Genomic DNA, 70,583 nt, shown 5'->3' with positions numbered 1-70,583 from the left:
TTCTGCCTTTTGGATTATTTATATTTTTTTGATTTGATTCCTGTCACCTCACATTGATAGTAAATCAAACAAAGCTCCATAACACGATAATGAGGAATTCTGTTCTGTTCTTGAATTCTGGAAATTAAGAACATGTGATATGTACTGTTGAAGTTATTGCAGTATCTACCCCTTATCGATCTTAAGGTTTTCCTTAAGGCATCTAGTTATGGGTGCGAAGTTGACTTTTGAAATTGACTGCAGGTCAAAACTAAACTCAAGGGCCACCAGAATCGAATAACAGGACTTGCTTTTTCACAGAGTTTAAATGTGCTGGTGTCTTCTGGGGCTGATGCACAGGTCAGTGATTAATAGGATCATTTGAATAACGTTGCTATCTTTATGGGTTGGGTTATTTGATGTTATCCTGAGGAGAGTCTGTGAAAGCTTATGCTTGAAGCAGGAAAAATTGGATAGTTTGTCCTATGGAACTCACTCTCCCATTCTGCTAAGTATGTTAACATGTCTGATAAATAACCTTGAAAGATCTCAAGCCTGTTGCTCTTTCCTTGTCCATAAACTCTGTAAAGCTTTTGGTTTTTCTTCCTTGAACTTTCCAACTTGCTTTAAGTTATAAGTTTCCTCTTTGAAGTTTCGTTATTGAGTTTTCTTTTTCTCTCAAATCAATGTTGCATCTCTTAAAAAAAATCCTTTTTCACTGAACTTTACAAATACAGGGCCTTATATCTAGAATATCAGATGTTAAGAGAGTTTTTTTAAGGTCCTTACGCTGCCATTTACACAAAAACATGGTGTGTTGTATGATGCCTTCATGGCCTGACACTTGAAGAATGTCAAGTCGGATCACTTAATGCACCGGCAATGTGCTACTTTGTCCTTTTGCAGCTTTGCAATTCACTTTCTTTGTGATGTTTTTAGGAGGTCCTCATTGGATTATACCCCCCACTGCCCTAACTTACTTGGTCCTTTATTTTTCCCTACTTTTCCATCGTCACAACATTATTGATGTTCTTTCTGATAATTCAGAATGGTCCTGAAATGGACCTTGCAAAAACTTTTATGGAAAGTTTTCATGGCGATCACATTATTCATTGTTCGCTATTTCACAAACCAATGCAACTGTTAGATAAATTATAATTTACTGGCACTGGTTCCATAGAAGTATTGGATGTATATGGCAGATGCTCACTCTAAACTGGAATATGGATTCATAAAGTCATCTCATATTGATTTTAAGCCATTTTGCACTTTTCTTGTCAATAGAAGTTCTTATTGAAGCTTTTCCATGTGATGTATTATGTATCAATACTGCCTTTGATGGGTTGAGTTGCAGTTGTGTGTCTGGAGCATTGATGGATGGGAGAAAAAGAAAATGAGGTTCATTCAAGCACCACCTAGTCGTCAATCCCCTTTGGTAGGCGAAACTAGAGTCCAATTTCATAATGACCAAGCACATCTGTTGGTTGTCCATGAAAGCCAAATTGCCATCTATGACAGCAAACTTGAATGTTCGCGCTCAGTAAGTTTTCCATCATATATCTTTTATCACCAAAGTATTTTTTTTTAATGAACAAAACCCAATCTGAAGTTGGATCATTGGTCAAATGAGAAAAGAAGGCAAGACAGGAATAAGCACCACCACTTTAGAAACCTAGTTGCCTTTGATAGTCCATAAATAGCTATCTAAGGAAATTCTGTCAGTACCCTATTTATAAAATCAGGTGGTTTGTTTATTTTATTATTCGTATCAACTTCTACCATCAACTGTAGTCTCAAGGTTAGGGGACAATTTCAAATACATATTAAACTAAGTAAAAAAAAAAAAAGCCCTACCACCCTTCTCCCCTCAACCCTCTGAAAAACAAAAAAATGAACTTCATGTTTTAACCCTGGTCCCAGATATTGAACAAATTGCTGTACTTTTGTAAATTCATCACACAACCATATTCTTGATACTTGATACTTTATGGAAGTTAATTCAATTGTGTGCCAGCTATCCCACTAGTTAGTTAGAGCATGATCAGCATTTTCTTTTGATTTCTGTTAGCACTACGAATGTGTGTCAGACTTGTAAGGATACAAGGGTCTATTTAAAGTCCTTTAGTTGGTCATTTTCAAGTCAACTCATTGTATGCTATTTCTTGTTAATGAAGCTATTGCATTTTATTCTCTTGTGAGCATGTATTGTGTGAGCAATTGCATTTCAGCAACGAACAAAAAGGAATACTGGACATGGTAGATTAGATGTGAAGGAGGGATTACTTGTCAATATCTTTTATGGTCAGATTTAGAGAACCTGGATTTTGTGCGTTGTTTAATTAACTTTTTACAAGTGTCAATCTGATTTTGACTGCAAGTCCTGACTTTTAGTTTATGTCTGCGCAAGAATTGGACATTCATGTCAAAATTGCCAACTTTGGGGATAGACGTTCTTTATTATGTTCGCTATAGTCATGAACGAGACAAACATTGAGTCATTTACAGGTTTCTTAAAAGATTGGAAGTTGATAGTTTGCAGTAATGAATCTATTCTGTTATTCCGTAATCAGTACCCTTAAAAGGTGATGATCAAATACATGTAACATGGTTAGTCTTGCAGTTTATTATTGATGTCTCAATTATTTTTTCACTAATGTATGATCTTGTAGTGGTCTCCTAAAGACACCCTTGCGGCTCCCATTTCAAGTGCAATATATTCAAGTGATGGTTTCTTGGTTTATACGGGTTTTTGTGATGGTGCTGTTGGAGTTTTTGATGCGGACAGCTTAAGAATCAGATGCCGAATAGCACCTTCTGCTTATATACCTTCACACCCTGCAGGGTAAGCTGGATTTTTTGTTAATGGGAGCTTGGGCATTTCATTTCTTCTATTTTTTCATTACTATTTTTCTTTTTCTTTTTCATTAAGAGGGTGGGGGAGCACATGCGTTTAGGACCCATATTCTAATTGATGAATCTAATTTGCGGAAATAATAATTTAATCCTTCTTGTTCCAGTCCCTTGCCCATGTGATTGTTAATTTTTTCGAAACAACGCTAGTTTCTTAGAAAATGACCAAATTGCCTCTAGGTTTCTTTCAATTAGTGACCTAATTGGTGACAGCCTAGCTCCTTATTAACAGCTGCTTAATGGAGGGACTAAGTTGTAAATGGAAATAACAAAAATAGGGATGTGATGTTGGGCTTTTTAAACCAGAGGGACTAATTATTTTGACAAAAACCATTTGTTGCAGCAGCACTGCCTATCCTTTGGTTATAGCTGCTCATCCATCTGAGCCCAATCAGATTGCACTTGGTATGAGTGATGGTGCAGTACATGTGGTTGAGCCATCTGATGTGGAGATGAAGTGGGGTGGCCCATCCTCTCAAGATAACGGGACCCATCCGTCTAATACATCGAATCCTTCTCCAAGTGGTCACCTGTCAGAGCTCCCTTCCAGGTGATGGAGCATTGTTGGGCAGTTGTAACCACCAGGACGACGAATACTATGGAAAACTTGCTCGATTTTAGTAATTGTCATTTTTTTTTCCTTGCGTTAATAGTTTGTTTGCATTAATCAAGGTCTGATATTAATATTCATTATCCCTTTCTTCTATCTTCTACTGGGGCCATCTTGCTGTTTGAGGTTTGAAAGGAATTTGTATATTTTTGTCGTCCCTAAAATGATGCAAGACAAGAGGCTTTGCCCCCGCGGCTCTGGAGGTTTTACAATAGGTATGTACGTTCCCCCTTTAATGAATTGTGTTTGGAAGGATGCAAAATTAATCAGTTTTTAATTTGTTCTGTTACCTGCCGTTGTGGTGTTTAACACCGATCTGAACAGGGTGGTTAAGACAGAAATAATAAAGAGTATTTAACGAGGAATGGTGGTGATGAAAATGAATATAATGAAGACTACAGTGATGACAGTTTGATAATTCAATATAGTCTCGAGGGGATTTACTAAAATGGAGATGTTGATTCCATGATCAGCCAAGATGAAGGCATTGAGTTGTATACCTTTGAACAAGTGAGTTGTTGACAAGTTTATTATAGAAGGGAAGGGAGGAGTAGCACCTCATTTTCAATTGTCAGAGTCTTAGTCAGTTCTTCCCGTTAAAGGGCCCTGACGATAAGCTTTGCTTTTGGACAATAGCTTTTAAAAGATTGTGGCTTGCATGCTAGAAAGGTTTGTCGAGAAGTAGTAGAATGTACGAGACTGTCTTCGATGTTCAAAGTAAGTTAAGAGCTAGCTAATGTTGGTGCTCCTTCGATGAATGAAACTCTAGCGAAAGCAAATTTCGAAGATAACTTGGTTGATGATTCATGCTACTGAACAAGCAGATAGTTGGGAAGCACAGTTCTTTGCACTTTCTTTGCAAAGGACGAGCAATATTTATGTGCTTAAATCAATAGACTCACTTTATTTCAAGAGTTTATATTTTATTGTGCCAGCTATATTACCCTCTTCCTACACTTTAAAATTATCGATTAATATTCTTCTTCTTTCTTTTTTCTAGTTTTCATATACAAAACCTTTCATGATATTTATTTTTGCTCGTCTAATTTCTCTCATTTATAAAATAGTTTTTAATTGCAACTTTTTTTTATATCATTATTTCAAGTCTTCAAATCAAATTTTGATAGTAAAAGTAAAAAAAAAAAAAGATACAATTCTTTATATTTGTAAATGTTGTTTTTAAAAATAAATATAGAGTTTAATGATAATTAGCATGGTGAGATGTTCTAAACCTTTTCTAAGAATTATAGTAACTAACAGGAGTAAATCATATGAAATGATGTATTGGCCCTCTCCCCCCCTTCCTTTCTCATGGTAAAAAACCAATCAACCCCTGCTCTTTCTTATATATCTCCCACCGACAGTTCATCAAGACTGTCCTCAACCACAAAGCAGCCGCCAACAGCACTTCCAACTGTCCTCAACCATGATTTTTGAACCCGCATATATTCTAGCTTTATGGTTTTTGAAGCAAAAAAAAAAAATAACGCAGGCGAATCAAACTAGTTTGGTTTGAACTAATTTCTGGTTTGGGATGGGTAAAATTTTTAAAAAATTAGAAAACCTGGTTTGGTTAGAATTTTTTGTCCGGACCGAATCGGGTTTGGAACACCCCTAATTAATGCAAATAATTGGCCAGATTATACTTTTGCAAAAGAAATTCTGAGATTTAAGAACATTACAGTAATTGGCACAAAGAGAAATTTAAAAGAAAGATTGCTATAATCTCAACTAATACCATAAGAAATATGAAGAAATATCACTATGGATTTTATAATAAGTTAGGGGAGAAGGATACAATCATGGTTATAGCTGAGGGATTCACCAAGTAAGGATACTTTATAACTCTATCACAACCATTTATAGTTTAGGAGATGGATCAAAGTATTCATGGATTATTTTTACAAATTTTATAGTTTGCCGGTGACTATTATAAGACAAGGTTTTCATGGATATACCTTGAATGGATATCCTCCACCTGGCTGGCAATTGACCACACAGGAAACTACAACAGCAGTGGCGATAGTAGAAGAGGTGATTCGGAGGAGGAGGGCTAACATGGATTAGGTGTTGCAGAAACAATTGGAAATGGCCAGACATAAACTGAAGCAGATGGCAGGCAATGGAATAACAAAAGGGAGAAGGATTCATTTGTAGCTAGTTAGATGATTAGTAGTTGAAGGAGAAGGATTCATTTGTAGCTAGTTAGATGATTAGTAGTTGAAGGAGAAAGATTCATTTGTAACAGAGATGTGTAAGAAATCCATTTAAATCACTTGGTTTTGCTAGGAGGATCTTAGCACTGTTTAGCTGTAATTTTATTTCCTTCCAATTTAAGCGAATTGGCTCTCATCTTTTCGAGGAAAATAGCCAAAGCACGAGCCATGCCTCTCAGCTCATCTAATGACCTTCAAAATGAAACCATAGATTCAAAAGCAGAGTGATCTGATCCGTAGCAAGTTTCTCTATGCCTTTCAAAAAGATAAATTGAAAGTATAGCGTTATATAGAAGAAAATATGTACACATCTATCTGAATTCCAAGCTAGCTTCTATCATCTGTGATAATTTCTAATCTTCTTCTTTTGTGCCTAAAGCCTCCATTCCAGGACACCAGTGCCCAGGAAAAGCTGCCACTAATGATACCAGAACCACAACGTTGCCACGACTGATCAGTATATAAAAGCTCTTCTTTTACACCACACCATCTAATTGAAGAGACAAGATCCTCACATTGCCATTTCTGACAACGTACAGAGCAAAGTAGCGATTGATAACAATACACATGTTATCTATGAAGGTTGCCTATCCCTATCCATGTTCAAGACCACCACTTTGATAGCTGTTTTTGATGGAGGTCTATTGATCTTCTCAAGTAACCTACTGAAAACTAATTTGACAGGTATGCAAGCAACCGTAGTTGGCGCAGATGTCTCAGGTTTGATAAGCCCATCCATTTGACCATTGCTCGTATCGTGCATTGGCTTAGAAACAGAATTCTGCTTGATACCAATTGATGACAGGGTTCTCGTTTTTTGATTAGATGGTAAGCTTACTTTCTTTGGCAGTTTTCTCGGGAGCTTCTTGTCTGCTGAAGACCGGGAAATGTGGGGAAGACTCTTCCTCACCAGGTTTGCCTTGTAACTGAAACTGCCTGCACTTGATTTCCTAAACGGAACTGTTCTTTCTTGATCCATAAATGGAATATCCTCAGCACCAGCATCAACTCCCAACACTGATGATAAATGGGGGCGAGGTACCCTAGAATTGGTCCTTCTTGCAGTCCGCCATGCTGGTGGAAGTGAAGTGCTTTCATCATGGTCAACTGCTTCATTGCTATAATAATCATTCAGAGGGAAATAAGTTTCAGATGAACCATCTTCCACAGCTTCAATTAAGATCGGATGTCCTATTATTGCCTTCCCATCAAACTTGCTGATAAGGGAAACAATAGGAACACGATCTTTTTGGTAGCTTGATTTGACCTTTAAATCCACATCTATTAACATAGATCTTGCCCTTCCCCCAAAATGGTGATGGCCAGCAAATATTGGATTAGAGTGCTCCCCTCTGTCTTCCCAGTGTCTCCTAAAAGTATGTTGATCCTCCAAACCCATGCCTTCCCATTCTATCATATTACGACCAGTATTATTTTGATCTCTGGACGCCAACCTTGATGAATAAGAATAACCTCTGTTGCCAGGACAATTCGGTTTGGACCCAATATATTTTCTGCCCAAATTGGCATCATGAGAACCATATGCCCTTTGGCTAGAGATACTTCCTTTCATCCTGTAAAAGGTTCCATGAGAAGCTCCATTAGAACCTTTTCCATATTCCATGTTGACAGGCTTCTGTGTAAGATATCGAATGTTCCTTTTCCCCTTCAATTGCCATTTGGACACTGCTTCGTTCGCAAGAAAGAGGTCATCATGATAAAGGTTATCCATGTCATCAGAAGACATTGATCCATCAGACTCGTCACTGCATGTACTAGCATGTTGTGCTGGTGCATCAGGCTGTCCCAGAACATCCTGTTCAGCTTCTATAGGCACAGCAACATCTAGAAAGCCAAGTAAATAAATACACTCCAGTGAGATAAAAATAAAAGACAGTGCCTTCTGAAGTAGAAGAGACATTATGAGCCATGACTTCAACAACTGACCTTTAAAACAAAAACAATCAATTTGTAAGTCCAAAAAGGATTGCAATATTTATGAGAACGGAGTAATAAATACTTGACCTGAAAAAACAACCATTTCTTTGTCCATATCTGGTTCAGTCTGAGAAGAATCAGACACGGATTCAGATGAATTAGATCCAGAAAAATCAGATTCAATATCTTCCATAGATCCAGAGGACGACTCCTCTTCATTTGATGAACCAGCATGGGAACGCACCCTGTCTTCAAAGCAAGAAGAAGACATCTTATTCTGGCTTGGAGGAAGTTCTTTATCATCTGTAGAATCACTAGAATCAGCAGGCAAGTTAGAACATCCCCTCCTCTTTGCCTGGAAAATATCTCCCATCTTCTCCAATCCTGAAAGATGGAAACAAAAACAGTCAGATTGCAATAAATGAGTAATTTCTAATTTAGCAATAGTCTGCAATGCTAAAATAAGTAAGCAGGCCACATCACATCCCTTGACTAGATATTCCCCAGTCAACCCTTCTGTGACCACCTTCATTTATCTAAATAGTGTTTTACCGTTTGCATGAGCAGTTATTTCCACAAGAGGGGCACTGTTAGGAGGATCCTCATATTTGTGGTCTGCTATAGGTCTCCTCCAAGAACCATCTAAATCAACAGAAGGCGAAAGTTTTCGCTTTAAAGAAGTCCTCAGCCTGAAGTCCTGCGAACCTCTCGTCCGCAGCATTTCCTCACTGTGATCTTCTAAAACTGTTTGATCTCCATCCTTAGCTTTCAATGGAAGTGGACTGCCTGGAATCTCTGTATCAACTTCTCTAGAAGGTAGGTTCCATTTAACATCCTCAGGTTTTCCAATATTACTTCCTAAGCCTTCTGAAAATGCACCCAGCTCGGACTTCACAGACCCAGATGATTTACTTCTTGGGCTGCCCTGGGCAACACCCAATTTTCCTTGCTTTATCAAGAGTCGCTTTTCAAGCTCAAGGGCATGAAGAATTGCATCTTCTCGACGTGCATATTTCTCTCTTTTCTTGATTGGCATGCCCAAGGCAGATTCAGCCCTTTTGATGCAATCAGAAAATTCAGCACACCGAAATGCTTTCACACGCTTTGACTTTTCTAAATTGTACCAGTCCCTGTGAAGAAGCAGAATAACATAAAATCAGAATGAAGGTGACAGATATATTGAAAGATGGGGAAATAAAACAACTTGAAATAAGGGCAAGGAACTCTTGGTTAACACTTCCAGTAGGGAAAAGGAGAAACAGAGTAGCAAAACATTTGGTCGAATATCAATAACTTAAAGAACCAATTGTTCGTGTTTTTCATCACGTCAAGTTTGAGAATATTTAAACCTCAATAAGCTATTATTGCATGGAAAAGAAAGAGAAAACACAGAAAATTAACAAAACAAAGACCAAACAAGCGTCATGCATAAAGAAATGCGATGCTTGTTAGGTTTTCAAGAAACAAAATCATAGATGATTGCAGACTCTATGGACTATGCACAGAGCGTTATTTTATGGGAGTCGATCTTGACAGTTTACCCAACATGTTTGTTTTATTTCAAGACGGACATTAAAAAGCATTTAGAAGATTTGTATATCCCACAATAACTTTTCATTTTGTTCAGCATGTGACAATTCCAAGAGGTTAGAAATGGACTTGGGCAAACCTTATATTGATTAACAATGCATAAGGAAGGTGGTCGGAAAAAGCCTCCGGCATTTGGGGACTTGATCAAACTAGAAGCCACTGTTAAAATGAAGCAATAACCGTAGAATGAAACTCTACTAGGGAGGTTATGGAAGAATGATTCCATCAAACTATTCCCAAGTAATCCAATATGATTTAAGATTTTGCAAAAAGGAGCAAAAGGGATGTTAGGATTAGCTTGCACAGAATGAGTTTGTTCATATTTGTGTATAGAAAAGATTACCTGATGGTATTTCCTACCTGCCTACAATCCAATCTAAACGGAGTAATACACAATTTAGCAGCTCATTTATAGATTTTATTTTATTTATTTACTTGTGAGCAAATCATTTCTCTTGTCATTACAACAATCCCAAACAAAATTAACAAGAAAGACTTACACGCTAGCATCATCCCTTCCAAGGAGTTTGACCGGAGTCCCTGTTCGCGGCGATGTTAGATTATACTCTGCGAGCTCATCCGCCTCCATTATGTGACCAGGCCACCACGACCCGTTTCTTCTCCGCACCCACACAATCGGACCTATGCCACCATCGGCCGCCGTCCCAGGACTCTCCTCCATCCACGAGCGCGCGCGCTCTCTCTCTCTCTCTCTATATATATATATATATATGTAAATGCAGTTTTTATTTTACAGGAAACAAAAAAGAAAAAGAAAATCAATCAGCCTCCAGAGAAGAAGAGAGAGAAGCGGATGAACCGGAAAGAGGTGTAAGTGGATGATCTGGGTAAAGAGAATCGGATTTCCATTCAGAATTGCTGACTTTTCATTTTCTTCCCTTTTAGGGTTTGGTTTTTTTTCCTTCCCTTCACCGATCTGTTTTCGAAATTCCCTTGTTTTCTTATCTAATATGATATAAAGGCAGATAGATGGATGGATTGGTTTTTGTTTGGTTTTTTTAAAAACGAAAACAAACGAGCAGCAGCGGCATCGGCGGCAGAGAATGAAATTGAAGGACGAGTGGTGTGTTCTGCTGGCTCACTGATTTTTGACGCGGAAACTCGCCTCGACTCTAACTAAGTCCAGTTTCTTATGGGCCTCCGATGGTTTTGGGTCTATATCCTCTTTCCCCTAACAAAGCCCATGGCTCGACTTAAAAGGGAACTCTCGTTCCTTGAAGAAATTCCACGTGTTATAATATATATTTTAATTAACAAAGCTCATGCTGATGGTTTTATATATTTTAATGTATATATCTCTTTTGTAACTAAATAACATGCAAAATTAAATTTAATTTTAAATTCAGCTAATAACATATTACAATTTTTATATTTGAAATAAAATATTAAACTACATAATTGAATTCAATTATTTAGTTTAAAATATATGCCGAAATGAATTAAATAAAAATTCTTAACTGTTTTTTTCTTAATTCAATTATACTATTCGATGAGCTATTTTACATGAAGAGTTGTCGGGACACAAATCTAATTCCATCTCCATGCTTTCGGGAGGGCACCTTTGAGTCTAGGCTCGCTAATTAGGACTGGAATTTCATTACTTGTTCAATATAATTTTGGTTCAGTAATAATAAAACTTGAAAATTTATAATAATGAACTGATGCGATTTTTTTTTTTTTTTTGAGTTAGGTGGCATTAGAATTGTTAGTTTCAATTCAATATCAAAAAAGGATGAATCTCATAATGATTGAATTTTATTCCAAGGCCTCGGCATTATATTTATTTAATTATATGATAATTAAAATATATATTCATAAAAAAAACAATGATTAAAATTAGAGAGAAAAAATATATGTTTTAGTCAAAATTGTATTTTCTCATTCATGTAATTTTTTTTAACAATAACATGTCTAAGAACCTAAGACCAAATGTTATTTGGGATACTAGTCATCCATACTGTAAACAAATTTTAAAAATAACTAGTAAACATGACAACTATTAGAGCTTTAGACGCGAGAACACGCCAACGAATGCACACTGTTTAGAATTTGGTAGCGTGACAGTGGTAGCCTTGCATAGGCAGCGACAAATTTAGCAAGTAGTGTGCAACAGTTCATACAAGTCATTGAGTTCTTGACTTAGCATGAACGTGGGGATTGGATCATGGACCTTCTAAGCTGGCAGCAAACACAGCAGAAACTGTCAGTTGGGACTGACATTTAGACATGTTAATTGTGGGTTAGTTGTGGCAGTAATGGACATCAAGATCATGAGGGACAGGTGGCTGAACGTAGGGCATAGCAAGGGTTACTCTACAAGCTACTAAGATCATGGGAACATGGGAGAGAAAATGTTCAATACTTGCTGGAAAATAGGCTACTAAATTCATGAAGAACATGGGAAAGAAAGTGCCCCACTATGTCCTGAAAAATAGGGATGATAGTTATGCCTTGTAATTCACATATCTTTGTCTATAAATAGGCTGGAAAGTCTTGGTTGTGTAGTATGCAATCTTTGTGCATAGAACACACACTTATATCGTGTAATCCTTTGTTTATGAGATTAATAAATGTTGAGAGATTTTCCTTTATTTACGGTGTGCTTTAAGTTTATTTACTTGTGTTTGTTATTTGCTTACGACAACGCAATTATGAGAACTTCTTTGGGTGAGTGAAACACATAGTTGTAGGCAAACACGAGTGAAAAGGGTGAGGTAAGGTTTAGTCTAGTCAGGACTAGATTGCCGCATATGGCTGAATTTTGGGGCGAAAAATTTAACCCTATAACAAGTGGTATCAGAGCACGATTTGTTCTAAGATCATGCAGCTTGAAGTCATGGAAGTTATTGGGGAACGGTTGGTTTGTCTTAAGACTTTGATAGGGCAAAAGGAAGAAGGTGAAGAACGCTCTATCATTGATCGATTAAAGGAAGTTATGGAAAGTGCTGAAAAGGATGAAAGTTTGTACATTTCTCTTGCGGCAGAATTGAGTGAACAATTGGAAGCTACTAAAGAGACTATTGTCATTCTAAAACGGGAAGTAACAAACACTCTTATTGGGTAAGTACATCTAAGCCTAAAGTGCTTGAACCGAAGTCTTTCTATGGGGCAAGAAGTTCCAAGGAACTTAAGAATTTTTTGTAGGACATGGAGCAATACTTTAGTGTTGCTAGGATCGACGTGGTTGAACAAGTAGATCTCACTGTGATGTATCTCACGGGTGATGCTAAAATTTGGTGGAGGATAAGAACAAAAAAGGACTTAAGTGCTGGATGTCCGAAAATTGAGACGTGGGATCGTCTTAAGCAAGAACTGAAAGAGCAGTTCCTTTCAAACAACACATCTTGAATTGCGTGGGAGGAATTGAAAAGGCTCAAACATGAAAGGTTAGTTCGTGACTATGTTAAATCTTTTAGTTCTTTGATTCTCGACATTGAGAATATGTTCGAGGAGGATAGGTTATTCAACTTCATGTTTGGACTTCAACCTTGGGCTTGGGCACAAGCGAAACTAAGACGATAGAAAATAAAATATTTGCCATCCATTATTATTGCTGCGAAAAGTTTGATTGATTTTAAATCAACTACTACTATAAAGAGTTATGTGTCAACCTCCTTCAAGTCTAAAGTAAAAGACAAGGAGGGAAAAGAAGAAGAAGAAGTTTGGTGGGGGTGCATCAAATGTTGTCGTGAATAAGGGCAAGACTAAGTTAATGGGTGCACAAGGTAAAGATACTAACTGAACTTTGCTTGCTTCATTTGTGATGGTCCTTATTTTGTGAGGGAGTGTCCGAAAAAGGAAAATTTGAATGTTATTCGAGTTGGAGATAGCGAATGAGGGGGTAGTTATGCTCGTCAATCCTATACGTGTGTTAAACTGCTTAGTAGCTAACTCAAGGGATTGCGACTGCTGAAACCAACCTTGTTGATCAAGACTTGGCAAGGATTGATGCGTTGCAAAAAGAGAAATCAGGGTTTGCAGACAATCTGATGTATGTGAGAATTGGGATAAATGCAAAGACATTAATGCTATACTGAATTCAAGTGCAACTCACACGTTTATAGTTAATCGATTGGTGAAAGAACTTGGCTTACGACTGAGTAGTAGCCATACATCGATGAAAGACAGTAAACTTAAAGGCACAAAAAATTGCAAGTATGTATTATGATGTGCCAATAATATTGGATCAGTGAAGAGGTAAACAAGACATGTTGGTTGTAAATCTTGATGACTACAATATTATTCCTGGTCTTGATTTCTTGAGAAAAACCAAGATTGTTTTGATGTCATATCTCAATAGAGTCATGATTGCAAGTGAAGGATGCTTATGTTTTGTCCTATGTTGCAATGTCACAATGACAAATGTCATTAGAAGTGGAAAAAGCTTGATCTTGGTCATTGTTATTGAGAAAACATTACAAAAAGATGGAGAAGTGTATCTTACGACAGTAGTGGATGAGAAAATAGATTGTTATGAGAAGGTGCCAAAAGAAATTGCTAATATACTGCAACAATTTGAGGATGTGATGTCGCCTCGGCCACCGAAGAAACTCCCACCTAAAAGGGCTACAGACCATCGAATTGAGTTGGTGCCTGAAAAAAAAACCATTATCTCAAGCCCTTTACCGAATGTCACCAATGAAATTAGCAAAATTAAAGAAAGTAATTGGGGGAACTGATTGACACGGGTTTTATCCGTCCTTCCAAGGCTCTATATGGTGCTCTAGTCTTATTTTAAAATAAAGTAGATGGAGCCTTCGCATGTGTGTGGACTATCGAGCACTTAACAAGGTAATCATTAAAAATAAATATCCAGTTCCTTTAATTCAAGATTTGATGGACATATTGTGTGGAGCCTCTATCTTTACAAAGCTAGGCTTGCGATCAAGATATTGGCAAGTGCAAATTGCTGAAGGTGACGAGCGTAAGACTACTTTTCTAGGTATGTCATTCGGCTTAACAAATGCTACATAAACATTTTGTAATCTCATAGTGACATTTTATATAATTTCTTAAACAACTTTGTTGTAGTTCACTTAGATGACATTGTCGTCTATAGTAGAGGAATTAAAGATCATGTAATTCATCTTTCTAAAGTTTTAAGTAGATTGAGGGAATATGAATTATATGTAAAAAGAGAAAAATATAAGTTTGCAAAAATTAAGATTATGTTCTTAGGGCATTTAATTGGGGAGGGACATGTGAAGATGGATCCATGAAAAATTCAAGCCATCGTTGAATGGTCAGCACTAAAAGACAGTCCTCGAGTTGAGATCTTTTTTGGGGCTGGCAAACTATTACTGATGATTTATTGAGGGCTATAGCAAGAAAACTCTCCTCTCTCAGATCTTCTAAAGAATAATCAGAGATGGAAATGGTTAGTTGATTGCCAACAGGCCTTTGAGAAGCTGAAAACAGTGGTAATATCAGCTCTAATCTTGGGGCTACCTGATTTTGAGAAGTCATTCGAAGTGCATATTGATACTTTAGATAGGGCTATAAAAGGAGTGCTGGTACAAAAGGGATATCCAATTGCTTTCGAGAGTCGAAAGTTGAAAGATGTTGAATAGAAATACTCGACTCATGAGAAGGAAATGATGGCAGTAGTGTACTCACTACTTTGGTGTATGGAGAGTATATATGTTGGGACCAAGATTCTTTATCAAGACCAACAACGTTGCCAACACCTTCTTTAAGACATAAAAGAAATTGTCGCAGCGGCAAGCTCGGTGGCAAGAATTCTTGGTCGAGTATGACTTTGTATGAGAGCACAAACTAGGGAGGCATAATCAGGTTATGGATGCACTCAGCAGACGCGAGGTAATTGTTACTATTCTTGCTATTGTTCAGGTGGAGTTGGACATTCTGGATTAACTTTATCAAGTTGCTAGGGAAGATACAGTGTATAAGAAGCTGGTTGATCTTGTACAAGAAGGGACAATACGAAGATATTGGTTAGAATAAAACCTACTCTATGCAAAAAAAAGGTCGGATCTTTATGCCAAAAGGAGAGTTACAAAAGTATTTTATAATGGAGACTCATGACCCGTAGTGGGCTAGACATCTAGGTAGAGAAAGGATGTTTGCTCTTGTATCCCAGACTTATTATTAGCCGAAGATGGATGATGACATAGAACTTTACATCAAGACTTGTCTAGTGTGCCAACAAGACAAGACTTTTCGGCAGCGAGAGGCAGGCTTGTTACAGCCGCTACCGATTCCAGACAAGCCTTAGGTGTCAATTTCGATAGACTTTATTGTTAGGTTTCTGAAGGTGGATGGCATGAACATTGTCATGGTTATCGTAGACAAATTCATCAAGTATGCAGTGTTTGTGGTTACCCTGATAGTGTGTATAGCTGAAGTTGCCGCTAAGTTATTCTATCAAAACATGGTGAAGTATTTTGGAGTACTTTTTAACATTGTAAGTGATCGCGATATGCGATTCACGAGCAGATTCCAAACAATGTTGTTCAATATGATTGGGACAAGACTGGAGTTTTCCACTCCTAATCATCCGCAAACCGATGGGTAGACAGAAAGGATAAATGCTTTGCTGAAGGAATATTTGAGATTCTAAGTGATAACAATGCAACGAAATTGGTTGGAATTGTTGGATAGTACGCAGTTTTGCTACAATCTTCAAAAATCATTGGCAACAAAAGCAAGCCTGTTTGAGTTGGTTTTGGTGACTCGGCCTCAAACTCCTGTCGAGATTGCGATGCAAAAATCTTGTGGGGAAAATCCAGCTGCGTATAGGTTTACGATGGAGCGACAAGAATTGTTTGAGTAAGCCCAAGATAGCTTACATAAGGCAAGAAAAAGGATGTTAAAATATGTTAACTAGAAACAAAGATTGCTAGAATTCAGTGAGGGCGACAAGGTGTTACTCAAATTAACTCCACAAATCTGGAAGAAAATTATAGGGAAGACAAAGCATCGATGATTGGTGCCGAGATATGATGGACTTTTCAAAATCATGGAAAAAGTGGGGGTTGTTGCCTATCCATTGAAGCTGTCAGGACAGTTAAAGCTTCATCCAACTTTTCATGTAAGTTATTTAAGACCTTTCCTTGAAGAACAAAAGGATTCAAAATGAAGTAAGTTGCAAAGAGATCCTCTAACGATTCACAAATAGTTTGACAATAGTATTATTAAGATCATGGATCATCGTTGACTTGGCCAGCATAGAAAGAATCGACAAACTGATTTTTAAAAAAATAGGAGAAAAACATAGAGGTTTCGTGGGGAAAGGACACAGATTTAAGGCAATTCAAAGATCAGGTGCAAGAATACCTCACCTCTATTCCGACGATGATGTCAGACTCTTTTGGTGGGGGTGGTTTGTTAAAGCTTTAGGCGTGAGGACACGCCAATAAATGCACACTGCCTAGAATTCAGCAGCGATTGACAACAACAACCTTGCATAGACAACGATAAATTTGGCAAGCAATGTGCAACGATTCATGCGAGTCATTGAGTTCTTGAATTGGTATGGACATGAGGCTTGGATCATGGACCTTAGAAGCTGGTAGCAAACACAGCACAAACTGATAGTTGGGACTGGCAGTTAGATATGCAGATTATGGGTTAGTTGTGGCAGTTATGGACATCAAGATCATGAGAGACAAGTTATTGAATGTAGGGCATAACTGGGGTTGCTCTACAAGCTACTAAGATCATGAGAACATAGGGGAGAAACTGTCTAATACTTGCTGGAAAATAGGCCACTAAGTTCATGGAGAACATGGGAGAAAAAATGCCCCACTATATCCTGAAAAATAGGGATGATAGTTATATCTTGTAATTCACATATCTTTGTCTATAAATAGGCTGGAAAGCCTTGGCTGTATAGTTTGCAATCTTTGTGCATAAAACACGCACTTATATCATGTAATCCTTTGTTTGTGAGATTAATTAAGGTTGTGAGATTTTCCTGTATTTGCGGTGTGTTTTGAGTTTATTATTTACTTAAGACAAGGCAATTGTGGGAACATATTTAGGTAAGCAAAACTGTAATATCTCACATCGACGGGTGAGGACTTGGGGGAGGGCCTTATATGAGCATGCTCACCTTGACTAGTAAGACGCGTTTTGAAACCATGTGTGGCTGCCAAGAACAAATCCATGAGACCCATGGGTCAAAGCGGACAATATCTTGCTAGTAGGGTGGGGTGTTTTAAGTTGGTATAGAGCCCGGCTCACTGGCTGTCCGATGGTGCTAACGAGGTTGTCGGGCTCCTTAAAGGGGGTGGATTGTAATATCCAACATCGACAGGTGAGGACTTGGGGGAGGGCCTTATATAAGCATGTTCACCTTGACTAGTAATACGTGTTTTGGAACCATGTATGGCTGCCAAGAACAAATCTGTGAGGCCCATGGGTCAAAACGGACAATATCTTGCTAGTGGAGTGGGGTGTTTCATAGCTTGTCATTGAAAAAAATGAATTTGAAATAGTCTTAACACTTATTTTCCAACTATGATAGACAAACAAGATAAGCATTCCAAACATTACTGCGCCGCCCACCACCCTTACCTGCTGGCATGCCATATTTTTTACATCAACACATCTGACTTGAACCCTGTAGTATACCAGACTTCATAAATTCACTTTGAAAACAAAAAAAAAAACACACGGAGAAAATATAATAAATCATAGTTAAAAATATTTTTATTATTTTCAATGAGTTTTGAATTTTTATTTTATTTTTTTGTGTTTCTTTTTTTAAAGTGAACCACATAAAATAATTAATAAAATATCACTAGTTACTCATGTATCATAAAATTTTTCTTTATTTAGAGGGAAATAATTATCCGTTTAAAATTTAACCCCTAGATAAATAAATGAAATAAACAAATAATTTTTAACTCGCAATACATTATACCAAAAAAAAATATCCTTATACTATTTTTTTCACTCTCTCTTTCCTTGTCTTAAAATTCAACTTACATTACTAATATGATACGATCTAAGTAAGGTTGAATTCAGATTTTTATATAAAATTTTCTACTTTTCAGTAAGGTCGGATTCGGATTTTTACATAAAATTTTCTACTTTTTAGTTTTACTCTATCGAACATAACTTTCAACTCAATTGTTGGATCAGACTGAATTTTTTACATGAATTTCTAGACATGATGTTATACATTGGATTAGAATTTTCGGTCAATTAGAGTTTGTTAAGAGATTATTTCAAAGGGTCGAAGTTATTAGATGAATCTTGTTAAATCTATATGTCTGACTTTCGTTTACTTTTTGGACTATATTTAGAGCTATAAAAGGAATTATGATGATATTACAATTGTATTGGTAAGTAGACATCCATAACTTTTTGGTGATATATGGTAGGCCTGCTAATTCATTCAAACGATAGAGAACGACATGTTTGAAATCAGGACTGAAATATGTCAAGAATATACAAAAATTGAAGAAACATCGTTTCCTAATGTATTATGGATTCTAGTCAATGCAAGGATTTTTTAATGCCCTTAAAAACATGTGTGGAAGCTATTGACTAATTTATTTTACAAGGATTCCATGTCAAATAAAGAGATATTTATGACAACAATTATTATCCATAGTTTCCAGGGATTCCATATTCATTACGGAATGTATGTGGTGGTAATGAGACTTGAGATTTTTTTATTGTTCCTTTTCTTATTTTATATTATTTCCTGACACATCAATGAGATTAAAAGGAGGCAATTTAAGGGAGAAAATTTCAGCAATTAAAAACAAAGTTTCCTAGCTAATTTGAAGTATGAAGTTTTGGCAAAGCCTCCAAGGAAAGAAAATGGGAAGTTTCGGCCATGTATGAGGATTTTAAGCAAGAGGACTTTGTTTTATGATGTTTTGATTTATTTATTTTAGTGTTGAATTTTATTAGCTTTGGACTTTATTCTAAATTGAGTTTGTTTTGGCCCATTAAATATTGTTTTAGAGTTTGTTTTAATATTAGACTTGTGTTAGTTAATTACTAGTTAGGACTCATTTGCTTGCAACCCAAAAAGGGATTCATTAGAGTTAGGGGTGTTCAAAAAAATCGATTAACCGAGAAAATCGATGGAAAATTAACTAAGAAAACCGAACTGAGATGGAAAACCGATTAAACTGATTTTAAAAACCATAAAATCTTGCCGGTTTGGTTCGGTTTCAATTTTACCACTGAAACCGGTGAACCGAACCGATCCACCCATAAAATAAAGTTAATAAATGACCTAGTATAAATAATATAGTAAACCTAACCCTAATTGACATTACATATGAAGCCGCCACCCACGCCAAGCAGAGACGATTTATCGTCTTCTTCCTTTCCCCTTCAATTTTCATCCTCTCTACGTCTTGCCCCATGCATTTATCTCTTCTCTAGCTGAACAATAAGTCAATAACCCATATCTCTGCATCCATCTAGTATACTTGCAGGCGGAAAAAAAACCCGACAAAACCCCTTGGCTTCTCTCTTCACTTGCAATAGAAAGATAGGTCTCCTCCATTATAGAAAAGATGGCAAGGTAAAGTTTATCCATGTGTTAATTCTGGCCTTCGTGTGCTTGTAAGTTGTAACATTTGTTTCAAACTTTGATGCTTCTCTGACCTCTGCTTCTCCTTTTTCTATCCTCTTGTAGCTAGGGTTTTTGCATCTTTCTTCAGGTTCACCCCCCTTTCCCCTGCCCTCTATCCTTTCTGTTGATTTGTGTTGATATTGAGTTCTGATTGCTTTGTTTAGCATTGTTAACTTTAATATGTATCGGTTTATCTTGATTGCTTTGATCTGTATTATCGGTTTTTTTTATCTGTAGTATTAGCTATCAATCTGTTTTATCTTGATTGCTTTGTTTAACTATCAATCTATTGTATCAATTCTGACAGTAATAAGTTCAAGTGAAAACATGGTTGTCGGGTGTTATGTTAGCTTTATAATAAGTTCATGTATGATCTGTTAATTGTTATATCTGTTCAATAATAAGTTCAAGTGAAAACATTGTTGTCGGGTGAATCTGTTGTATCAAAATGGATTTGAACAATGTTCATAGCTTTATTCTGGCAGTAATAAGTTCATTTTGTTTTATCTTGATTGATTTTCATGTATGATATGTTATAAACCATTGGTCCATTACAGTGTACACCTTGTTTAAGATTTTTTTGCCAGTCAGATGCAATGAACTGATAGTACTTTAATTTCCTTGTATATGGTTAATATGGTTAACATGGAAAATCAGTATATGGTTAATATGGTTCAACATGGAAAGTCAGATGCTAGAGCTCATTATGATGTGTATTTCTACGAGTAGTATGCAGGTTTTTTAGAATAGAGAGGTGACAGATGCCTTTTTGCAATTATATGAACCTAACATGATGCTCAACTTCTACTTGATTCTCAATTGTAGTCAAATGTTGATTCATGTTGTTATTTTTTTAATTTCAGATGGATAATCGGGAAGATCCTACACCAAATGAATCAAATCCTTCAAGTTCGGAACCCAATTATTTGCCTATTCCAATTGCAGTTCCAATTGCTACTTCTAGTACAAATAGCAACATTGAAAGTGAAGGTAATCCAGCTTCTAGATCTAATAAAAGAAAAACATCTCATATTTGGGATCACTTTAAAAAACTAGATGGTAATCTTAAAGCTCCTAGGGTTGCATGTATGTATTGTGGAAAAGACTATGCATGTCATATTATACTTAATGGGACTAGTAACACGTGGAGTCATCTAGGTGTATGCAAAAAATTTTCTTTTGTGATTGACCAAAAACAAAAAACTTTAGTCTTAGAACCTAAGTTTATAATAAAGGGGGTAATAATTGAGAGAAAAATCTGGTGACTATTAAGGCAGTGGGTTATAGTTATGAAGAGTGTAGGAAAGCCATAGGAAAAATGATTATACTTGATGAGCTACCTTTTAACTTTGTTGAAAACCAAGGATTTAAATCATTTTGTCAAGTAATGCAACCTAGATTTGATGTTCCTTCTTGTTTGATGATTTGGAGAGATTGTTTGAAAATTTTTGTAGATGAGAAGGAAAAATTAAAGAAAACTCTTAAAGATCGACGTATATGTTTAACAACTGATACTTGGACATCAATCATAAATATTAATTATATGTGTTTGACTGCCCATTGGATTGATGAAGGTTGGAACTTGAATAAAAGAATTCTAAACTTTTGTCAAGTTTCTAATCATAAAGGTGAAACAATTAGTTAAGCAATTGAGAGTTGTTTGTTGGAATGGAGAATTGATAACATTTTAACAGTTACAGTAGACAATGCAAGTTCAAATAATTTGACAATAAAATATCTGAAGAGAGTAACAAGTAATTGGGCAACTAATATATTGTCAAATGACTTCATGCATGTTAGATGTTGTGCACATATTGTTAATCTTATTGTATGTGCGGGATTGAAAGATATTGATGATTCAGTTGTTAAGATTAGGAATGCAGTGAGGTTTGTTAGATTTTCTCCTTCTAGACAACTTGTTTTTAACCAATGTGCAGAGAGGTTGAAAATTGGGAGTAAAAAATCTGTTTTCTTGGATGTTGCAACTAGATGGAACCCTACATATATGATGTTAGATGTGGCTGATAAATTTGATGTGGTTTTTATGAGGTTAGAAGAAACCGATCCTAGGTATTTGAGTTACTTTGAGGTTGATTCAAAAGGGAAACAAAAAAACTTAGGTCCTCCTGCTTTAGAAGATTGGGAAAAGGCTAGATCTTTTGTCAAGCTCTTGAAACTATTTTACACGGTTACATTGAAATTTTCTGGCTCGTTGTATGTGACATCTAATTCTTTCTTCCATGAATTGATTTTCATGCACACAAGCATATCTCAACTTTGTAGAAGTGAAGATGTTTATGTAAGTAAAATGGTCAAGAATATGATGGCAAAGTATAAAAAATATTGGGGGGATCAAGATACACAAAACTTTTTGTTGTATATGGCTATTGTGTTAGATCCACGTTTCAAATTGAAGTATGTGAGATTTTGTTTTGGAAGATTGTATGATGTTGAAGAGGCTAAAAATTTTACAATTAAGGTTAAAGATACTTTGCTAAGGTTGTTTGAGCATTATATGAATGTTGATGAGAATGTTGAGGTTGTTCATAGTGTTGGAAATAGTATAAATGAAAATGTTAATGTTGATTTAATGGTGGTAAATGATGATATGTTAAATGACTTAGCTTCTCAATTCAAAAAACATTTAGAGGAAGAAGGCGGTGTCAAAAAAAAAATGAGGTTGAGGGTGATGATTGTGAGGATTCTAATGATTTTAAATTAGATATTTTGGGTTGGTAGAGGTGTAATGCTACAAAATACAAGATTTTTTCTAAGGTGGCACAACGCGTGTTAACTATTATGGTATCTACAGTTGTTTCTGAATCAACTTTCAGTACTGGTGGTCGTATTTTAGATCCATTTCGAAGCTCTTTATCTCCATCAACAGTGTAAGCACTGGTTTGTTGTCAGAATTGATTGAGTTTAGCATCAATTCCAATCAACATCAGAAACTTCATGGATTATATTGAAAATTCTGAGATGATTGAGTCAGGTAATTTCTTTTACAAATTTAAATGTAGTTATTTTATAATATCATTTATTTACATATGTTTAATCTAACATTTTAATTTATGTTTTTGTAGAATTTGGTGAAAGTTTAAAAATCTCAACTGATTGTTTGTAAGTTGTATTAATGATGTTGGTGCAATCCTGGAATATAATTGTTTTGGGTAATTAATTCACTTTACCTTTTAATTCCTTTTAAAATTTTGCATTACTAATTTTTTTAATAGCCGAACTCTAATATGTTGCTAATTTGCTAGTGTTTCTTTATAGCATTATCCTTGTTGGATCTTTTGGCTTTTACTGTTGCTAGAAGTTTTGAATGCTGTTGTAGTGCTGGTGTTCGATTTTTTTCTTCAAATTATACATGATGTTTATGATAATTTATTATTGGTTGCTATTTGCTAATGTTTATATTTGCTAATGTAAACTTTTTTAGTGTGAACCCCTCTTTTAATTTGAGGTGTCCAAATTTGATCATGCATCTTGCATGTTGCATTGATTTGAATTTTCATAACTTATTTCTTTGCACATTAAAGATAGTAAGATAGCAAGATGTGAAGCATTTCAAATTTATTGTTACTATAAGCATTTCAAAAAATATCAATCTTTTAATTTCATTAAAAAGCTTATAACAAACTAAATTAAATTAGAAAATTTTAAAGAGTTTTGATTAAAAAGCCTATAAATTTAGCCCAACAAGACAATTTAAAAGCTCAAGTTAATCTAAGCCCATTAAAAAAAATTCAGAAAGCCCATTAATTTAATGATTAGGTTTCTCGGTTTTTAAGCTAAAAAACTGAATTCAACCGAACCGAACCGAACCGGTTCGGTTTGAACCGGAATTCGGTTCAGTTCGGTTTGAATTTTAAAAAATATAAGTTACTTGGTTCGGTTGGTTTTTATGATTCAAACCGAACCATGAACATGCCTAATTAGAGTTATTTAGAGGGCACTATACACTATATATTGTTTTTATGGAAGCAAGTTTCGGCTGCTATGATGATTTGAACAAATAAGATTTTTCCTTTGTTTTGCGTGCTGTAAAGATTAACTGTTTTACTTTACAGGGACAAAGATCTTATACTGATTTATCAAAAATAAATTGGCTTCGAAGCGTCATCTATATACTTCAAGTTCTTAGATACACAGTTATCTCTAGGTTCAAGTTTTTTTTCTTCAATATCTTTAATTCTTAGATACAAAGTTGTCTCTACGTGGGAGTTTCAAACTTAATATTCGGCTTTCTTGGGATGATTTTCAATTTCGTTGTGGATTACATAACAATATGGTCACGAGTTTCGCATCATAGTATTTCTATTATTTTCTTTCTTTCCATAATAATTTACACCCTTAACAATTATTTTTATAAAAGTTTTTATTTTTATTTTTTAACTTTGCAGCAAATAGTCTTATCTTAATTTGTTTTTGCCCTTATTTTTGTTGCCAGATTTTGATAGAATATTTCCTTACTTGTGTAATGGATTAAAAAAAAATTCTATTCATATAAAAATGCAAATAGACTTTTAATGTCTTTGGTAAAATTTAATTTGTCAAGAAAATTATGATCAGTTGGAAAATTATATTATATTTTTATTTAAAGCATTTACATTCAATGAGAACGTATGGTACAAAAATTGATAGAATCTTATGATTTTTTTAGATTATAGTAAAATATATAAGACATTTGTTAGATATAAATAAATTAATTCCTCTAATTTGGTAAAATAAATAGTTTTAAAAACTAATTTATCAGTCCCTTTCACCAATTTCATATTTTTTTTCAATTTATTTTATTTTAATATTCTTTATTTTAATAATTATGAAAAATAAGTAAATAATATGAAAAGATCAATAAGAAAAGAATATATTTTTAAATAAAACAATATTAAATTAAGTATGGTTAAACTGGTCAAGGGTCTAATTAATTAAGGTTTTAAACTAGAGAGACTATTTATTCTTTTTGCAAAACGAGAGCTATTAATTTATAATTTACTTGTCTAAAAAATCAGACAGAATTCAAATTTCAAATTGACGCTCCAACGGTCATATGCTCTAGGGTTTTTTTTGGATTTTCAACGTTCTTCTGTGGCCAGAGTCCCCCAAGACAACTATATAGCCATTGGTCTTCTCTCTTGATAGCAGCCAGCCGCACACAGCAAAAGAAAAAACATCTTGTTTTTCATTTTCATTATCAATTCAAAGATGGATTTCCACAGTCTTTCAAGGAAAGATCTCCAAGCTCTCTGCAAGAAGAACAAGATCCCTGCTAACATGACCAATATCTCCATGGCCGATGCCCTCAAAGTTCTTGACAAGGTACGTAATATAACCTTTTCCTTGAAATTCTTTAACAGCCCATTTCATATTCTTTCTTGTATTCAACGAATTTGATTTAATTTTCCGGATCCAATTCTTTCAATGAGCGAGCATACTTTCTTGAAATATTCAAGAACAGCCATATCCATATGAGATTTTTCTAGATTTTACTGCTATTGTTTTGTTTCATATAGCTGGAAGGCACTCTTTGAGTAAGCCATTGGGGAAAAAAAAACGTAAACGTACATGCTTGTGCAGTATCCAAACAATAACAAAGATTGTTGAATACTTGTTTTCAATATCTTGTTTGGCTGCCAGCGATCAGAGTGAAGAAATCTAATGAAATAAGAGAGACCCATAACTTTAATAAAAAGATATCAATTACATTTCTCAGAAATCAAAGAATGACCCAATTGAATTCATAAAATCCCCAAGCTTTCTCTCTCATGAACTTTATATGTCATTCTTCTTCACTCTAAAACCAATTTAGTCTTACTATTAGCTATAAATTGAAAGGAATAGTTTTGGATTCTCAAAGATTTTACTTACTTTTTTCAGGTGGAAGGACTTGACGAGTTCACCAATGCGCCGCCCAAATCCGATTCACAGCAATCCCCGGAGAAAGCTGGATCAAATGAAATTCTTCGAACTTCTTGTAGAACCTCGACTCGGAACAAGCCTCTTCGCATCGAGCCTGAAAGCTCACAAAAACCCTTGACTCGCACTCCTTGCACAACAAGAAGAAGGATTATTGGGGGGGATGGTGATCAAGAGAACAAAAATGCAAATCATCCAGAGACTCCAGCAATGCCAACAAGCCGCAACAGGACTTCAGCAACTTCTGCTCGGCGGAAAATGGTGGAAATTGCTGAGGACCAACAGAAAAACAATGTACCAAAGACACCAGCAGCAAATAGTTGCCGGAGAATGGCTCCAGCTGTTTCGGCTAGGAGGAAAGTAGAGGCCCAGAAGGAAGAAGTATCAGTTCAGAGGGTATACAGCACGAGGCAATCATTAAGATTGTTGGAGAAGAGCATGGGAGGGATGAGCTTAAAGGAGAAAGGGAGTGTCGGGCCATTGAAGATGGATGAATTGTGCAAGGAGATTGATGATGTTGAAATGAAGGAAGAGTCTGGTAAGTATTTTTGTAATTATCCATGATCAATATTTTCTGTGTTTGATTGCCAGAAAATGTTGGGGGGGAAAACAGCATTTATATAATTGAAAGTTTTTCATTTTGCATCAGAGTTCAGTTCTTGTTGTAAAGTTTATTGGGAAACAAATTTAATGCAATATGAGAACAATATACAAGGAATTAGAACAACAACTTGGACTAGGAACTATTTTGCTGGATTTTGGTTTTCTTGAGCTCTAATATCAGTCATCATGTACAGGATCTGATTTGCTGACAGTACCCGAAAAGAGTTCAGAGAAAACCATTGATACAGAAGCGATTTCGTGCCAAAACCTAGATCATTCACTGGAGGATAAAGGGGAAATCAAGCATGAACTTCAAGAGGAGAGCAACACTGATGTCTGTGAAGTTGAAGATTGCAATGCAAAACAGGAAATAGGTTCTGAGAATTGTGATAATTCTAAAGTTATTTTATTAGACAATGAAAGTGAAATGACCAACGAACTTGAAGAGGATAACAAGAATAATGACTGTGATATGGATCACTGCTATCCAAAATTGGAAGGCTTATATGAACGAGATGAAGACATGAATGAGAGTTCCGAGAAATCAAATCCTATTCTAGTTGAAAGATCAGATAAGGCAGTACCGATCAACCAGGAACCAATCTACGAGAAGGGTAATTTGATTTTATGCTTCTTCAATATAAAAACAACTATTCATTCTTATTCACAATTTGTTTTTCATGGCCATTTATTGTTCTGTGCTTCTTTGAAGTTTCTTGAATGGTCAGAGCCTTGCAGGACTAAATGCTCTGATTTCTGCAGGCACTGTGAAGTCTGGATTTATGGTGTCAGATTCACCAACTCTCGAAGTATCTGAATTTGTGGATAAAAACTCTGAAATGATTTCAAAAGAAGATAAGCAGCATCATGACAATGATGATCTCCAGTCAAACTTTGCAATTGAGGGAGAGTCTGATAGCAATCAATCAGATGAAGCTAATGAAAATGGTAAAGTAGAAATAGTTCCTGAAGATGCTAGCAATCAGAAGTCAGAAAGCAGACATGAAACTGAAAGTTGCCATTCAGTAACCGGGTCTTCTTCAACTAGTAAGTTTCCTGATCATTTTGTCACTGGTAATCTTGTGGCATCCTTCAAGGATATCTCGTTTAAGTGCGAGAATGAAGCACTTGTTGAAATCCATGTGATGGAAGCTGAAGAAATTGACATGAAAACCCATGAATGGCACGCATCTTCTTGTGTTTCAAATGAGACTCCAGGATATGTAAATCAAATGGCTTCTTCCTGTACTATGGCATCTGACAATGATTCAGGTAAAATCCTATTGCACAAGGTGCACGATCATAGCAGTGCAGGGAATTTGGTTGATATTACTGTAATGTCACAAGAAGAATTCGCCATGGCTCCAGCTCCAGCATTGGACAAGACTCCATCTTCCCCCTGTCAACCCCTGGTTGCTGGTGCAATCACAGGCCAAACAGGCTCATCTGCACCCTTTGCAGATGACACTCTTCAGGGTCAGTTTCCTCGTCCGACGGAGTTAATTTCAAAGAAATCTTCAACTAAGAAACAGCCAACAAGTTGGAAAATGATCGATGCCATCAACAAGGAGAACATTGACGACGGTGGCAAAAAAGTGGAGCCTCATAAAGAAAAAGAAAATAACAAGGTCATTGGTGAGAAGATATTGGATGAATTCAGTCTAAGGCAGCTGAGAAAGATGATGAAAGAAAAACTACAGATAGCCAACAACAAGAACAGTGAAGAAGATAATGACACAAAGGTATTATATTTTTTCAAGTACAGGGTTTTTCCTTTTTCTGTTTTCTTTTTAGTATTATATTTTTCAAGTATTTTCAAGCAAGTCAACAACCATTCATGGGGCATATCTCTTGTTAAATGATCAACAACAGGTGGGAAAGACAAGACTGGCCTTGCAGACACTGGCTGATGAGAATCGCAGGCATGGTGCTGAAGAACTGAAGTGACACCTTCTGGCCTTTTTGTCTCGGAATTTTGAGCGAAATGAAATATTTCTGTCGAATTTGAACTTTAATCCAGTCTTTTTTTTTCCGGTCCTGTTATAGGCTGGCTTACTGCAACATTTTGTTGAATGGCAAATTTTAATAAAAGAGACGTCTGTCTGCAAGTTTTTTTATTTTTATTTCCTTTTCATCATCAACAGAAAAATTGACGAAAAGAGCAGATTCCAGCTAATAATTTGGCCTAGAAAATCATATTCACAACATTTTGGGGCTGGCAGGCAGTTCCCTTTTCTGTGTGCACATCAATCGTCTGTCTGCAAGATTTTGATAAATGTTTATTTATGTAAAAATAGATACCAAGCTAGGATTTTTCAATAATTTTGATTTTAAAGCTGTTTGGAAGGGGGAAATAAACCTGAAAATCATTTTTAAATAAATTATTAAGGAGTTCTTTTCTCTCTCTGCCTTCACTTTCTCCACATTCTTCTAACACTAGCCATGTAAAAAACACATTGAAACTGTTGATTCTCTCTCTCTAATCACCCCTTTAATGGACGAAAACCACCCATTTGCAAAGACTAAAGCTTTTTGTCAAAAGATGGTTGTTTCATGTTTGTTCCGGACTAGGGTTTCAATGTTTTGAATTGGGTGTTGAAGTCCTCAGTTAAGCAGAGATTACCAAGAGTCTGTCGTGAAGAAATAATGAGAAAATTTAGTTACAAAAAACTTTGACATGTCATTATTTTTCAGCTTAATTACAGAGGGAAGTATTCCTTCACTAGTTTTCATCGAAAATTTCATGGGTAAATATAGAAGTATTATAATCGAGAGCAGCCTCGTCGCCCCCTCCCTTTCTTCTTCCTCTTTTTCCTTTATTGCAAAAAAGTACTCCCCATCTTGCCACAAATCTAAGCCCCAATATCCTTATAAATTTGGCCACGCCAACACTTCTCTATGTTGAATCCAAGTTCTTGCTTGGATGGTGTGCATCCTGTGACAGTACTACCATGACCAGAGGAAGACAATAGCATCAACAGTTCTCTTTCATCCGAAGAAGAGCTTGGACTTCTCTATGTTGAATCCAAGTTCTTGCTTGGATGGTGTGCATCCTGTGACAGTACTACCATGACCAGAGGAAGACAATAGCATCAACAGTTCTCTTTCATCCGAAGAAGAGCATGGATTTGTGGATGGAAATAATAACGAAAGGAAAGCAGTGGTAGCATGACGATAGGTTACCTGAAGAAGAGGCGTAGCAAGTTGCGGTTGGCCATTGTCAACTTAATTTGTTGAGTGCATGTGTGGGTCAAATCCCTGGAAAGAAAGCGTAGAAAGAGGAAAAGAAAACCATAGAATCATCAAAGTCTTCTACAGTTTTTTCAAGATTCAATCACAGGTCTGTCACTTGAAGGAGCAAAGATAGCAGATCCAGTTGGCACTACAGGTATAACTATTCTATCTCCCTTCACTTCGCTCCTAAACCACGGCGATCTGGGTTCCTTTCTCTTATGATGCGTTAAACTTTGCTTACCTCTCGATTCAAACCTAGGAATTGTATACAAAATTGGGGTTCTAAACAAGGTTCTCTCTTTTGGTTTTATTTTCATGCTCTGTAGCGTGGGTTTGTGTTTACCTTTCCACATGAGAGGAGGGCAAGTTTTTTTACTCAGAGGAAAGAAAGAAGAGAGCCATGGATGTTCAGTCTTTTGCCAGCATGAGCACAATTTTTATTTTATTTTTCTTTAAATGCAAGCCACTAACGTGCACTACTCCTGCTCTTCTGCCTCACCTTAGCGTATGCATTTGGGAGTGTGGGCCAGATTTGCATGTGGGTTTTGCCTTATGCATTCTTTGGGCTTATTCTTTTGTTTGTATTCAAGCCGGTGGGCCTTCCTTGGACAAAGGTGGTCTGATATATTTGGGTTTTAAATTGGGCCTTGTGCTAGGCTGGAAAACTCAGTCTAGGCTGAGCCTTTAAAGTCTAAGACACAAAACAGTGAAATTTGTCAAGGATAGAAATGTATTTTTTTGGTCTTTAAGATGCATTTGGCAATCACGCCTTTAAAACAATTTATAAACCTTTGTTTTTCAGTTAAGGATGTGTTTGAATAACACGTCCTGCATCTTTTTTCACAGCTTTATTTTTTGTTTTTTTTTCTTGTTTTGCCAAACACGTTATAATTTAATTTTAATTATTTCTTTGATTTTTAAAGGATTATTTTTCAATTAATTTTGCATCTTTCATATCATTTTCTTACCATTTTATTTTTAATAATTGAGATTATTAATATATATATATATATTTCTGATATTAAATAAACCAAATTTGAAAAAATAAAAAAATGACAAAAATAAAGTTTACAAAAAAAAAACAAATATTTATGTTTTAAATTGCATATGACAGTTTATAAAAAAAATATTATGTTTACATATTTAAAAACAAAAATATGAAAGAAAAACAAAAAAACAAACATATTGCATGATTTAGCATATTAAAAAATAGTTTTTACATTTCGCATGTATCATGGACTTAATAACAGGTTTATTAAAGTTTACGAGGACTTGATCTAAATTTTAAAAACATGAAAAAAAATATCAATTTGCTTATTTTTAATATTAAGAATTATAAACTTACATGTAAAATTTATTCTTAATATTAAAAAGAAACAAATATAAAAATATATTTTGCCTGTAGAATAATTAGGCTTGACCTATAAAGTGATGATCCATCTTACTGAGATGGATTTGCTTTGACAAATAGATAGCTAATAGTCAGAAAAACACAAGATCTTAAAAATAAACATATAAATACACAATACAACTTACTTAAATTAAGGTGTATTAGGGGTAATATTGTCATTCCTATACACAATCAGTCCTCTTACCTAGATTCTGAAGACCAATTAAAATTCTTTGTTATAAAAAATAATAGGTGGTGACTCCAAACATTTTAAACCATAATAGACAATAATTTCTTGTTATTTCTTCATATCATCTATTTTAATCCAGAAGAATGATTGTCGCGATATCGTACATATATGACAAGAAAAAAAATAAATTTTAGTCATTAAAAAATCATTTGGAAATGTCGCTCGGGTAAAGATTGTTTTTCAAAGTGTCAGTTTGAGAGTATAGTGTAGATATTGTTTTTCAAAGTATTTTTTGTTTAAAATGCATCAAAATAATTTTTTATTTCTCAAAACTTATTTTTGATATCAGCATGTAAAAATAATTTAAATTAAAAAAGATAATTTAAATTAAAAAAATAATTTTTTTTTTAAAAGAACGGTCGGGTCGTAATAGTAAACGGTTCATGAGTTAATTATCAAAACATGGTTTAAAACACATGTGAGGGAGTCATTTCGCATGAATAAGTCGGTTCCATGTCAAATTCAAAGCAGTAATCACACTTACAGGAAAGAGTGCAGAATATTCGATTTTCGATTCGCATAAAACAAAAACAAATCAGGATAAAATGCGTTCCGCTACTAACGATGGAAGCATTAGTTGACGGTACAAGAACGCGTACGGGTCGGGGGAGTGAGGTGGGGACGGCAACCAAGGAGAGAGAGAGAGAGAGAGAGAGAGAGAGAGAGAGGTGTTGGTAGGAAGGTTGGGTAAAGACACGCACCAATGACCAAACCACACATATTATTCTTTAGTCCCTTTATTTTGAACATAAATTATTCTTCGTAATACTTGTTTGAAAGCCTAATAATAAGTCCCTTGACATTCTTGTAGACCGTTGTCTCTTTAATAAAAGGTGAATGAATTGCCCCCCCCCCCCCTGAATAATTGCAATTTTGACACATTGTTTACACATCAAGTCAGCCATCGTTAAGTTTTATCATTAAAGCTTGCAGTTCATCATGATTTTTAAATTGTTTTATACCTGAAAAAACATCAAATTAATATATTATTAATTTTTTTAATGATTTTAATGTATTAATATAAAAACTTATTTTGATTTACTTTTAATTAAAAAGCATTTTTGTAAAAATACACTACATCACATTGTTAAACTTATTTTCTTGGTTTTCATAAAGCAAACAACATTACATGTAACAATCTTATTACATGTAACAATCTTTACGGATTTAATGAATGTCCGGTATTTAAGAGAATATCGACCAAAAACAATGTTTTGATGCAATAAAAATCTCATAATTATAACAACTTTATAATCTCATTTGCAAAATATTTTTGTCCCATGAACTTTATTTTTACTCTAAATTCATTAATATAATATTAAATGAATATTAAGAATAAATCAAGCCTTTAATAATAATAAATATGTATTTACATGAATATAATAATATCACGTATAGCCAACCGATTAGCTACAGTACATATTAAACTAGCATAACAAAAAAATTTGGTCTTTTAATGTAAAAACTCAATGGTAAAAATCAAATTGAATTAAACCAGATGCTTAAATTAAATTAAATTAAACGGAAAGCTTAACATAACATAATGGAAGGAGGAGTAATTTTGCTTTCAAACCACCAAGCTCGACGTGCCAAAATAGCAATTCTTCACGAGCGAAAATGCAAACATGAAGGATTATTTATAAGCAAATGCAAAGAGCAGGGACCGAAAAACATTATACTCTATCCCTTAGAGGTAGTTGGATGGTGCTCCCTCTGTCCTGTCTGTGTATATAAAGATCAACTGCAAAAGATACAGAGCCATCCACCACTTGTGCTTCTCTCAGGATTACAAGTACCTCTCTCAATCTCTCTCAGATCTTCTGCTCCTGCTGCAATTTGTATGGCAGCCAATTTCAAGAACACTGGCATCTTGGGGAAGCGAGTAGTCAACCAGATCTGGACTCCCAACTCCACTCGCTCTTTCTCTGTTTCCAATACTCCGTCTCTCAGGTTTGATTTGACTTCTTCTCGATCATAGAAGTTTTGATCATCAGTTTAATTCATGTTTAAATAGCTTAGCTTTGCCGATTCCACTCCCTGACATTAATAATCTTCAAGATATATTGTTTCTTCTCTGCTCGAAAGTCTTGATTATTGTGATTGTCTATGTATGTATGCGATAGCGTTGATACATTTTCTCCCAAGGAAAGCTCGAAAGTCTCTTACTGATATTTCCTGTAATCCAGAAGTGTTCTACCGTCAAGATAGAGACGAGTATTTCCGTACGGACTGCAAAAATTGAAAACAGTAACAACAAGCGATTCTAAAGTTATTTCCGTTTTTAGGGTTCGAGGGGTCTCAAGTTCAAAACTCTTCTTTTTTCTTATGACATGACTCTCCCTTGTCTCAATTCTCCTAAAGTCAAAAAAAAAAAAAAAAATTAATCAAGCTGCCGTTCCTTAATTATAAAGAAATTCTATTCTAGGTGTGTGTGTATATATATATATATATTTCAAGATAGATTCAGGAAATAATTAATAAAATCTCATTAATTACTTTTTATATTATATTTCTCAATTCACAAGAACTACCATAAAATTAAATACACGCGGAATCAAGTAAATAATGTCTAAAAACTTCATTCTCAAGTAATAATAATTGCTGGGCACATGCTAAAACTCGTCGTTTTGTAAAGCCCAGTGTGTTTTATTTCTTCCTCTTTGTTTGCGTACGGCAAAGCTCCACGAGATCCACCTTCCTTAGAGAAAATCTGTCCCTAAACATGATCTGATCCAGAGGGAGTCTGAGTGTGACATAAATATTTTAAGGGATTACTTTGTCAACTTATGCAGAAGTTTTCTAGTGTCTTTATTCACATATAATCAGATATTATTTATTTATTAAATTAAAAATTTAGAAATAATTTGTGGGTTACTTATCGTTATCTGGTGGAGTCACGTGACTTTCAAGGGTCATATCGTTGTCCCCCATTTAATTATTTTTTATTAATCCGCGCCTACCCATGTAATTGTCACATGGCGAGGCCACCTACTCTCCCATTCACGCAGTATTAGTTATTTGTTTTTAAAAATAAATAAATATAAAAGCTTTTTATTTTTTTAAAATCCAATTATAAATCAAAAGGTCTATACATGCATTTAATTAAATACATCGAAAACCATTTGTGCCAATAAATACAAAAAATAAGGTGTTAACGTGTCTATTCAACTTGTCTTCATGCATTTAATTAAATATATCGAAAACTATTTGTGTCAATAAATACAAAAAACAAGGTGTTAACGTGTCTATTCAATTTGCCTCGTTATAGATCAAACATTTTTTTTCTAACGTAAAATAGTTAATGTGTAGATATTTGTAACCTGTTTTTATGACATCGAGTAACAAATATAACTATGAATCAAAAAATTGATGTTTATATAGAATAAAATATAATAAAAAATATATATGTTAATAAAAACATTAATTTTTAACGTAATAAAAGAATGAAATAGTAAATGAAATAGTAATAGAAGAAGAATGAAATAATGTTGGAATTGCTAAAGTGAATTGTTATTTTGTTTTATAATAATTTAAAAAAAAATTGTAAAGAAAAAAAAAATTCCCCTGCTATTTTTAAGTAGTCATAGGGGTTCATGAGCGGATGAGGGGTTCACCCATCAGTCACCCAACCTATCCTTGATCCGATTTCCTAACTTATTTTTTTGTTCTTGATTACAAGTAGCTGTAATTTTTTTATCACAAAAATTATGGTGTGTTTGTTAAGAGGGATCAAGGGAAGGATGGAAGAGGGGAGAGGGATTGTGCTTCACTTTATTTGGTGAGACTTGAGGAAGGATTGAAGTATCTTTCATCACTTGTAATTTTCAATCTCCTAATTTGCTTCCAATTTTCCCCTCTTTTTGTAAATTAATGCTCTCAATTTGATTTGATTGACTACCATCATTTCTCTTCTTGTTAACAAACTTACCCTTTCCTCCCAAATTTTCTGTAGTTAATTTCAATCCTTATATTTTGAGTTTACTTTAATTTGGCCCTCTAAAGAGTTTATGTTTAAGAGTTGTTTCAATTAAATCCCTCAAGATAACCCCCCAATTAAATCCTTGTTTTTTGAAAGTTATTTCACATCTTGAAGCTTTTGGTTATTTAATTTCCAGGTCTTGTTAATTTCATCACTTTTTCTATGGAGACACCTTTCTTTCCATTTCTGGTTTATTTAGTGTTTCCTTCCTTCTCATGTAGAAGTTGATAATCAATCCAGGAAGTGGAGAGAGGATTGGGACCTTTTAGATGTTACGATTAAAACCTTTTTTACACAAACACATTGGCATCTCACTTACTCATCTAATGGATGAGATGATTCCAAAATCTTATTAATAGCCTTGTTTTTGTGTTTTAAAAGTTTTTTTTTTAAATAGAGTTTTTGTTTTAAAAAAATTTCAGATTATTTTAATGTGTAAATTTTAAAAAAATTTAAAAAATATTATTTCAATGTATTTTTTTAAAAAAAATACTTTAAAAAATAATTATTACCACAAAACTAAACTGCGGAGATTAAATTAACAATGCTTTAAGTTAAAAGAGTTACTTCTCGGACCCGTAAGGAAGCCTTAAGTTAGTTAGCCAGGTTACTCTAATCAGAAGTAATCTTTTATTTCTTAATTACCAGATACCAAGTGTTCCCTGCATTTTCCAATTGTTTTCCTTTACCGCTTTTCTTTTAATAGTTTTGGTGAATATTATTTTATACACTAAAACTGCGATGCTTTTAAAAAGAATCAGGTGGGAAAATTAATGAACATTAATCTAATGCTTTTTAAAATATTTGGGACTTAATCTATAGAATTTATAGGTTTAGAACTCAACCGAATTTATAGGTTTAGAACAAAAATGAGTTTTCTGAGGTTATAATTCATCACATTTTATGAGAATTGCTGCTGCCTGCTGCTACTAGCTAGATGCGTATGTGTTGTGCTTGTGCCACCCGATCCCAACTTGAACTTCCTCGTTATTGGACTCTGTTTATTGCTCTAATTATAGTTTATGTGAATCAATGATGACGGTGATATTGCGGCAGGGGTGCTCACACATCGGTGTACGACAAGAACCTGGATGATGAGTTGCAACCGAATGTGGTGCCGGATGATGTGATCAAGCCCCAGTCCGACAAGTACTGGGCTCCACACCCACGAACCGGTGTCTTTGGGCCTGCCACTGAGCAGCACCTCTCTGAGATCAGCGGGGACAGTGCCTCTGTGGGAGACGGTGGTCAGGACCCAGTGTTGGAGGAGAAGGCGTGGTTCCGCCCCACCAGCCTTGAGGACCTGGAGAAGCCACACCGTCTTAATTGACAGATAATCTATCCAAAGCAGAGGAGCGTGCCCTCCTCAGTGTGAATTATTACAAACGTAATCTTCATGGTATGTGCTGATGTGCTGTAATTATAACTGGAGTGGAACTAGCTGGTCAAATGCAGACCTAGACATACCTAGTAGTTGTGATTTGAGTAACGTCTGTATGCTTGTTGGCTACGTGTCTCCCTACGTTCTGTTCTATAATTGCGTGGTTATTCTCCATAATAATAATAACAACAATAATTTAAAAACTAATTATTTAGTCCGATTTTCCTCTTCAGTTAGTTTTTTTTTTTTGTTTATTTCAATAAATAGAAAAGTGTAAAAAATAAATATATGGTATGAGAAGATATCTACAAGAACTTTTAATCTCTTCATTATGTCGTGGGACCAGTTCTCAATTAATCTCTTCATCTTCAATCATGTCAACTAAGATTTGAATGAAAGTTGAGTTTCCGATTAGAACTTTGGTTTTTTCAATCTCCAGCAAGCTAGCTTTTGGTTCTTAATTAGAATATTGATTCACGCTTCACAGTGGTTTTTGTTTTTAAATGCTATTGGTCTTGCTGGGGTTTTATTAAGCTAAATTCAACAATATTTTTGACTAAAAAACAAGGAAAACGCTTCTAATAATACTTTTTGACAAAAAAAAAAAAAAAGACAACACATCTATGACGCCATACTATCCAAACCCAAAGCTATTGGGTATGGTGGTGGAGCCAAACTCAAATGCAATTAGGTCTTGCTGTGGAGCCAGACCCCATATCCTTCAGTCTGGTGGGCAAGGCAATTGAGTCTAGCGACACCAACCAGACCCATGCCTTGGGTTTGGCGGCGAAGCTAGACCTCAATGCTATCGGCTCTGGCAACGGAGCTATACCCAAACGTTATAGGGTTTGGTTGCGAGCCAGACCCAATAACAAAAAATATTAATATGAAGAAAAGAGAAATAAAAAAAATAAATTTTTTTAAAAGTATTTTGGAAACGCAAAAACAAACATGTTTTAATAAAAAAAATTCAACCCAACCTCAAATGAAAAAAAAAAATTATCATCACCAAACTTTTGTATAATATAAAAAAGTCATATCAATTTATTTTCTCTTTATAGTATGAAAAAAAAATTCAATAAGAGAAAAGAAAAAAAAGTAAAGAGAGAGAAAAATAAGATTGGAAATATCTTAAAAGAAAAAAAATTAAAGGGAAAGAAATTAGTTGTCGGTGTATTGGACGTTGCTCTGTTATGCGTTGTTCATGGCGCTACTGTAAAAAACAATTTATTTGAAGATGGTGATGGTAAAAATACATTCTGTGTTTTTAACCCAACTCAAGCATTTTTACACTTGAAAAAAAAATGTTATTAACCCGTTGCGGAGCGCGGGCGAATATGCTAGTTATTATATTATTACGTAATTGTTATTTATTAAAATATTTTTAAAAAAATTTATATTGAGATAATATTTTTTTAATACTGATTTTTTATATAATCACATCAAAATAATGCACAAACATCAAAAATATTAATTTGAATTAAAGAAAAAAGTAAAAAAAATTCAAATGGTTTTTAAAACATTTTTTAAACGCAAAAAAAATAAACATATTTTAATAAGAAAATTTAACTCAACCTCAAATGAAAAACATTTATCATCACCCAACTTTTGTACAATATAAAAAAAATCCCATCAATTTATTTCATCTTTACCGTTTAAAAAAAAATCAATAAGAGAAAAGAAAAGAAATCTAATGAGGCAAAAAAATAAAATTAAAAATATCTGGCGGCCCAACCAAACCCAATAGCGTTGGGTTATATTAAGATAATATATTTTTTTATTTTAAAAAATTTACTTTTTATATCATCACATCAAAATAATACAAAAACATCAAAAAATATTAATTTGAGGTAAAGAAAAAAATTAAAATTCTTAATTTTTTTAAAAGAATTTTTGAAACGCAAAAAGAAACATGCTTTAATAAAGAAATTCAATCCAACCTCAAATGAAAAGAAATTATATCACCCAACATTTGTACAATATAAAAAAGTCACATCAATTTATTTCATCTTTACAGTATAAAAGTAAATTCAATAAAAGAAAAGAAAAATAATTAATAGGGAAAAAAAATTGGAAATATCTTCAGAGGAAACAAATTAAAAAGGCAAAAAATTAAAACTGAAAATATGTTGCAGCCCAGCCAAACCCAATAGTATTGGGTTATATTGAGATAATATTTTTTTTTAAAAAAAAAATTTACTTTTTATATCATCAAATCAAAATATAATACAAAAACATCAAAAAATATTAATTTGAAGAAAAGAAAAAAAATAAAAATTCATAATTTTTTTAAAAGAATTTTTGAAACACAAAAAGAAACATGTTTTAATAAAGAAATTCAACTCAACCTCAAATGAAAAGAAATTATCACCACCCAACTTTTGTACAATATAAAAAAAAGTCACATCAATTTATTTCATCTTTACACTATAAAAACAAATTCAATAAGAAAAAACAAATTAAAGGGAAAAAAATTAAATTGGAAATATCTTCAATAGAAACAAATTAAAGGGAAATAAATTAGTTGGTGGTGTATTGGGTGCGCTATTCATGCTGTTACTGTAAAAAATACTTTATTTGAAAAAAGGTGATGATGCAAATACATTCCGTACTTTTAAGCCAACTCAACCATTTTTAAATTTGAAAAAAAAAATTGTTATTGACCCGCTATGAAGCACGAGTAAATATACTAGTTATTATATTATTATGTAATTGTTATTTGTTAAAATATTGTTTTAAAAAATATACTGAGATAATATTTTTTTATTTGTAACACTGATTTTTCATATCATCACATCAAAATAATAAACAAATATAAAAAAATATTAATTTGAATTAAAGAAAGAAATAAAAAAAATTCAAATGTTTTTTAAAACATTTTTGAAACGCAAAAACAAACATGCTTTAATAAGAAATTCAACTCAACCTCAAATGAAAAACAATTATCATCACCTAATTTTTGTACAGTATAAAAAAAATCTTATCAATTAATTTTCTCTTTACCGTATGAAAAACCAAAATTCAATAAGAGAAAAGAAAAGAAATCTAAGAAGGCAAAAAAAATAAAATAAAATGACCTTTTAGGGATACTATTAACACTTCTACACTATTTTTTTTTGGTTTTGGGTCCATCACAATATAATATTCGTAGAATGAGTTTTGCTATGATAATATTGATATCTTATTCCAATTCACGATCGATGCTAATGCGTAAGTGATCAATTAAGAAATTAACTAAAGTTCAACCATTAACCCCCCCTTTCCATATCATATAATATAAATTGAATAATTCAAACGAAGTTAATATTCATTTACTAATATAACCTCTTAAAAAAAGTTTTGATAGCATATATTTAATTAAATTTGTTTTGTATATTACATAAATATCAACCGGTAACACATACTGATATAATTTAACACAAGCAAAATATAAAGACTAATAATTTCTCTATTGATGTATATATTTCTTTAACCTTTATGAGTACATGAACAAAGTAATACACTATTTATCTATGCCTAAAGTTATTTTCTTATGCTAGATGCTACCAATTATTCCTTCTATTGCTGAAACGTACAACCCTAAAGGTTTCTCAGGCATTATAGGGTTAATAATGGAGGTTAAGCTAGATATGTGTTTATATCTTCAAAAGTAATTTGTTGCTTTATTGTCCATCTCATCAAAGCTCTTTTCTTTCAACAACTTGGTAAAAGGTTTAATCTTCCCATACAATATTTGAAATAAACTTCCTTATGAAATTATTCCCAATAAGGCTTTATAATTCCTTTTTTTAGGAGGTTGTGTTTTCATGATTGTTTATGCTTTATTCGAGTCCAACTCTATACCTAGTTGATATATTACAAGTCCTAAAAAATTTCTTGCTTTCATACCAGAGGTGTATTTTGGGTTTTTTTTTTTAGCTTGCCTCATTTGTTCTAAAATAGTATGTAGTTCTTCTAGATAGGTAGATCTTGATTTCAACTTTATCACAATACTATCAATACAAGCTTTCATATTATATAAGCCTCAGTTTGATAATTATTGGGCTCTACACCCATGAACTGGTGTCTTTGGGTATGCCACAACGCATATCTCTAAGATTAGTAGGGACATTGCTTCTTTTAGTAAACGATGGTCAGGATCTAGAGTTGAAGGAGCAGGTTTGCTTTTGTCCAATCAACCTTGAGGACTTGGAGAAGCCACACCATTATAATTGATAAATAGATATTACATAACTTCATACGCTTCACTTTTCATAAAACAGTGAAGCAGCTATAGGTTTTTTTTTTCAAAAATTTTCTTTTTCAATTGAACCCTTCTATGGTTTTAATTAGATATAATTAAGTTTGAAATTATGTTAAACACACCAAATTAAAAGATATAAGACTAAAATATAAGAGAGAGAGAGATAAAATATGCATAATCCTATATCTCCATAATTTTTATTTTGATTCAAAAGTTTATTTTGTTTATTTTTTAGTCAATGGCTTTGAGAGAAGATAGAGAAAGTCACCTGAAACTATGAAAAGAGAGAAAATTATCAAGTGGGCCATTTTTCAGCGAAGAAACTCATTATTTTTTGTGTCAACGAGTTCCATTTGACAAAGAGTGTTTGATGATGATGGTTTTTTTTCTTTAAATATCCTTAAAAAAGGACATTGGGCTTGGTTAAAAGTTTTTGTATTTGACTAATTTGTGTTTTTTAGGTGATTTTAGGATGGTTAGGGTTAGAGATGGTTTGAGGAGATTTTTAGAGGTATTTTTAGCAATGGGTTGAAAATGAATTTGAACCCAAAAGACCCGTCCCCCTAATTTTTAAGGCCACCACATTGGTGGCTAAAATCTAGGTAATGATAACTCGTCAATCACTTTTTTATATAAAAAAAATAGTGGCAGACAACAAGTCATCTGCCCTTTAAAATAAAAAAATCAAGTATGACCCAAATATGTAGACCTACCTTATGCCCAAGCATCTGAGCTTTTAATTATGGCTTGCTCACCTAGCCTAACACTTTTTTTATATTTTCAATTTTATAATTGAAATTAGGTTTTTGTTGGGTTTTTTTATTACCTTTTTCTCTTCAATTTTTTCTTTTAATATTTGGTTCATTTTGATTTGGTATTCATATTTTGTTATCATATAATTAAATAAAAACAATTATTGAACTTGGTAAAGTTTATAACCGAGGTCACAAGTTTGACAAGTTACCCAGAGTTTGAGTTAATCTAATTGTCCACATTTCAATATGTTTTTAAAAAATTATCTTTAGATGTTTTTTAAAGTAAAACCATGGATTTACAAATCATCTAGGTAACATTTGGACTTACACGCCTAGTTTTTTTTTTTTTGGTTATTGGTTTTTTTTTCCTTTGATTCCTTTTCCTTGGAATCCGTCGACTAAGTTATGTCGAGACAACTCCTACTCGATTTAATTTGAAACCTGGGCTAGGCAAGGAATTGAATCATCTAGTTTTCAAGTTTGATCCACTAAGCTGAGTTTAATGATAATGCCAAAAAGTTAACCACCACTTGAGTATTTTCTTATATGTTCAAGAAAATTTCACTCCAACCTGCAGCATAACGCAACTAGTCATCTAGTGTAACCTAGTTGTGCATGCATAATAGAAATGTGATGAAGGGAGTGTTTGGATTTGTCTTAATTTGGAGCTATAATTAATACTTGTCCTTTTAATTTGTAATTAATTTTGCATTTCTCTTAAGGAAAATGAATTCATTTTATGAATTTATAGGTATTACAATAAAAATGCTCATTTTATCCACTATATATAAAAGTCTCAATGTATATTTATTATTTTTCTTTTTTATTTTAATAGTTTAAATTTTTGTTTTAATTAAAAATATTTTTTTATTAGATAAGTCATATATAAATTGAACTTACATGTTTATTTATAATTTTTTTAGATTTAAATATAATATAACAATGTAAAAACAAATATACATATCATTATGATTATCACTTATATTAATTAAATACAAGATGAAAAATATTAATAATAGTAATGTACATGCATGCATGAACTATAAAGTATAATCTTGTATAATCTATTATGGGTAAGCGGAAAATTTGAAAAACTGATTAAACCGATAAAATAAAAAAATAATCAAAACATCAAATCATGAAAAAAATGAATAAATTGATTAGAAATATTAAAAAAATCTTTCAAGTGAAATGGCAAAAAACATGATGTTAAAGTTTGAGAAGTATTGGAGTTATGGAAAAAATTAATTTTTTTTTGTTATATGTGATTATTGTTTTAGATTCACGTTTCATGTTGAAATATGTGAAACTCTATTTTAATGACTTGTATGATGATGACAAAACACAATTGCTAAAAAATAAGGTGAGAGATACTTTAATGAGCTTGTATGATTTTTATTTGAAAGCTGATGAAGTGAAAGATGATACTAAACATCAACAAGATGTTAATAATATTGATGACTGTTAGAAAATAATATAAATCATATCCTGAGACCTTACCTATCAAAGAACCATCTCAACCCAATAGCTTAAGCTGTTAGGTGAGGTCCCAGTATATGATTTATATTATTCTCTAACATACCCCCTCAAGTGAAAGCCCTTTGGGCTTGAAACTTGCACAGGCCCACATTATCTTGTGCTTAATTTTTTTATCAAATAAATAGGGATGGTGAGATTCGAACTCGAAACCACTTGGTCATCAAGACTCTGATACCATGTCAAAGAACCATCTCAACCCAATAACTTAAGCTGTTAGGTGAGGTCTCAGGATATGATTTATATTATTTTCTAACAATGACATGGAAGTGGATGATAAGGCAAACACTTTGGTTCGATTAAAAAACATTTAGAGGATGAAGATAATACGGAGAGTAGAAATGAGATTGAGAGATATTTGATTGATAGTTGTAGGGATTCTAATGATGATAAGGTATATATTTTGAATTGGTGTAAGCATAATGCTTTGGAATATAAGATCTTTTCAAATGTCTCATAACATGTGTTAGTTATTCTTTTATCGACATTAGCTTCCAAATCAACCTTTAGCACTTATGCATATATACTCGATCAATTTTTTTATTTTTTTAATCTTCAGCAATAATTCAAGCTCTTGTTTGTTGTCAAAATTGATTGTATTATTGATCAATTCCAATTGTGATATTAGAACTGTGATAAATGATATTGAAACCTACGAAAACCTTGAGTTAAATAATTTATCTTATAAACTTGAACCTTTTATTTTATAATTTATTAATTGGCGTATTTTCAATTTAACATGTCTATATTTTGTAGAATTTGATAAATTTTTTTGCATATATGATAACAAATGATAATTAATTAAAAAATCAAGGGATTTTTTTTTTTATAGAAAATGTATAGTAAAGATGCTACTTGAATTTTTGAGTTATTGTAATGATTTTACTATTTGTATATTTTATTTGTATATTTTATTTGTTTATTTTTGTTGCTAACTACTACTTTTGTTTTGTTTCGTTTGTGGCAATGGCATATCATCCTTTCATCTCACTGCCTTGATAGATATGGATGATAGTATATTCACATTATTGTGAGTATCTCTTTAAAAAAAATAATTAAAAAGCTGAATTAAAAATAAAATAAGATAAAAAAACTGGTAAATTGAAATAAGATTTTTACATAAATTAAAAAGGCTTTTAAAAGTCCATAAAAATACACAAAAAAATCCAATAAAAATTAAATAGGTTTTTCCAATTTTTTAACTACATAAACTGAACTGAACCAAATTAAAATTAATCAGTTTGAACTTTAAGTGAAACAAAACCAAACTGAAAATGACAGCACCCTAGTTATTAGCTAAATTATTCTCAGCAAACAAAGCTGGCCAAGACACAATGGTAACTCCATATTTACAAGACAAAGGCGGATTACAAAAAGGATTTGGCCATTGTGCTATTAAATTGTAAAACATACATCATGATTACAAACACATCTAGTTAAGTTGCAATTAAGATCAACTGAAAGGAACGGTAAGAAGCTACCTTCTAGTTAATTCGGCATTGTGCATTTCTTTTGAGAATGTCCTAACAAATGACAGCGACCACATTGAACAACCCTCTTTGGGCGTTTAAAGTTTTCTACACGAAGAACCTTCTTTTTTGGCCTGCCAGGTGGTCGGCGAGTTTTGGGTGGGCGTATTGAGATGTCAACCCTGGCAACTCCACCTTCTGTTCCCTCACCCAATTCCCTCCATTGGGACTTATCAGGAATAGGGTTGATCATCTCTGAGTATGTCTCCCGGTAACTTGCAACAGTGAAGCAAGGCTCAGCAAATACATGAGCATTTTGCCCACAGGAAATAAGCGCGGCAGCAGCATGTGCACAAGGTAAACCATTGAGCTGCCAACGACGGCATGAGCAGACACGACTGCTAATATCCACAATATTTGTTCGCTCAGTCGACACAATCTCAAACTCAACCTCATTTGCCCGAAGTACTTGATAGCAAGGTGCATCTGCAATAGCCTCTAAAACCCGCTTCTCAGCAGATGGAACAAGAATTGAGGTCCAGCTCATTCCAATTTCACGACGATTGTTAAACCAAGATGTCAACTGAAGCCGAATATGCTCCATCATTTGTACAACTGGGAGCTCATGGCATTCAAGAGCCCAATTATACAACAATTCAGTAACTCCCAGTGTAAAATGGCCAAATCTCATGCCCTCAAAATATGCGACAGCCCAAAGTTGGGGAGAGAAGTCTTGAAACCAAGGTATAACATCTTGTGAGATCTCTACCATCTCAGCTATCTTGCTTTCGAATTCAGCTGCTGTGAGGGCATAAACAGCATTCCAGAAAATATTTACTAACTTTGTATTCTTAAATGTGTCACGGAAGTTTTCACTAACATAACGCAGACAAAATCCATGGAAAGCACTGGGGAAGTGTGTTTCAACTGCCTCTACAATGCCCTTATGCCTTTCAGACAGTATGGTAAGTCTAGGCATGTTGTCTGTATTTACTCCAAGAAGCTTCCGCAACTCTGACATAAACCACATCCAATTCTCGTCATTTTCCACATCAACAATGGCAATGGCCAAAGGAAATAATGCATCATTAGCATCAACAGCTGCAGCACAAAGTAATGTACCCAAATATTTTCCTTTAAGATGTGCTCTATCAAGTTCCAGAAGAGGCCTGCATGCATTTATAAAGCCATAAATAGATGCACGGTAGGATATAAAAAGTCTTTGGAAACAATTGTCTTGTCCAGTAGCAAAAACAGACGCAATGCTTCCTGGGTTGTTTTTTCTAATCTGCTCACAATATGCAGGAAGAAGGCGGAACCCTTCTTCAAAAGTTCCATGAAGTGCAGCCATGCTGCGCTCCTTCCCACGCCAAGCTTGCATGTAAGACACAGCAACCCCATGCCGGTCACGGATATCTTGCAGTATTTCCTTTGGTTTGAATTGTGGATTGTCTCGAATGCGTGCTTCTACAGACCTAGCTACCCAACCTACTGATGCTTGCTGATGGTGTAGGTTGTGGACTCCTTCACAAGTATGCTCTCCATGTAAGGTTCTAATTGAAAAGGTTGGAACTCCAGGACATTTTGCAACATGGACACGCCATGGACAGCCTACTTTAGAGCATTTGGCTATAAACCGGCTTCGATCTGATTTCACTATCCGAAGATCAAAATGCAGTGCTATAGCAATGTCCTTCAATGTTCTTCTGCAAGTTTCAACATTGGGAAACTCTTGTCCGATGGCCAAAGCATGTTCTGACAATGCAAGGGAAGCATCAGGCACAATTAAAGCACGGTCTGCCATGAATCAATTAAAACGAGGAGAAGCAACTTTGCTTGCTTGACAGGCTTCCCCTCATGCTGCATACAAAACAACCAATTTCAAACTTGTATTTTTCAAGTGCAGCTAGCACTAAAACCTTCAACAAATATGGATACCATAATAGAAAGACAAGAATAAGGTAACAAAATAGAAAAAAAAGAACTCACAAATAAATCATAAAAGAAGAATGCATAACTTACATCCAGACAAACAAATATATCAGGGAATTAATGTAAATTGAATGGAAAGGAACTGGTTGATACTGAGCATCAGAAGTAAATTACAATATATATATATATATATATATATATATATATATATATATATATTGATGTTTGAAATAAGGGGAAGTAAATTCATTTGTTATGCCACCGTGTGTGTTGGGGGGTTGGGAGGGTGGGCAGATAAAAGAAATATAGTTCTGAATAGCAGATACCAGATGATGATAATAGTTAGAGTGGAGGAAAAAACGAGAGAAAATGAAACTAAACAATAATTTCAGACCATAAATGAGTACACAGGCATCTTAATTTTCTCAGGCTTTGAGAAAAAAAAGGTTTTTTCCTTTAGAGAATAGATATTTTATTAAAAGAGAATCAATGCCGAATTGGAATGAGAATAAGTCATCCTCTTTAGTGAATCAAAAAAACACTTACAATCATCCTGTCATGACAAAGGTTTACTAAAAGGAAAACATTTTCAACCAGATATGGCCCATTTATCAAAGAGAAAGAACTAGTATCAGTAAAGAGAAGACTGTCAGCATTAAAAACCAACAATCTAATGCAGATTATGAAATTCCAGATTCACTTCTTTGTATCTCAATTTGTCTCCCAAGTTTCTTTGTTTGGTTCAAATAAACTTTGCTCAAAGGAGCTTTAAACAGAGTCAACCAACTTTATCAGCTCATTGCACCACGAAGAGGTAACTTGCAACATTGAATTGTTCCCGCGTGATAACAGAGGGTATAAATAAATAAATAAACTTGGGATACTTTGATTAATCTCAAAGTCTAATAGTTTTCTTGGAAGAAACAAACGAAACTATGCAGAGCAATGGATGGAGATTGGAGATGAATATTCAGGTCACTCCCCAGCCTAAAATTCAATTCTGGAAAAAAAAGGAAAATACATGTTTTATTCGAAAACATTCATACAAAATCATCAATTTCAGAACAAGCTCACATCTTCCAATATGTTTAATCTGCGTGTGCACAAAAATCCCCATCCAAATATAATAAAAAAGAATTTCGAGGTTCATATAAATAAAACATAATTAATCATTTCTGAACCTTCTTCAAACTCTAGCTAATCATTTCTTTACCTTCTTCAAACTTTCCCACTTCATGCTAAGGGTGGCACATTGCAATCCCGTTTTAAGAACCTACTTAATCTAAATTCAATATCAGTTCTTAACACATTAGAGAAATGATGCCAAACCAGATCAAGGGAACAGAAATTCACAACAAAAAAAAACATATATTAAATTAATAAAGACAAGACTTACCTACCATGGGTTTCTACTGCAGTAAGCAAAGGAGAGATGAAATCCCAATAATATATCTGCTATCGGCATCCATTTCCTTGAGCCAAAAAAGGAAACAAGAAAAAAACTAGTCTGTCGAAAAACGAAATCTTTCTCGACAATCAGAGACTCTCGACTAGGACTGGGAGAGAAACCTAGAAACATAACATCCAAATCTTTCTCAACTATCGAGAAACCGGTTCGAACGCTTTCGGTCCTAGTTATTACTTCTTGCCTTCATTCCGGACCCTAACGTCTTCGGCCCGATAAATAATATTGGGCTTTGGGCTACATTTGTTCCATTTTTATCAACCATTCAACCTGGGGTGTGTTCCTATTGCTTTGGTCTACTTATCCTTCTATATTTTATTGTGAATTTACTGTTACAGATTTTTTTTAATTTAATCATTAAATTTATTTTTGTGATTACATTTTTTTGGGATCAAATTTAAGAGCAATTGAATCAATCTTGTTGACTAAATATGAAATTAAAAGATAGAGGATCAAAGTAAAAAAGACATCACAAATGAGTGATGGTTTTAAAGCTCATATAAAAAGTTTAATTTAATCCTCCTATTTTTAAAACTATAAATATTCGATACCTTAATATTTTCTCTATTTAATTTTTATTTAGTCACAAATGGGTTGTCTTTTGGATTTCTGGGGTTGGATCGTTGACTTGCATACCTCTAACAAGTTCGATTAACATCCAAATGCTCCTAACCATTTCTTCCACTCCCTGCTCCAACCTTGTAAGACGTTCTCCATCATGATTACCTTGCCTAGCCATCTTAAAACTAGGCTTTGATATCACCTGACGTAGCACAAATGTTGGTGGGTTCATGATTTCGCTCACGAAGATAAGGGTTGTTGATATCGTTCAATTAGACGAAAGAAAATTAAGTCCAAAAAAGAAAATCTGAATTGATTTTTTAATTGAGAATTTTATTCGTGATTCATCAATTAAAAGTTAATACAAAATGAAAATATATTAAATACTTAGAACAACCCTTTTAGAACAAGGTAAATGCCAAATTAAATTAAAGGCCAAAATTAAAGTTCTTGATAACACAAACATCAATATACATAAATGAGTAATTACTTAAAATAGATAAATAATCATAGTCAATACTTCTTTAACTCCATTAAGTATGGCTGACTTCATTTTAGGCTTGAGTCAACTATTATACCTCATCCATTATGTTATAAAATCCACCCTTATTTCATCTTTATATAGGTTCGAGAGACATGAGCTCTAAAAGAAAAGGAGTTTGTGATTTAATATTTTAAGATATACATAATAAAAACTGTAAATTTAAGATTTTTCAAGAGTTTCAAGGATCTTGTTAGAAAAATCTAGAGTAATTTAGATTTTATAAGAATATTACTGGTATATTGTTGCAGGCAACCAATTATAAAACCAACTCTTAAGAATACATGTAGTTGTGCGAGTAAGGATCGTTCCCATGAAGAGAATCTACCCTAGTTTTATGCTACATGAACAAGGAACAACTTAAATTAAACTATCAAAATCAATCAAAATAAAAAACCTTAGTCTAGGTCAACATTCACCATCAGAATTTTATAATTGATTATTGATACAAGTATATATCAATTCACACTTTAAATATTCATCATTGAGACTATTTTCGTTATCTCTCCTTAGTCATAGTTAATTATAAAACAAGCAATCTAATTAACTCTAATTGCTGAACAACTCAAGACAAACGGTAAAAGTTTAATCTAATGGCAGCCTTAAGATTTAGAGAGATTGATGAACCTAAACAACACAAGAACAATCAATTGTATTTAATCTAGTCGGGCGTTTTTCGTAAGATCTAATGGTTTCTGATGCAACAAATCAATAAATCTTAGCTGCTTCACAAATTAGAGAGATCAAATAATTACGGTTCTAATATCCTACCTAGTTGTAGATTACAACGAATTATTATAAACTAGTAGGGCTCCTAGTAATTAAACGAGACAATCATGAAAATAGGCATCGAAGAACATTCGATACTCAAAGCATATAATTTGAAAATGAAAACTTAGATCTCACAATTTTATTGATTATGAGGCTTTTATTTCCTTCGACTAACTAAGAATTTAGCTACGCAGGACCACGATGAAAACTCGAAGAAGAAAAAAAATTAGAGAAAAGGGGAATTGAATTTTTTTCAATTTCATCATTTAATATTAAATTAAATGAGAATCGTCCGAGTTGTTTTAGACCCGTCAAGTTAATCGAATAATATTAAATTATTAAAATAATTATATATCAAATATATTAAAATATGATTGATTCTTCTAAATAGCCAGCGGATATAAGAAAAAAAAAACTGTGTATCTTGTATTGAAGATGGCCTTAGCTCTCATTTGTATAACATAGGGACACGTAAACAATTAAAACAAATTGAACTCTCATGTTTATTTCACATTTAACTTTCATTCTATGAACATACCATTTCCAAGTCAGTCTGTTAAATGAGAACAAACAATCATAGTTCTTAAACACGTTTTAGCTGTGCTTGGAGGGAACTAATTTGCTGCTCTCAGCCTTCTGTGATGCTGTTGTTTCTTCTTCAAAACTTATTGATGGCTTTCATCGTCTAAATTGTTGCAGTTGCATACCTGGACTCACTCTATCAAACTTGCCAGCAACTGCTCTCAAACCCCACTCAGTTGCATACCTCGACTCACAATCAGCATGCCTATCAATGCTTGTGTTCCAAACCCAACTGTTCATTAAATTAATTAGAGAGTTAACAGTTTCATGCATGGGAAGTACCCTTTGTGGGCATGTATTGTTTCTTGGATTTAAGAGTTTGCTTTAAGCAAAGAAAAGTTGTGTTCTATGTATCAGTTTATATTCTGGTGGTTCTGAGAAAAAAAGAAGGAAAAACATGAGTTTGTTTTCAAAAAACGAGGGTTCAAATCTCTGAGATTTTATTATATAGGCTTTTCCAATGACAGCAATGCCATTTTTAAAAGCTCCACTAAATGTGTTTGGCAGGTGCTTGTGAATAAGTTAGCAATGGCGAGTGCTGGATTATAAAACCGGAATGGTTTTGCAGACCGTGCTAATTCTTATTGATAGAGTCCGGGAGGTGGTATTGGAGTGAAGAACGTGGCTTTTTTTGACTTATTAGCCCACCGTCGATTCATGAAAGCAACCTGGATATATAGCCTTCGTGCTTGCTTGCTTTTCCATGATCACCTTTCTTAATGATTCAATCTTCATTTACAGAGTAGCCATGGACGGCCATCCCATGCACGCATACGCTGGATATTGTTTTGCAGCTCCTGCTGTAACAGCATTATTTCGGCTCTCGACTCCTGCTAGGACTGTTATATGCAGCTCTTTTTCAAGTAAAGTAGCTTCATATGTTCTTATTCACTTAATATGCAAGCGTTCAACCGATTCCATCTCACCTGAAGATACTATTGCTTCACCACTGCATTCATTCATTGCCTTTTAATGAAACTAGATCTTGGTCTATTCTATTTTTCTATCATGTTTTTATTTATCCTACGCTATTCTATTTTTTCTATTAATCGTTTTTAATTTTTCGTACAATGAGTTCCTATTTCTTAAAAATGTGTGTTGATTTTATAAAAACTTCATTTTGAGTCAATTTCTAAGTAAAATAGCAAGATTGAAATCACTAATTCTTCAAAAATAAATTTAATATATTACGATATCGAGATTTGCTAAAATTCAATGAAGAGTGCTTGAACTTAAAGATTTTCTAGTAATCAAATTATTTTGATTAAATTCTATTTTGTTATCATGTTAAATAAGTGTTTGTTAATGTAGTGCATTATATATTTTTTTTATTAGATTTTATTTTGATCTTGTATTTTTAAACACAAGATCAAAATTACTAATTCTTCAAAAATAAATCTAATATATTACAATATTGAAATTTATTAAAATTAAGATTATTTGAATTCAAAGATTTTCCACTAACCAAATCATTTTGATTAAATTTTATTTAGTTATCATATTAAATGTGTGATATGATGTTTTTACAAAAGTTTTTTTCAAATAAAAATATATCAAAATGATATTTTTTTAAATTATTTTTATTTTTGATATTAGCAAATCAAAACCATTAAAAAATAATTAAAATTATTTTTTAAAGTGAAAAACAATTTGAAAAGCACTTTAATGTTTGTTTTTACATTACAATTTAATTTTCAATTTTTTTTACCTAAAAGCATTAAATTAATGTTTTTTTAAATACTTTTAAATAGTTTTAATATAATAATATAAAAAAATAATTAAAAACTATTATTTAGATATAATTTTAATTGAAAAAATATCCTTCATAAAATAGGTTAAATCGCATTAACTTATTAAAAACGTGTTTGATATTATGTTAATAGTTGTTTTTTAAAATATTTTTTATTTAGAAATATATTAAAATTATATATTTTTTATTTTTTTAACATTAACATATTATTTGAAAATATAAAAAAATTAATTTAAAATAAATAAAAAAATACTATTTTTTTAAAAATATTTTTTAAAAATAAAAACCAACGGGCAACGGGTAACATATCATGATTTCGAAAGCTTAGGGTTTGACCGTTTAAGTGAAACTGAAAGAAACAAAACTCGAAACCAGAAAGCTAGTACCTAGGAGTACCTGCATATTGTTTGTTAATGAATGAAATGGCAGGGAGTTCTTCATCACAGTCACAGGCTCCCAAAATCCTACTAGCAAAGCCTCCCGGATTGGTGACTTCTGGACCAGCGGTGTCTGCCGCTGCTGCTAAATTTGGACGCGAAGACGAAACAGCGCCGCACCATCACCATCGGTCTCGTCTCCCTTCAATTACCTCTCTCAATCTCCTCTCCGATTCTTGGGACTTCCACATTGATCGCTTTCTCCCTGTATGTAACAAATACCACTACTAACATAGCATAATAATTTCCTCAGTTTCGTAAATTATTTGTTTTTATATATTTATTTCTAATCTATTCATACATTTTGGATCGGATCAGTTCCTGACGGAGAATACAGATTTTACAGTGGTTGGAATAATTGGGCCGCCTGGGGTTGGCAAGTCCACAATCTTGAATGAGCTTTATGGCTTTGATGGAACCTCGCCAGGTTACCCACTTATATTTGATTCTTTACAAGTTATTTTAATAAAGGAATGAACAAAAACGATGACAATACCTACTGTATGCTATATATATATAATAAATACAGGGATGCTTCCGCCGTTTACTGTGCAGTCTGAAGATAACCGAGCAATGGCAAGGCATTGTTCTGTGGGAATTGAACCCAGGATATCTGCTGAGAGGCTTATTCTTCTTGATACCCAGGTCAGGCATTTTTTTTTATATATAATTGAAGTCAGTTTCATAAACTCAATCTGAAAATGATTTTATCCTATTAAACTTAAATAAGTTAGCGAAACATAAATGAATATAAATAATGCACGCTTTGGCTGATTTGAAGCTCCGCGTTTTAGATTTTTGGGTTCAGGGGCTCAATCTAAAAATGACTTTATCTAGTCTCTTGAATTCATTGGTTTTTTTCCTAAACTCATCTGAATCTTTAAGATTCTCATCCCAGACTTTTCACAAAAAACTGTCAGTTTCAGTTAATATTTTGTTGATTCAAGTAGAAATTCGCTTCCAACTTGAAGGGAATTGATTGATCGGCTCTTATTGATAAAAGAGCATGGAGATAGAGATGGGATGATTACTCTAGGAGATAAGGATGGGAAGAGAACACACACATATGGGATAGTAATACACTGTGTAATCAGGTCTGGAGATCCTTAAATCTGCCCTGCCCTGTGCCCGATTTGGGTTCTCTTAGGTAGTGTTTGTTTACGTCTTAAGACAAAAGAGACGAAGATATTTGGGACGGAGGGGACATGTCCCCTTGTCCTTTCTATTTTGAAAGGACAAAATTCACTCCAAAACTATTCTCGAGACATTTATTTTTGTCTTCGTCTCCTTCCGTGCAACCAAAAATGTTTCTTCCCCTATTGTTTCTGTCTCTTCTTTTATCCTAGGACACTAACTAAACGCAACCTATTCAATTTACACCAAAACCCACCTACCCTGCTCATTTTACACCCTCCATTTAGGTGGGATGGGCCAAGTGTTGTGGGTTTTCCATCCCATTTTCATCCATGTAAAAGACTATTGTTGTGTAATTCTTGCACTAAATTTACTTACTACTTAACAAGGTCACTTGTCTACACATAGAAAACAGTAGTTTGGTTTATGAACATCAAATCCTACACCCCTAATTGATATTCATTGTTCTGATACCATAAAGCAAATGCTATGCCGTCTTCTGTTTCTGTCTATCCTCATATACTATACTGAAAATTTTGTCTTCTCCTTTTCTTTTACTTTTTTAACTGTTTTTTTTCTTAATTTGCAGCCTGTTTTTAGCCCTTCTGTTTTGGCAGAGATGATGAGACCTGATGGCTCATCCACAATTTCAGTTTTAAGCGGTGAAAACCTTTCTACTGAGTTGGCTCATGAACTTACAGCTATTCAGGTAACTGGAGAGGAACTTTACTTCTGATTTCATGGCTGGAGTAAAATATAGTAACTGTGTTGATTGATAGTGCATAATCCGTCATATTTTCTTGCAAGTACATCCTTACAGTTATTGAAAGATAAAATGCCTGATGAACTTCTATGTTTCTGGTTGTGCTGCAAGGATTCATTATAGCTTGGTGTTCTCCTAGCTTCCATTTGTCATGTCCTGCTGGTGGTATCAGATGGAGTTTATGATGATAGTATGCGGCACTTAATGTTGACGGTATTTCTTATTTCATGGCCTCTGCACATGCTAATGTTGTATGCTCCATAAATTTGGGAATAGACAGCTTTCTTTAAACAATCTAGTTCTGTTCATTTGATAGTCACTAGGAATTTGCTTTTTTCTTTGTTAATCTGTGCTCATAATTCGGACAAAAATATCAACTTGATGCACAATATAGGAACAAGAAAGCTTACTTGTTTGTTTGTAATTTAGTACATTTAGAGTTTATTGGTATTTAGGTATCTTTCTATGGTTTTATTATTATTATTATTATTATTATTATTATTAAAAGGTAATATATTGTTAGGATTCATATTTTCTATTTAGTTGAGGATACTACAGTTTGTCGGCGTCAAACACTCTATAAAAACCATATCCTTTGTAAAAGTCAGAGATTCTTTAAAATCCTTCAACCCTCTTCTATAGGGATTTGCCCTCATTTATAAGTTGTTCGTTCTTCTTGCTCAAGTTTTCCCTCTGCAATAGGGAATTCTACTTCTCTACATTTGCTACTACCCTATCCCATATCAATTTTGGTATTAGAGCCCAACCCCAATCCAAACCCTTAAACCAAAAATCACAAAAAAATCTAGATTACCAGCCCTCATTTCTATGCTGTCAAGAAAAAAAAAAAAAAACATAAGACTTCATGTATGAAGATTATGATTATATTGGCAAGTCCGCTTGTATAAGTTGGGTATTATTTGTTCAAATTCACTGGTTCTTGTATCGGGTCAGTGATGAAGTACTGTATGGGATTTTTGAACCTTGTGGCTTTGTGGAAGAGATTATTATGTATAACAAGGCAATCATAGTACAGTTTTTATTTCAACAAAGTGCAACTAACAACTAGCAGAATGTGAACAAATCATGGCTTGCCCATTCCTTTCCAGAATTACTTACATATCTACTACTATTTTCTCAATAATTTCATCATCACACATCAATCATCGTTGTTTCTCAACATCACTTATCCAACAATGCATCTCAAATCTGATTTAATCTTTATAAGTTGGGCTTGAGGCTACTAACTTTATCTGGTAAGACACAAATTGCTTCCTTTAAGAATTTGCTAATATAGTTGTTAGATGGTTTTTGGTACTATATCCTCATGGTTGTATATGGTCACACATGCACTGATTATTTCAAAACTATATGTTAGGTCAGATGTATATCTTTAAACTTCATATGAAGGTACTTGAAAAACCTTGTTTCCCAGGACTTGAAATGGCTAAATGTTTTTTTTTTATAAAAAAGATGATTTATTGGAGTTTAATACAAATGAGGAATTTGGATAAAGGTTCGAATATCCAAGCTTAGAATTTAAAGTTTTTCTGGGATGCAACTTCCATAAGGAGGATAAGAGGACAATGCCTTCAAGTATGCTTGTAGCATTAGTGAGAACTAACGTGCTCTCATATTGAAAAAGTAACTACCATATATGACCTGGGAAAATGAAAATAAATTTCTACAAGTGTCCAAATCTAATGTATACCTGAATATACATATATGATGAGCACAAAGGAGAGATAGCAAAAACAAGGTGTCTGATTGTTCTTGAGATGCCTGATGGCCTATGCCTTAAGATAACATGGTAATATGTTATTCTATCACTCAGAAAGTAATTCTTTATTCAGGCCATACTCTTGTAACATTTTGCAATTTGATATGTATTTTTGTTTACTTTAGCTGCCTTTTAATGCTTTGTTTGTATATGAATGTTTATTTTATTTTATTTTTCCTTTGTGGTTCTTTTTCCTCACAAAGTAGGTAGTTATGTTTTATCACTACTAAAATATCTGTACTGAAGTTGCATGAAACTACACTCTGTCTTTGCTCATGGTATGAAAGAACAATTTTTATTAAAAGTTATGATACTAATATCATTGATTGTTTCTTGGTCAATATTTCAAGATCACTAGAAACTGGATATTCTGATGTGTTGTCTTTTCTCAAATACCTGTTCTTTGACACTTGCATTTTGTTTGTCCTTTTTCTTTCTACTTGAATGTCTCACTTGGTTTATCTATCTTGTACAATCTATAAATCTTACTGGGGTGCTATATATTTGCAGGTTGACTTGCTGAAACATGGCATACCTGATCCATCTTCACTAAACTCTGCATATTTGCAGAGCTCTAATGCGGGAACTGAAAAAGAAAACAAGGATAAAGTCTCTGAGGCTGAAGAGTATATGGCTACTCCACTCTTTGTACATACAAAGTGAGTTATCATTTTGTTCAATTGTAATAAATTGCAACTTAGCTTATGGAGAAAAAGTAATTCGGTAGTGTGTCTTTGAAATAAGTTATATAAAATACTTGTTGACATGATCAACTTTTCCCTCTCTCCATGTAGGGCATATCTCATATGTAATTATTGTATTGATAATCAGGGTGTTCAATTTTCTGTCTTGTTACCCCACTCTGATTTTCAAAGATATATTTCTTGCTTTTAGGAAGCCCAAGTTAGCTAACAAAATACTACGATCACATAACACTTGATTTATGATCTATTAATGCATGAAGGCTAGGTCCATTCTAGGCTTTTCATTATTTTCGCTCTTGCATTATAATATATGGAAGTCACTTGTTCTGTATTCATGGTGGTCAAGACATGCTCACTTGCAGTAACAACCAGGAAAATTTAAGAGTTATGCACATGTGAGCATGTTTTCATGATTGGCCAGATGTATTCTGCAGGGCTCACATGCAGCCATAGAAATAAATAGAAATAAAGCTGTTATCGTCAATGAACAGTTTCTATGGATTTCATGAAATAAAATCCTTGGAATGATGGTACATCTACAATAGCATGACAATGATTTTCAAAATTTCTGCATGTACATCTACAATAAATGGGGAGATACAGATCTCAAATCAACATTTTTGCATCTAGTGCATTGTCTGTCAACGATGTTGCTCAACTTTGATATCATTTCCTAATTGCTTGAAGTCTTATTCAAAGTTATCTTGGTATTATGTGATATGGAGTTCTTTCTTTCTGGGAGCAGAAGCACCTATCTAATCCTCTTTTTTGCAGGCTGCAAGATAAAGATTTTACTCCATGTAATTTTGTGGAACTGAGGAAGGAACTAGCACAATATTTCAGCTCCTCATCATTCATCAAAGAAAAGGGTGGAAGCATGGAAAAAGAGCAGATCTCTTATTCTGTGCCTTCAAACAGTCATGATAATGATCCAGATTCAAAATCTATCAATTTATTTGTCATTCCATTAAAGGACAAAGATGACTCTCTTAAAGCTCAGTACAAAAGTTACATCTCTGCACTATGGAAGTTGCGAGATCAGGTTTCTCTCCTTCTCTCTTATGGTCAAGTGCAATCACATATTTTTTTCCTCATCTGATAAGATAAAACCTATCAACAAAGATATTGATATTCTTTTCCCTTGACAAACTACAATGTCTGCAAATTTGAAAAGGCTTTCTGTTTCTTCAGGTTTTATCAATGAACGGCCTGTCCTTTGCTAGGACAGTCTCAGAACGTGACTGGTTGAAAAATTCTGCCAAGATCTGGGAATTAGTTAAAGGCTCTGCAATCATTGCAGAGTATGGCCAAGCACTTCAAGGTTCAGGGATGTTTCGGAGGTAGGAGTTCAAGTTTTGTGCTAGAGAGCACAGGTTGACACCTGGATTTGAACTGGGGAAAAAGGGTTTGCAGTCCCCCGCCTTACCACTTGGCAATGTCGCCAAGATTTGTCTTCGATGCAATAAGCCAGCCTGCTTGGCTTCGTGTCCTCAACCAGGATTGTTTACATGTATGATTCGTGCTGTATTTTTGTTTGAATTTCAAGGGCATGTTTGTAATGGTTGCGAGAGAAATGATTATGTTACTGATAAGTTGTAGATCAGGTAATCAATCGTGCGCAGCATTTCATTGCCTTGCGACTTCTTGAGAGGCCTTGTTATATGGCATGCAAATACTGGCTAGAAATGCTACCATTCTGTCTTGGAAGGATTTGACCATGCTTCACACAACTTTCAATCTCAAATAATAGTTGGATATCCTTTGCAAGCCCCAGAAACTTTGGCAATGGCTTGAAACTGCTGTCGGACCTTTTGGAATGAGTAGATTAAATCAGCATTTCAAGTCCAAATAATAGCAGATTGTTAGCTTGAAGGAACCAGTGCAACTTTTTAAATAACATTCAATAAGACAACATGTGAAGGTAGAAATACTGCAAGCTTAGTTGAAGGCTTCGGACAGTGTGCATGTAACAAGGTAACAAGAGTCTAATACAAGAAAATTAATGAGAACAGAGCTCTGAGTTCTGATCTATAAGTTAAAATACATGTATAACAACACTATGCCTGCTCAAGCTACTGGTAGAGTGAGCTGACCTGAAGCATGGACCTCTGAAAACAGTTGCTGCTAAAAGATTAGCAAGTAAATCTTGTGAAGCTATGAATTTAACACAACTTTTGCAACTTTATCTTGCATAAAATAATAGTCACCCTAGACATGTTTTCTGCGTGCATGAAAAAACAGCCTAGGAGGTAATAAGTGGCTTCTGAATTATCACAGCATAATGTTAGCTCACCTAACTAGGATTGAATCGCATGCAAGCTCTGATACACCATTAGCCATGGCGTTGTATTCTGACTCTGTAGATGATCATACAATTGTTTTCTGCTTTCCAACAGACAAGATTGGGACCAAGAAGATCAGCATAACCAATAAGAGTCGGTGAAAGCAGGCAGGTGGAAAGAATTTCCGAGTACCATGAAGACATAATCAATAGTATGCTGTAAATTGCGAAGTATCGCACTCCAATGACTCATATAAGGTGAATGAATAAATTGATAAATTTTATTAACAACATAATAAATGTTAGGCTGGGAAAATTTAGCTTTGGCCATTAAAGATAAATTTGAAGGATTCAGAAAAAAAAAAAAAAACAAGGGGAAGTTCGAGTGTGGAAAGAAGAAAGAAAGGGTGAGAAAAAAAGAGTATGTAGAAAAAGTAGGGAAATACCTTAATTTTTATGCAAAACAAAGTCATCATACACATATTTATTTTTTTAATATGACTATGATTTTACTGTTGTATAAAAATGCATAATTTAACACTAACGAACTCGATTCTTGTGTTTATTCTTCTTTGTTATAGGAATTTGATAATGTATTTCTTGATGAGATCTCAAAGAGATTGCCACCTATAAGAGAAATAAAATATCAGATTAACCTAGTACCGCGTTCGATTATTCCTAATAGACAAATCTATTGAAGTAATCTTGAGGAAACAAAGGAGCTTCAAAGACAAGTGAAGGAGATAATGTCAAAAAGGTACATTCGAAAAAACATGGGTTCATGTGTTGTTCCATACTTTTAAAAGACATTTGAATCTAGATTGCATAAAAAATGTAGGTTGTTCTAAGTTGATAGTTTTGAAATTTGAATTTTTTTGCATGGTTATGATGATTTGTTGTTTTTATTAGTTTTTTTTTTCAAGTACATTTGGTTATGATAATATGGGCTGCTAAGGCCAAAAGAGTCTAGTTTAGAGGCTTAAAATGTGTTTTATGGGTTTAGCGGCATTATAGACTTTTTTTTAGGCAACTAGGTATGTGTTCTTCGTGTTCATCCGATAAACATTGTCATAAGTGCTAGTTTTAAGTCTCGTTTTGATTCAATTCTGGTTTCTACAAGTTCATATATCATTATTAGTAAATAATATAGGACTTTCGAGCATTAATAACATGTATTTTAGGGTTTTAATTTTAGGATTTTGGTTTTGAACCGAAACCCGTTTATAACAAAATCGTAATGTTTGAGTAATAATCAAAGCAAAATGACACTTGATTTTTAATCTATGCTTGATTGCGAATAAAAACCTGCCTTTTATTGTTTAAGATCTAGTCTGGTTTGAGAGTTATGTTTGCTGGGTTCTTGATGAATGTTCTTCATGTTCTTTATTTTTTATGTGTTTGATCTGTTTCGACAAAAAAAATTTAAGTTTTTATGTTTTTCTTATGTTGGATCTGTTTCGGTCCTGGGTCTTTCTTTTGGTTTGTTTTCAAGTCAACTCGGTCGGGTCAACCTGGTTGGGTCAAAACCGGGTCAGTCCTTAGGCCTTGTTTGGTTTGCTGTTATTTTTTATAAGATTTATTTGGTTTAAAGGTGTGTTTAACAAACACCCTTTAAGCTTGTTTTGGGTAGTTTTCATTTCAAGAAAAATTATTTTTTTTACCAAATAAGGTCTTACAAAAATACAAAAAATGTAAAATAAAAATTTTCTTTTTGTGTGTTACATATAACCAAGTTTTCTCAAAAATACAAAAATCATATCTTATTTTTTTAAAAAAAAATACATGGTATGTTTTATTTTTTTAGCATGCATAATAGATTTAATAATCAGTTTATTGAATCTATGAGAATTTAACTAATATTTCAATAATCACTAAAGTTTTAATTCATGAAAATAAATTGTCAATATTTTGGTATAAATGTTGGACCTATAAGTGAGGCTGATATTTAAATATCAGGAGTTGACTAGAAAATTCTCAGAATTATTCTAAATATTCACCAATTTTAATTGAGAGTATTTTTCACTGCAATATATGAATTACAAAAAAACTATTTTCATAAAAATTTATTTGGGTACACGAGCTCATAATAAATTCTTAATATCAGATTTATTAACATGAATAAATCTCAATCCTAAACCATAGACAGACCACTGGTTAGGAACCCAAATCTCAATCCTAAACCATAGACAGACCACTGGTTAGGAACCCATCAAAACCTTTAAACCATGTTCAAACCACACAATGTAACCTATCTTAGGTAGGGTGTGCTCTGGGTGCTAATACATTCCATAGCCACGATCAGTCCCTTACCCTTTGAATCTCCGACAAGACTAATACACCCGGGTCTCCTAACGACCCTGAACCAAACAACTAGGTAGCGACTCCCTTAACCCCCTTGACGTCGTTCACCCACGTACGACAATGCGTTATATACACCTTTACTTATTTCTAAGGAACTTTAAGTTGATATTTCTATAGACTTTATTTTAGGTTTACCTAGGTCAAAGAAAGGAAGAGACTCCATATTTGTTATTGTAGATAGATTTTCTAAAATGACACATTTCATTTCTTGCCATAAAATTAATGATGCAATGAATATAGCAGATTTATTCTTTATGAAGGTAGTTTAATTAAATGGTGTTGGAATGAGCATTGTGTCTGATTAAGATGTTAAGTTTGGTGTTCGAATGAGCATTGTGTCTGATTAAGATGTTAAGTTTTTGAGCTATTTTTGAAAGATTTGTAGGGTAAGTTTATAACTAAATTTTTATTTTCTACTACTTGTCATTCATAAACAAATAGTTAAACTAAAGTAGTAAACAAGACTTTAACTCTATTATTAAGAGTTATCGTTCAAAAAAATCTTAAAAATTATGAATATTGTTTATCATTTATTGAACTTTCATATAATTAATAATTATAGTGTGCATTCTATTACTGATTATTCATCATTTAAGATTATTTATTATTTTAATCCTTTAACACCATTAAACTTGATTCCTTTTATCTTTTGATGAAAGGTTTAGTCTTAATGCTTAAAAAAAAAACACATATGGTGAAGGATTTATATGCAAATACATGACAACAAATAAAAAACAAAATGAGCAATATACATTCAATCATCTACGCTTGAAGTTTACAAAGAACGAAGCTCTGTTGGATTAAGTCTAAACGTTCCATAAAAGTTCTTCAATAATATTTTAAAGATAAATAAAAGATACTCTTCAAAGTATCAAATCATCAAATCTCGATCAACAATACATGCCTAAATTTGTGATCTAACAAAGCACAAATCTTGGCTTGATTTTACAAATAAATAAAGTCACCATAAATCAAATTTAAAGGAAGACTCAAATGATTGTTTATTCTTTTGTAAGAATATTTTAAATAGAGATTGTACTCAGTCATATATTTCAATATAATTAAATAATTATACACATGTGCTTACTTAATTTTCATGTATTTAAAATTATATCTATAGATGTTACTCCATAGCAACTGTGATAAAATAAATTTTATATTTAACCTAGTGAAAGCGTCTCTCTAGCATAAGCCTTTTATTTCTTTTTACATGTAATATTTGAAGAGATATTCCAAAGTAACATGGAAATAGTTGGGTGAGTGGATGCATGATTTATAACATTTTGTAGTTGAATTTGTCTGTTATTTTTTTTAGATTTGATGGCAAGGTTATAATATTTAATAAAATGACTCATTAATCATGGAATATAATGACATTTCTATAAATAATTTTAGCTTTTTTATTTTTTTTTACGCACATCAGTGAGGATATAAGGTGTTAACCATAAGGATGTTCATGGATATAGTTGGGTCAGAGTTGAGTCTATAATTGTATCTATTCTAATTTCTTATATTTTAAGAATTGTAAATCTGAGTCATTTAATTTTTTGGGGACCTGAGTGGGTTGAATATATCGTATTGGACTATTTTTTTGTGTGGATATTACAAATATTCATGAATTGGGTTTATATTCTTAATTTTTATGGGCCCGCATTTAGATGCATACTTAAAACATAGACTCTAGGTGTCATGACACCCCTAATATTAGTTCTATTTTTTATACATTGCACGACCATTAAAATTTAGTTACCTTCCCCCTCCCCTCCAACAAAAAAGTCAAGATAATTTTTTGTTACGTTAAAGAAATTTAATATGAAATTCACTAATAGGAACTCCAGAGCTGAAATATTTCTAAATAAAATAAAAATAAATATTCAATCCACAAACTATCAAGTATAAAGATAAAAAGAGTAAATATGAGTTGAGCCGAGTTCATCGGGTTTTAAAAATCCTAACCCATGTTATCCATTTCTTAGGTTTTTTACCAACTATCTTCTATAATATCTACATTATTCAACTTTGACAGGCTGGGTTGGGTCAGATAATACAAATATTATAAATAGACCGAGTTTTTTGAACACCTCTATTTATATAACTTATAAACTATAAGATGTAAATTGTGATTTCAAAAAAATAAAATAAAAACAAAGTAAAAGAAATGACTAAAAGAGTGAAGTCAATTTTTTTTTTTTTATTGTATCATACCTTTCAAGGGAAGAAAAGTAGAGAAGAGCCCACTTTAAAGAAATACAAGATATAAGTTAGATGTATAATTTTTAGGTGAAGATATTCTTATTATTTTTGATAAGTCAATAATTTTATTTTCTCATTCTTCTTTGTGTTTGTCTCTTTTTTTAAAATGAACCTACATCATAATAACTAGCCAGATATCATTAATTATTTTTTAATCACCATAAAATTTTCCAGAAAAGCTTCTTCGAACTACTTCTCAACATTGAACTACAAAGGTGGCTTTGCTCGGAAATCTCTCATCATAACTAGTTTCAGCCTTAATGAAGTATTTCAAAATCCATCTCCCTTTTATTTTGTTTCCGACACCATGACTAAACTATGGATAAGGAGTTCGTGTATCATAGTTACTGAATTATTTTTGGACCAATTTTTACATCAATTGAACTACAAAGGTGGTCAACGTCATATTAGGCATTAATCAATTCTAAGTATTGGATTATATGAATCCACCAACAGTATATATTTAATTATATGTGTTAATTAAATATTCATTGCTTGCTTTTGCAATGTAATTAGCTTAATTTAATGATTGTGCCAGCTTCCTTTATAAGAAGTTTAGTATAATTTGCAGCTTTTGTTTTCAAAAATTTGAAAGTTTCTGTTTGTAAAATTTAAATTTTTTTTATTTTTTTATTTACTTCAAATTAATATTTTTTAGTATATTTAGATCATTTTGATACGCTGATATAAAAAATAATTTTTAAAAAATAATAAATAATATTATTTTAATATTTTTCTCAGTAAAAAATATTTTGAAAAGCAAACGCAACTACACCACCAAGATAAAATTCAACAAAAAGTTGCCAAACTCTTTTTTTTTTTAAAATAACCCAAAAAACAGTTTTCAAGGTGCAAGTTTCATTTTTAAAAAAACGAGAAAATCTAAAACAAATGAATTATTTATTTATTTATTAAAAAAAAACACTCACACAAATAACATAAGCCAAGCCAGATGTACTGGTTCCTAATGGGCTTTAGCAAACTTTAAAGGCCCACACAACTTACTAACAAAAGAAAACAGCTCCATCCTATCTTTTCTATATATAAGAAAAAAATCCATAATATTTCTCTCGTTTTGTTTTTATATTTTTACTGTCCTGCGTAACAGAGAGAAAGAGCGACGATGGCATCGAGCTTGCTAAGAAGCCTTGTAAGCCGAAGCAGAAGCAGATCGTCCAATGTCGGTGCTGCTTTGAGCACTAGAAATTATAGTTTGGTTACCAATCAAATCAGTAATCACACTGCCAAATGGATGCAGGTATTTTCTTCTTCGTTAATTTGGTATTTTTATTTGGATTACATGTCCAATTCTTTAAATTGATGTTTTTGGAGAAAGGAGATTCCAAATTGAATTTTATAATATAGGGCCGACCTTCTTTTTGTTTTTATTTATACGAGAATCCAAATTGTCAAGGTTTTTCTTTAATCTTCCTTAATTTGTTTTTGTTAGACTCACTGATAAATCTATCTATGGTAAATTTAGGAGTCATTGGATAAGGTTGATTCTTTAATTTGGGCAGCTTCTGGGTTATTGATTTAATGGATTGGAAGAATGGGCGGCTTTTAATTTTGAACCATTAGAAAAGTAAAATTATTCTCAGATGTTGAGATTCATTATCATGGACTACCTATGATGATAATCAGTCATCTAAAATTCCCATATCCTTTCAGTTTAAACTAGCAGTTGTTTTGTTTGATTATTTGAGTTGTACAATATATTTGAAGCAATTGCCTAACCATTTGTTAATAATCACATATTTTTGTTGCCAAGGGTATTCTGCTGCGGCAAATGTTTTTTAAGGATAAAACAAAATAAGTCTTTGAACAAAAACTTTGTTTCTTTCCTCTTGTTGCTTATGGTCTACCTGCTTACATATGTTACAATTGTTTGTGCATTTTTTCGCTTCAAATCATTTTTGTAGGCCATAGTAATGATTAATGCATAGTCAGGTCAGTACTGCATATAGGCTTTTGCTTGAGAACTATGGGGATTGGGTGGGTATGTTGTATATTTAAGAAACCAGAAAACTGGTTCTATGGGAAACACACATTGATCATTGACATTTTGTTCCATAACCCATGGCTTTAAGTTCTGGATCAAGCAATCATAAATGATCGTCTTTTGTGGTGATAGACTTAGACACAAATCTCTTATTCCAAAATTCACACAAGACATTGGTCTTAGCAACTTTGAAAAGTCTAGATAATGTAACATGCTACATTTGTTTGTATGCTACACTTTTTTGTGTTTTGTGAATGACATATTTACCATATGTCTTCAACCCAGTGTGTGTTCTTTACCTTCCTGATTAAAATGTTTATTATGATTTACATGCCTTTTATTAAAACGTATGTGCTCTCTTGCATAACTATTTCTATGAGTGCTGGTGTGTAGAGACAAATACTATCGTTTGCTAGGACATTTTCTTTTATGCCAAGCTCTTAATACTAGAAGTCCCTTGCAGCTTATATCAGCCTTCATCTTGTGAAAGCATTTAAAAAAATTGAATGATCTGCTCTCTCTTTATGTTTGTGTCAGATATTAGATTGTTGTAGTAATAGATGGAGTACCCAGGTTCATGCATGCTTTTCTATACATCTTATTTACTGCTTATATCTTTTATTCCACTATGTTATACTCATTAGATTGTTGTAGTAAGAGAGATATACTCAATCTTGAACGGGCCAAATGCAGAGGGACATACTTGATCTTGACATAAATAAACCAAGAGACACTCAGTCTTGGGAAAGCAATACAAGAGAGACACTTAATCCTGATGAAAGCTTAGTTTATTTTATTCAACAATTTGAAGATCCAACATATAATGCTAGGTGGTAATCTATGTGCTTCAAACTAAACAAAATAGGAAAACCTAAAAAGTCTAGATTCTACAAGGAAACTAAAATCCTTATTTAACTAAATAATAAATACTAACATTCATAAATAATAAAATCTAGAATAATCATACAATATTAAAATTCTTAAATAAATAGATACCAATTCTCATTGTTGCCCATCATCCTCCATTCTCTCCTAGTTGGGGGGAAAAAACTTGAGCTTGAGTTCAAATGTGTCGAAGTAGCAAAAACCTCGCGAACTTGCATAAACTCCATAGTTCAAAGAAAATTTTATGCACTGGATACTTTTCATTCTTCTTCAAAGATGAGAGCAATGTTGGCAATAAGATAGGCTTCTCATCTACAAGATTGAATTCAGAAGGTTACAAAATTAATGTCATTAACATCGCCTTTAAATACTTTAATTTGCAAAATCTTCTTGTACAAGATTCTTTACTTTAACTTCATGCTCATCTTGTGTCTACATGATCGCAATGTCCTCTAACAAGTTTTCTTCAATGCATTCATCAACTTGTTTTACAATGGTTGCTTGTTTCATGAGACATCCAGCTTCTATTTTGAATTGAACAAATGTAGCATTGAATGGGCCTATGTCCTCAAGTTTAGTCTGCAAAGTGTGGATTTGGGTTTTCAAAAGATGTTAGGGCTTCGGTGATTCGGAAAACCTTAGATGGAGTTCGATTAACTGCATGGTAAGACAATTCGATTAACTGCAGAAGAGATGGTATCAATAAGGCTCACATTATCATAGTACATTCGGAACTACCCATATACAAATATCCATCTTACCACAATTTTCATAAACACAAGTGTCATTTAGTCCAAAAAAAAGTCGAAATAGACATGCTTCATATTGAAATTGAATGAAAGCTAGCTCGTCAAACATAAATATATTATTCAAATAACCATAGTCAGAAAATATTTAATGTAAGACATCCATGTCAATAGGATAAAGGATATGGGAGAATTTAACTAACAAGACTTATCTTGGCTTTTCTTAGTTCTTGAAGAACTATACTTCTCCAATTATAATTATATTCTATATGATTCTTTTAAGATTGACCATGAGCAAGAATTGCATGGATCCTTTTCCTTCCGAGCCACAACAATTCTTTTTTAACCATCTTTAACCAATCAAGTAACGAACACACAAGACAAGTTTTCTAATTACCTTAAAAATGATAGAATACAGATGGAGTCGTGATTTAGAATAAATGATGGCAACAAGAAATCTCTACTCCTAACAAAGAAACCTAGCTAATCCCACATGGAACTTGATGGAATTCTGACACGATATCAACAACCCTTGCAAAAATCTACCATGAACAATCCTCCTTGTTCCAAGGATATTCCAAAATTCAACAACTATAGAGACACACTTGTGTTTATAAAAAAAAATAAACAATCAAATGTCATTTGATCAAGAGCAATAGTTTTTGACCTTGTGTTTTCAGCAAATCAGTGAAGGTAGTTGAGATTGACTATCAACCAAAGGGATGAGGATTCAAATTATTAATTAATGATAAAGTCTTATTCAAAACATGAGTCTTTAGCAGCTTACGTTGTGAATGTTGCAGTATAATTAAAGTTCTAACACCTGCAATTGCCAAGAGGAAGCGGGAGAATAGAAAGGATGAATTATAATTGGATTCAAGTTGTAAAATCCTTATATAAGATTAGGATTTATAGTTTATGTTGCTTTGAATCTGCAAATCAATTATGAGACCTAAGCATAGTTTTAATCCCAATTTGGAATCTCTTTAAGAGTTGACAGCAAAAATAAGCAAGATTTTTCCTTTATTTGTAGGATACTAGCAAGAAATCTCCAATGGAATTGATCAATGAAATTCCTCCAATCAAGGTTGAAGGCAGGATTGTCGCATGTGAAGGAGGTTAGTTTGTGCTTATACCTTGTCTTTACATTTCGTGAACGAGGTAGATTTTTAAAAGTTCAACCTGTTACTCTTAACGGGAAGTCAGATTACAAACTCTTCCCTGCTGCACTCCTCCAAACCCAGAAATAAGTAAATAACCAATACCAATTGATGCTAACATTGATGATTTGCTACTTCTTGCTGTAGACACTGACCCTGCACTTGGGCATCCAATTGAGTTCATATGCCTCGACTTGAAGGAGCCAGCTGTCTGCAAGTATTGTGGTTTACGATATGTGCAGGCTCATCATCATTAGGGGTTAAAGTTTGTCTTTTTTCTGCAATGTTAATCATCTGCAACCATATCACATGGACAATGACTGTTATTGGGTAATCCATGCAACTCTTTATTATCTTGTTTAAAGCCTATTGTGCTGTCAGATGACAAGGCCGAGTGCTAATAACATTATGTTGTGTTCATTACTTCAATACCAGCAGAATAAGGAGTTCTAATCATTATCATTATCTTGCTGCTGGTGATTTATGAACTAAATTTCCCCCATTACTCTGTTTTTGTTGTGTACTTTGAGCCTTGGTGTTTTTCCGCAATTTGGAAAAGCATTCTAATAATTTCTGAATCTCTGATTGTTTGGGTTATCAGGGCGATGCTATTGTAACTACCTTCGTAAGAAATCTGTAACTAAATAATTTAGCATCATTTTTTGAAAGAAGAATTGGTGATTTTATGTGGAAGGTGAAGAAGTAAGTTTAGGGTTCTTAGTTCTATATTTCTTTTTTCTAGAAATCTCTAATAGAGCTTACTCAATTGTCATTTATGATCAATTGGTTCGATAGATTTCAACATTTAAATAACAAAGTTTATTCCTTCATTTGTTCTAAAAATAAAGGAATATAAAGGGTATAGTTCACATAAAAATTAAATATCCACGCTATTACTAAATAAAAACAATAGTTTAGTACCAGAAATATATATATATATATATATATATATATATATATATATATATATATATATAACCAAATTAACCACCAAGCCATGAAATGGATTCACCAATAAAATGAAGAGCATCAACACCTTTCTTGCATGGATATATACTTGATGAATTAGTTCCTTGCAAACATGCATGAGGCAAGCATTGGGAAAGATTACATTAATGTTTTTTGGGTTGGAGATTTTGAGCCTAAATGCAATAATTAATGTTGCATTAATTTGTTATTGGGATGTTAAGAAGAGTGATAGCTATGGATGTCTGTTTCATATATAGAATGCATTAATTAATTATATAGGAATCTGAAAGTAATAATGTCACACATGAATAATTGGCTTGTAAAAAGCTTCTTGCAAATGACAAAAATGCCCTACCACATGTAAGAACCCTCACAGAATTGAAGTCACATGACACCTATGCACATCATATGGTCTGGCCATTTTAGTACTGTGCTCCTCCGCTGTCCCGCCTTCTGCTACAGGATTTGTAGATCAGCCAACAGGGAAATTAGATCTGCAGGGAGGGTGGTGGCTTTTGGAACGTACGATTGCAGCAAAATAATCGAAAGAGAGATGGGTTGCATGTTCTCACATCTTAAAAAATGTAGAGGCCAGTACTGTACAATATTTTTCAACCTGGGTTGTTTGCGTTTACTTCAGGAATAGCTTTCTTTTCACGTTAAAAGTATATAAGAGATGCTTCTGTCGGACCTCAGATTTTGAGTAAAGTCCACGACCAAAACCATTTTTAGATTTATTAATACCAAACAATTATCGCGTTTGAGAAGAAAACGCAGAAGCCACCGCAATCCCAGAAGAAAGATTAAAGGCCGAGTATTTTATTTTTCGAGGGGAACCGCCCCAGTTGACGACGTGATATAATAATATCATATCTTATTACAAGGATGGTTGCATGAGAATGCCACGCCATCCAGCAAA

At 33.4% G+C, this 70,583-nt stretch overlaps 7 protein-coding genes and 1 long non-coding RNA gene across 13 annotated transcripts in view; 5 read left to right on the top strand and 3 right to left on the bottom strand.

Annotated features, from left to right (window-relative positions):
- The window catches only part of LOC18104205 (protein TOPLESS-RELATED PROTEIN 2), a 16,934-nt gene extending 12,445 nt beyond the window's left edge, over positions 1-4,489 (top strand). Inside the window, exons 22-26 of one of the 2 annotated variants that reach the window (XM_006375955.3) lie at positions 244-339; positions 1,334-1,519; positions 2,649-2,821; positions 3,236-3,714; positions 3,824-4,489. In XM_006375955.3, the coding sequence (XP_006376017.1) occupies positions 244-339; positions 1,334-1,519; positions 2,649-2,821; positions 3,236-3,443 (663 nt within the window). In that variant the 3' untranslated portion in view covers positions 3,444-3,714; positions 3,824-4,489. Of the gene's footprint in view, positions 1-243; positions 340-1,333; positions 1,520-2,648; positions 2,822-3,232; positions 3,715-3,823 lie in introns of both variants that reach the window. The other variant, XM_006375956.3, reaches the window with a different exon arrangement.
- A 1,414-nt stretch (positions 4,490-5,903) lies between these two features.
- LOC7493903 (uncharacterized protein At1g51745) lies at positions 5,904-10,373 on the bottom strand. Its single transcript, XM_002319213.4, has 4 exons — positions 9,744-10,373; positions 8,206-8,783; positions 7,741-8,037; positions 5,904-7,560 (listed from the first exon to the last, which is right to left on the bottom strand). Exons 1-4 carry the CDS (start codon positions 9,923-9,925, stop codon positions 6,290-6,292), a joined length of 2,328 nt encoding a protein of 775 aa, XP_002319249.2. The 5' UTR covers positions 9,926-10,373; the 3' UTR covers positions 5,904-6,289.
- A 14,584-nt stretch (positions 10,374-24,957) lies between these two features.
- LOC18104203 (uncharacterized) lies at positions 24,958-28,467 on the top strand. The gene is made up of 5 exons (XM_024584107.2): positions 24,958-25,150; positions 25,709-26,285; positions 26,545-26,964; positions 27,113-28,092; positions 28,223-28,467. Exons 1-5 carry the CDS (start codon positions 25,037-25,039, stop codon positions 28,295-28,297), a joined length of 2,166 nt encoding a protein of 721 aa, XP_024439875.2. The 5' UTR covers positions 24,958-25,036; the 3' UTR covers positions 28,298-28,467.
- A 538-nt stretch (positions 28,468-29,005) lies between these two features.
- LOC18104202 (uncharacterized) lies at positions 29,006-30,084 on the bottom strand. Its single transcript, XR_002977442.2, has 2 exons — positions 29,534-30,084; positions 29,006-29,414 (listed from the first exon to the last, which is right to left on the bottom strand). It is a non-coding gene; the product is annotated as an uncharacterized LOC18104202 (long non-coding RNA).
- Positions 30,085-32,955: 2,871 nt separating this feature from the next.
- On the top strand, positions 32,956-36,791 carry LOC18104201 (late embryogenesis abundant protein At5g17165). The gene is made up of 2 exons (XM_006375950.3): positions 32,956-33,174; positions 36,260-36,791. The coding sequence occupies exons 1-2, from the start codon at positions 33,065-33,067 to the stop codon at positions 36,531-36,533; spliced, it is 384 nt and encodes a 127-aa protein (XP_006376012.3). The 5' UTR covers positions 32,956-33,064; the 3' UTR covers positions 36,534-36,791.
- Positions 36,792-44,387: 7,596 nt separating this feature from the next.
- LOC18104200 (uncharacterized) lies at positions 44,388-48,139 on the bottom strand. Of its 5 annotated transcripts, none has more exons than XM_024584064.2 (3): positions 47,916-48,139; positions 47,733-47,801; positions 44,388-46,447 (listed from the first exon to the last, which is right to left on the bottom strand). In XM_024584064.2, the coding sequence occupies exon 3, from the start codon at positions 46,389-46,391 to the stop codon at positions 44,607-44,609; it is 1,785 nt and encodes a 594-aa protein (XP_024439832.1). In that variant the 5' UTR covers positions 46,392-46,447; positions 47,733-47,801; positions 47,916-48,139; the 3' UTR covers positions 44,388-44,606. The 5 variants fall into 5 exon arrangements, with proteins under 5 accessions (XP_024439832.1, XP_024439833.1, XP_006376011.1 ...); XM_024584065.2 differs by having other exon boundaries at positions 47,920-48,139; XM_006375949.3 differs by lacking the exon at positions 47,733-47,801.
- Positions 48,140-52,505: 4,366 nt separating this feature from the next.
- Positions 52,506-58,720, top strand: LOC18104198 (uncharacterized). The gene is made up of 8 exons (XM_006375947.3): positions 52,506-52,833; positions 52,945-53,053; positions 53,156-53,271; positions 54,350-54,469; positions 54,647-54,736; positions 56,814-56,962; positions 57,782-58,049; positions 58,199-58,720. Exons 1-8 carry the CDS (start codon positions 52,603-52,605, stop codon positions 58,349-58,351), a joined length of 1,236 nt encoding a protein of 411 aa, XP_006376009.2. The 5' UTR covers positions 52,506-52,602; the 3' UTR covers positions 58,352-58,720.
- A 6,239-nt stretch (positions 58,721-64,959) lies between these two features.
- Positions 64,960-69,151, top strand: LOC18104197 (NADH dehydrogenase [ubiquinone] iron-sulfur protein 6, mitochondrial). The gene is made up of 3 exons (XM_006375946.3): positions 64,960-65,160; positions 68,569-68,653; positions 68,843-69,151. The coding sequence occupies exons 1-3, from the start codon at positions 65,026-65,028 to the stop codon at positions 68,950-68,952; spliced, it is 330 nt and encodes a 109-aa protein (XP_006376008.2). The 5' UTR covers positions 64,960-65,025; the 3' UTR covers positions 68,953-69,151.
- Positions 69,152-70,583: the final 1,432 nt, after the last annotated feature.

This window comes from Populus trichocarpa, chromosome 13, assembly GCF_000002775.5.
Source record: "Populus trichocarpa isolate Nisqually-1 chromosome 13, P.trichocarpa_v4.1, whole genome shotgun sequence".
NCBI lineage: Eukaryota > Viridiplantae > Streptophyta > Magnoliopsida > Malpighiales > Salicaceae > Populus > Populus trichocarpa.
The sequence above is the reverse complement of the archived record's forward strand: the minus strand, read 5'-3'. Positions and strand labels throughout refer to the sequence as shown.

What these genes read in the sequence shown, in the direction of transcription:
- LOC7493903 (XM_002319213.4), bottom strand. Translation starts at nt 9,925, where the DNA reads ATGGAGGAGAGTCCTGGGACGGCGGCCGATGGTGGCATAGGTCCGATT. An exon ending in GGAAGGGATGATGCTAGCGT is followed by an intron (nt 8,784 to 9,743) that starts GTAAGTCTTTCT and finishes GCTTCTTCACAG; the next exon opens with GGACTGGTACAATTTAGAAA. An exon ending in AATAACTGCTCATGCAAACG is followed by an intron (nt 8,038 to 8,205) that starts GTAAAACACTAT and finishes TCCATCTTTCAG; the next exon opens with GATTGGAGAAGATGGGAGAT.
- LOC18104203 (XM_024584107.2), top strand. Translation starts at nt 25,037, where the DNA reads ATGGATTTCCACAGTCTTTCAAGGAAAGATCTCCAAGCTCTCTGCAAG. An exon ending in CCCTCAAAGTTCTTGACAAG is followed by an intron (nt 25,151 to 25,708) that starts GTACGTAATATA and finishes TACTTTTTTCAG; the next exon opens with GTGGAAGGACTTGACGAGTT. An exon ending in AAGAAGATAATGACACAAAG is followed by an intron (nt 28,093 to 28,222) that starts GTATTATATTTT and finishes GATCAACAACAG; the next exon opens with GTGGGAAAGACAAGACTGGC.
- LOC18104201 (XM_006375950.3), top strand. Translation starts at nt 33,065, where the DNA reads ATGGCAGCCAATTTCAAGAACACTGGCATCTTGGGGAAGCGAGTAGTC. An exon ending in TCCAATACTCCGTCTCTCAG is followed by an intron (nt 33,175 to 36,259) that starts GTTTGATTTGAC and finishes ATATTGCGGCAG; the next exon opens with GGGTGCTCACACATCGGTGT.
- LOC18104200 (XM_024584064.2), bottom strand. Translation starts at nt 46,391, where the DNA reads ATGGCAGACCGTGCTTTAATTGTGCCTGATGCTTCCCTTGCATTGTCA.
- LOC18104198 (XM_006375947.3), top strand. Translation starts at nt 52,603, where the DNA reads ATGAATGAAATGGCAGGGAGTTCTTCATCACAGTCACAGGCTCCCAAA. An exon ending in TTATTCTTCTTGATACCCAG is followed by an intron (nt 53,272 to 54,349) that starts GTCAGGCATTTT and finishes CTTAATTTGCAG; the next exon opens with CCTGTTTTTAGCCCTTCTGT. An exon ending in TATGGAAGTTGCGAGATCAG is followed by an intron (nt 58,050 to 58,198) that starts GTTTCTCTCCTT and finishes CTGTTTCTTCAG; the next exon opens with GTTTTATCAATGAACGGCCT.
- LOC18104197 (XM_006375946.3), top strand. Translation starts at nt 65,026, where the DNA reads ATGGCATCGAGCTTGCTAAGAAGCCTTGTAAGCCGAAGCAGAAGCAGA. An exon ending in ACACTGCCAAATGGATGCAG is followed by an intron (nt 65,161 to 68,568) that starts GTATTTTCTTCT and finishes CTTTATTTGTAG; the next exon opens with GATACTAGCAAGAAATCTCC. An exon ending in GATTGTCGCATGTGAAGGAG is followed by an intron (nt 68,654 to 68,842) that starts GTTAGTTTGTGC and finishes TTCTTGCTGTAG; the next exon opens with ACACTGACCCTGCACTTGGG.